Source organism: Chlorocebus sabaeus, chromosome 5 (assembly GCF_047675955.1).
Source record: "Chlorocebus sabaeus isolate Y175 chromosome 5, mChlSab1.0.hap1, whole genome shotgun sequence".
NCBI lineage: Eukaryota > Metazoa > Chordata > Mammalia > Primates > Cercopithecidae > Chlorocebus > Chlorocebus sabaeus.
The window spans coordinates 83,155,194-83,225,229 of record NC_132908.1 but is presented as its reverse complement, the minus strand read 5'-3'; the positions used below and the strand labels follow the sequence as shown (position 1 = coordinate 83,225,229).

Genomic DNA, 70,036 nt, shown 5'->3' with positions numbered 1-70,036 from the left:
GGGGTTCCCCTCTGACCAGGAGCGAGGGCGTCCCTGGAAAAGCATCTCCCTCCCTGGCTGTTCTTGCCCCTCCTTCCTGCCGAGGCTTGGTCACGATAAAACTGGCTCCCCACCCTGCAACATATGTGCCTTGTAACCATGGATCCAGACAGAAAATGCATGTGGGTATCAGGTATGCCCAGAGAATGGAGTTATGTGCAGGGCTGAGAGGATGTATTCCAAGGTAGGAAAAAGGGAGAGAGTAAGCCTATCAAAATTTAAAATAAATTGTTCTAATAGACTTGATTGTATGAAATACTTTTCCTACATAAGCCTTAAGAATTCATATTTTGTAGGGGAAGAACTTGTTAAATGCAAGAATGCAGTCAGAAAAATTCCAAGTATGGGCTATGCCGCATGATAAATGGCTTGTTTCCTTAATAAATAAATTGCAATGAGAGAGAGAGTGGGGTTGGGGGAGGGGTATGGAGAAGAAGAAAAGAAGAGAGGAAGGAGAAGGATGGAAAGGAGAAGGAGGAAAGGAGAGGAGAGGAACCATGGATTAGAAGCAACCTCCTCCCAGCCTCCATCTTTCCCCTGTGCTGGATGCTTCCTGCCCTCGAACATCAGACTCCAAGTTCTTCAGTTCTGGGAGTTGGACTGGCATCCTTGCTCCCCAGCTTGCAAATGGCCTATTGCGGGACCTCGTGATCGTAAGGAAGGGAAGGGGAAAGACCTGGAAGAGAATGGTTCTTAAGAGAATGACTGTACCACTGAGCCTTGAACAAAATTCCAGAATCCAACCTTGGCCCCACTGCAGCAGCCACGGAATCCTGCTTCACTGGACAATGAGCCCATCAGCAGTGACCTACGTGAACAGATGATCTGAGTACCTGCTCATCTGTTTGGCTGGCACAAGCCCTTGGATTTTCACATGAATTAGGGATGAGCGTCCACGGATGACATTGAAGCATCATCACCTTGGTGAATAAGATTATAGGTTAGATTTAATAAACTCAGAATAAAATATATTCCTGACAAACAAACAAACAAACAAACAAACAAAAAAGCAATCTCAGAGAGACAGCAACCAAATGCAATATACAGCCCTTGATTCAAATAAGCCAATTGTAAAAAAGTTTTTTAAAAATTAAGAGAAAATAGACGAAATTTAATCTCTGGTGGATATTGTATGACACTGGAGATTTCTCGTCCGTTTGTGATAAAGGTATTGTGGAATTTTTAAGAATCATTCGTTACGTCTTAGAGATAGACCCTGAAATATTGTAAGGAGGAACTGATCTGAGGTCCAAATTCATTTTGGAATCACCAGGATTGGCATTACACTGATAGGTGCTAAAGCTCCATGAGCTCAGGGAGGCACTCTCTACTTTTGCGTTTTAAACTTTTCATCATAAAAAGTTCAAAATAGCCGGGCGCGGTGGCTCAAGCCTGTAATCCCAGCACTTTGGGAGGCCGAGACGGGCGGATCACGAGGTCAGGAGATCGAGACCATCCTGGCTAACACGGTGAAACCCCGTCTCTACTAAAAAGTACAAAAAACTAGCCGGGCGAGGTGGCGGCGCCTGTAGTCCCAGCTACTCCGGAGGCTGAGGCAGGAGAATGGCGTAAACCCGGGAGGCGGAGCTTGCGGTGAGCTGAGATCCGCCACCGCACTCCAGCCTGGGCGACAGAGCCAGACTCCGTCTCAAAAAAAAAAAAAAAGTTCAAAATAACTCAGATTTTACGAACAAATAAAATATGTTTTATTAGAAGTCCTGCCTAAGTTACATTCCTCTAAAATGTGGGGAGTCTAGTCCTCAAAAATGTTTTCCAGGCTCCAATTCTCTGGACAGAGTCAAATTGGTTCCCTGTAAAGGAGCTCCCTGAGTCCTGTCTCACCCAGCCAATGAGGTGGCTCCTGGCTGGAAGGGTGTTCACCCAGCCAATGAGATGGCTTCTAGCCCCAAAGACTGTTCACCCGGCCAATGAGATGGCTCCTGACTGGAAGGCTTTTCACCCAGCCAATGAGATGGCTTCTAGCCCCAAAGCTGTCCACCCAGCCAATGAGAAGGCTCCTGGTCCCAAAGGCTGTGGTCATGATTTGGGGGAGTGCCCTGACAGGTCTTGAAAAGAGAGCAGGTCTTGCTCATATCACAGCCCACTGAGAATTCACATTTCTCTAATTGTGAACCAAACATGAACCTCTTTTCAACTTGGGAGCTCATTTATGCTTGGCAAAAGGCAACATCTCATTTCAAAGCCGGGAAGGGAAGACTTTAAAAGATTTAAAACCCAACCCCAAAAACTCGTTGGACATCAAATAGCTTTTGAAACAAGGTTCTGATGAGTTAAGAGCACATGGATCAGAAACATATGGATTAAATTCCTCCTAAAATCCACATGGGTTTAAAAATGAAGGGAAAAGGGGCTTGGCAAATATCTTTCCAGTTTTATCAAACCCCAAGCATGTTAAAAACAGTGTGAGATGGTCAGTGAGTCCAAAAAGCAGTTGAATTCATCCAGTGCTAATCACAGGGCTAAGGAAAAGATCCAACAGAACAAGTTTGGAACACCATGCCTGGATGGGTATTAGTTTCTCACTCCATCCAACAAGCACGGGTCTCCCTCCAACATGCCAAAAGCCGGAACTGAAAACTACAGCTAACGGTGCCATGAAGTCGTTCTGGTCTTTTGTAGTCACCGTTATTCTTCTTGGAGGCACGTACCTGCATTACAGGAAATTGCAAAAGGCAGCATTTCCATGTGGCTCTGGCCTCCACCTGCAATGAGAGACTCCCTCCAAAATTCTTCCTGTAGCCGTGTATGGGAAACCAAAATGGCTTCCACCAAAAAAAAAAAAAAAAAAAAAGTAGTATCTTCATGCTCTGTGCACCGGAGATGAAGGCCCGACTCAGCCTCTAACGAAAGCAAAGCATGTGCCCTTTTAGAATCAAAGTTTGGACTCTTGAAGAGGTATGTGTGGTCAGGCATGTTTCACTGTCTCTAAGTTCAAATGGCAGAGATCCACAGCATGCAGTGACCGAACAGCTTGGTCATCACTGAAGCCAACTCCCATTTAGTAGGTGAGGAAATAAAGCCCAGAGAACATGGGGACCTGCTGGGGGTCACTCAGCCAGATGAACGGCAGCCATGCCAGTGACTGGATTCATGACGCCCATTTCCCAGGCTGCACATGCTACACAACTCCAGTGCAACATTCTAGAGCATGACTCCGAGAATCCCTGTGGATGGCACGCCTGGGGTTGTACCAAAAACGCACGGATGGCCAATGCTTTTCTAGAATCCAATGCCGACTCTCACCTCTGTCTTGTCTGTGCTATCTGAATGCCAGCAGCCATCTAACCCTTTTGCTGAGAACCTGCCACTGAGACAGATGAGAATGGAATGGTGCCTGGAGAATGGACTCTGGTGCCAAACTGCCTGGGTCTACCTCCCAGCTCCACCACTTAGAGCTGCGTGAGGTTGGGCAAACTACTCTACCTCTCTGTGGCCCAGTTGCCCCACCTGTAAAACGAGGATGGTAGCAGTTCCCGCCAGAGGCTTGCAGGAAGAATTGCAGGAGTTTGTACTTGTCAGGCTCTGAGCGCGCAGTCGGTGCTTGCTGTTTTTCCAATGATGTTCCAGGTACTGCAGATACATGACCTCATCCCATTTAACCCTCACCACTACCTCAGTGTTATTAGCTCATTTAAGGGATGAGAAATCTGAGGCTCCAAGAGGCTGAATAACTTACTAGCAAGTAGCAAAGCAGGACTGCCAGGTAGGGTTGGCTCCAGGGCCACTTCAAACCCCAAAGGCATATCTTCTTCAAGGTACACAGCTTGGCAAGGAGGAGTGAAGTTTTCACCTCAGCCCCTCTGCTGGTTCTCAGAGCAGTGAGCAAGCAACACAGCCAAACACTATCCCCTGTCCCACTCCAGAGCCCTGTGCTCCTCTTAGCTAACCACAGGCACAGGGACGAGAGGAGGGGAGAGTCCCCACCAAGCACACAGGCAAGAGTCCTGTTTCTGTGTCCTCTCAGCCATGTAACCTGGAGCCAGTGACTTCACTGAGCCTCAGTTCCCTCATCTGTAGAATGGGCCTAATGTTAGTGCTTACCTCACAGGCTTGGGAAAAATAAATGACAGAAGATCTGTCAGCTCTCACTGGGCAGGGTTCCCAGCACATGCTAATTGCTGGATAATTGTGAATCCTCATGACTATGTGATCTCTGGGGCATGCTCCAGCCTCCACCCCCCACCCCCACAAGTACAAAATATCTCCATAACACGGAGTCCGGCAAACTCGGTGTTCTTGCTGCAAACCGTCTCCACTGCATATCTTCGTAACCAGCTTCCTGTGCGCCAGAACAGGTCTGGGATTGGGGCACGGAGATGCAAAGAAACGCAAGTGTTCTTGTCATCTGGGGATCTCCGCAGACATCTTAGGGTGTGTCTTCATGGGCGTGCCAGGCGTCTGGCGGTTGTTATGTCTATGAATGTGCGGGTGGCTGCAGCTAGTCACACTTCAAGATCTGAGACCAAATGAATCACCGCCATTCTAAGATGTCACCAAGGATGGGGCCACATTGATGGGTCATGTTTTCTGTCCAGTCTGATGGATACACTTAGCCCACCTCAACCTCGGTTTTTTCACCTGCAAAACAGAGCCAATAATACCTACTTCTAAAGGATGGCACCAAAAATTTAGCAAGTACCCAGTCCCTTCCATCCCCACGACTGGACACTCTCCCTCAATCCACAATGCAGCCTCCCATGAAAAGCCAAGGACACTGCAGGTTCAGACCATGAGCAGTTGGCACTGGGATGAGTCCATCCCCTGGGCTCCCCGAGGATGACAAGAATCTGCTACATGGAGATCACAAACCTAGTACATGTTTAAACCCAAAGAGGGGTCCTTGGCCCTTTGAAGCCAACGTAAGTACAACTGCTTAACAGCGTCTTTTAACTATCCAACGGGAGTCGAGTTGTTTAAATGGATTCACGTTGCTGGCAATCTCTTTTTGCAACATGGTATTTGTTAGAAATCAGGATTTTACTTAACTAAATGTCTTGCGGTTGCCTCCACTTTGTTTCTTAACGGGGTTCTCTTTATGTGAGTTTTCTTTGGCTTCTCAATAGAAGAATAACAGATTCCTTTTGAAGTTTTTTATTGATGAATGAGCCGCTATAAATAACCCTTCATGGCAGCCGCCCGATCTCTGAAGTTTACTCTGGAATAATAGTAGCAGTGGGAATGAAGGGCAATTTACAGCAGCGTGTCATGAAATAGTTTAATGGGCTTCATACTGTTTAACTTAATCTTTACAGATGTAAAAACAGAAATACAATTATTTTAACAACTATTATTACATATTGCTTTGCTAATGAAAACAAAGGCTTGGGAAGCCCTCGGAGACACTGACTCAAGAACTTAGAGGATAGTTTTAAAACGGAGAGGAAGGGAGGGTGCCGGGAGGCTGGTGGGGATCTCCCTCCATTTGAGGATAGATCGAGTCAAAGGTAGAGGTTCTAAATCCCCCCAAAAGCCTCTTTCTGCCCCCAGTTTTGCCACACACAGACACACACACACACACACACACACATCCCACCACACACGTCATAATCATGTGCCCATGCAGAACACAGCATCTCTGGCCCGACTTCAAGCTCAGCTCCTGCCATATACATTACGGGCCCCATGGAGAATTTCTGTTGCCGGGAAAGGCAGCCACTTGCTCTTAATGGAGCTCGAAGGACTTTCGCTGTTTCTCCCAGTCCCCAGGGGCCACCCCCCCCCTCGTTCCTATCCCATTCCCCAACCCCCTTCATCACAACTCCAGTTCCCCGAGGGCATCCTTCTCACCAAAAGGGAAGGGGACACAACTCCCTGGAAATCCTATAAATCCAGAGTTTGAATCTGCAGTTTGAAAGTTTTCCCTGTCCCTCCAGGAAGTTGTGGAGATAAAAAAAAAACCAAGCCTAGCGGCTGGGCGCAGTGGCTCAAGCCTGTAATCCCAGCACTTTGGGAGACCCAGACGGGCGGATCACGAGGTCAGGAGATGGAGACCATCCTGGCTAACACGGTGAAACCCCGTCTCTACTAAAAAAAAATACAAAAAACTAGCCGGGCGAGGTGGCGGGCGAGACTCTGTCTCAAAAAAAAAACAAAAAAACAAAAAAAAACCAAGCCCTTGGGTCTTGTCCATGGTGGTGTCAATACTACCCTGCTCTTTCATTCTTCAGGGAGGTCCTCCAGAGTTAAGCATTGCCATCCAGTTAGCACTCTCATATGAGGTACAGTGGAAACCCACTGCACCCCAAGACTGGCCACTGGGAGCCCGCCGTCAGCCCTGACTATCAGATTTTGTGTCTTGGGGGAGTTCATTTCCCCCCACTGCCCCTCAGTGAAGTTCTCTCCAGTAAACCTAGGAAGTTGTCTGAATTCTGAACCACTTGAGAAATGACAGACTTGGGCAAAGAGAAGCCAGAACTTATGCTATGAAAGGTTGGTTGGGAGCCGGTGGCTTGCTTAGATTCACAGTGAGCAACAGAACCACCCATGCAACTACGGCAGCCTGGGACCGCTGAAGCCCCCATCCATTATTAGGGTGGATGTGGGCAGCCCCTTCTAAAACTCAGCGCACAAAGGAACAACATAGAATTTCCCCACTGCCAGGGGAAAGAAGAGCCAGGCTAGGTCTCAATATCCCATTAATTCTACTGTTGTTTATGAATCAGATCGGCCCTCCCACCCCCTCCTTCCAGAGGTGAGTGAGTAAAGGGGTGGGGGCGCCTCTGGACGGAAGGAGCCTTCAGAAGCAGGAAGGAAACATGGAGAGGAAGAGGGCACCTTCACAAGATCTTACATCCGTGCCACAAGCATTTATTGTCTATTATACTCCAAGCACTTGGTTGTAATGAGCTGGGGACTTTCACTCCAGCAAGAGAGTCAGCAATAAGGAAAAAATTCATCCTTTAGCAAGTAGTTTTGGGGCACCCACTGTGTGGCAGACACTAGGCTAGATGCTCTAGAAAAAAGTGGCAGCAGCAAAGAGACTAAACTTCTGCCTCCCTAGAGTGTATGAGTAGTGGGGGGAGACAGATACAAAACATGCTAATAAGCAAATAATTACCCTATTGCCAGCGTGACAAGTCCATAAAGAGCTGCAGAATTCTATAACAGTGCATGAGAGGCAATCCAAGGGAGACAGAAGCCTCACTGTCCAATGCAGGGACCACTGGAGGTGCATCTTGGGCACATGACCTGCGGCCAGTCTAATCCAAGATGTGCTGTGAGCACAAACGATGAACCGAATTTTGAAGACTTAAACCAAAAAAAGTAAAGTAGCCATAATTTATTCAATTAAATTACATGATGAAATGATAGTATTTTGTTGTTTATTTGTTTGTTTGTCTGAGATGGAGTCTCTCTCTGTCGTCTAGGCTGGAGTGCGGTGGCGCGAACTTGGCTCACTGCAACCTCCGCCTCCTGGGTTCAAGCAATTCTCCTGTCTCAGCCTCCTGCGTAGCTGGGACTCCAGGTGCCTGCCACCACGCTGGGCTAATTTTTGTATTTTTAGTAGAGACAGGGTTTCGCCATATTGGTCAGGCTTGCCTCGAACTCCTGACCTTAGGTGATCCACCCACCGTGGCCTTCCAAAGTGCTGGGATTACAGGCATGAACCACCATGCCTGGCTGATAGTATTTTGGATATGTAGGGTTAAATAAAACATATTACTAAAATTTATTCACTTGTTTCTTATTACTTTTTTTTAATGTGGCCATTAAACATTGTTAAATTACTCCTTTTTTGGTTCACTGGTCTAAAAGGTCATAAAAGGCAGCCCTGCTTAGTATTCTATGCCCTTTACCTTCAAAATCCCAGAGCTCTATGAACTCCTCACAGAGGGATGAGAAGATAATAAACGTGACTTATACCATTACCATTCTTTAGAGTCAAGACCTCACAAAGAGGGATTATACAAGGTTTCTGAAACCTCAGCACTGTTAACATTTTGAACCAGACAATTTTCCGCTGTGAGGCGCTGTCCTGTGCTTTGTAGGGTGACAGTGGCATCCCTCTGTCAGTCATGACAACCAAAACTGTCTTTAGACATTGCCAGTTGCCCTCAACTGAGGACCACTGTACTAGACCAGTGTTATATTCTATAAGATTAATGGCTCCCACCCATGACTGTGCACTAAGATCACCAGGTCAGCGTGCACCAACCTCAAGTCAAATACATCAGAATCTCTGAGGGCAGGGTCCACATATCACATTTTGCTAAGTTCCCTAGATGGTTGTGATGTGCTGTGCAGACCAAGGACTTCTGTGTAGGATGTTGTTTGCTAAGAGGGTGTTTCCTTGCCTGTCTCTTTCATTTTATGAGGTGAGTCTGTAAGCATTGGCCCTGTATTCCTAATACTTTCTTTCATGCCTGGTTAGATGATACCGAAAAGTGGCTACGAACTTTAAAGATAGGTGCACCTACCTGGTATGATACTTTGCCAAGGACTGGCTTTTCCACCTGGAGAAACTAACAGTAGAAATACCAAGCATACAATGTTGGAGGTAGGATTATTACAAGTAATTGTGCGGCTACAGGTTTGTTCCCTTTTTACTACTTTTCTGAATATTACACATTTCCTGTATGAACACATGTAAGTTCTACAGTGCTATTTTATTGAAAGATAAATCTACACAGAATAAAGGGAAAGGGTAGTTGAGGTCATAGAGAGATGGTGAGAGTCTACTCTAAACAAACAAAACTTGTATATAAAGATGCATAGATGAAAAGAAAAAATTATTGATAGCTAATGCTGAGTATGTCTTCTCTCTACCCCTACAAATGCACCCAGTGGCATCTATACCTCACTGCAGGGGCTGTCAGCTCTAGTTGCAGAATCAATAGAATTGCCTGAGGAACTTATAAAAATACACCTGTCTGGTTTCACCAGAGGCCAAGTGAACCAGGGTCTGAGGTCAGGCCACAGGTGCTGCACAAATCCAAAACTCCCAGGTCATCCTTGGTGCAGAGCAGGTGGGAACCACAGCCTCATGGGTTTCTTCTCATCACATTCAGATGCTTCAGTGAACACCTCCCAAAATGGCTGGGTCAGAAAAGCAACACATTGGAGATACATTTGTTTCTCTTCCTTATGCCACTGAGTGGCCCTTGTGGAGACAGGGGGCTGGCCTCCCCCGAGAGTGTCTCCCTGCACGTCCATCCTTGTCCCACAACTTCAGTCAATGCAGAATATCCAGTACACTTAGGGTTCCAAAAAGAGCCCTGGGCAGTGCCATTGATGAATTATTCATCATTTCCCCACCAGTCATACCCTCAAGATGGAGGCTACAGGACCGACTCAAAGTCCAAAAATGTGGGAAAGTTTATTTATTTCTCCAAAACATTCCTGATTTGTAATGTGCTTTCTAAAAATGTTCTAGCTGACCAAGCCCTGCTATATTTAGCTACAGCATTGAAAAGAAATACTCTTTACACTTTATAAGGCGGGCTATGAAATGCGTGAGTTTAGGGAAAACTGTTCCTCCAGGCTAGGCCCTTTCTCCCCAGGAGAGGGGTGGAGCCTCTGTTTTGGCTTATAGGAATGGTCTCCGTGCTGGGGGGGCAGAAATAAAGACTTGTATTCATTCCCAAGGCCCTTGAGTTCACAGTGGCTAGACAGTCAGCCCTGGGAAGTCTCCTCTAGGCTCCTTATACCGCCCGGGCAAAGCAAAGAAGCACCAAAGGAATGTTGCCCTCCTCCAGTCTGTGAAAATCATCTCTCCTATGGTTTTCCTAAGATTCCCTGCCGTGTGTAGCAGCTTATTTTGCTTTTGGTTTCGTGTTCAAACGGTTGGATCATCTCAAGAGAGGAAACATGGCAACAAAAAGATGAAATGGATCCCAGCCTGCCCGAGCAGGAGGACTGGAGAAATCAGCCCCAGGAGCCCTCTGTTCTCGACAGAATCCTCTAACACGAGCAGTGCTGTTGGTTCGTGATTTTGTTGCTGAACAGAGAAGTCACAAACGGAGACTAGAGGTTACATCTGTATACAGCCATAAGACCTAGCCTGTTTTAAGTGTTTTCTGTATGCTGGATATTTTATAGACATCTACTCATTTAACTCTGATGAGGTCCCATGGAGGAGGAGAGATTATTCTTCCTATTTTACAGATGAGAACCAGGGCAGGCTGTTGTCATGAACGTATAACCATCATTTAATTTATGCCCCATGACAGCTCTATGAAGCAATTACTAATGTTATTTGTACCCATGCCAGGAGTTAAGGGACAAAAGAGTTAGGTCACTGTGCCAATGTCAATAGCAAGTGAAAGCTCAGTTGCTTTTTTAGCCTCTATCTGATGGGCTCCGAGACCACACTCTTCTCCAGGTTAAGGAACCCTCTTCCGGGGCCACTCCACCCCGACTAGATCAATTACTGAGGTGTAAGGCATCAGTAAGATGCAATTACAGCAATTGTTCCCATTGTTGGGTGTGTAGGGGCAGACCTGGAAGAGGTGGATAGGAGATGGTGACCAACTACCTGGGAGAAATGAGAGGCCAAGAGCCCTGGGTGGCATGAGGTTCATAATACTTTCTGCTGCACATTGCAAAGGCATGAGCTGTTCCTTAAAGTTCATGCTGTTGAAGTTCGCATGACCTCAGGAACTCCAGGATGTTCTTCCTCACCCTTCCAACTGGGCTTAACACAGACACTGCCCTGGGGTGAAGACCCTTTTTTTCATCCCAACTTCTTCTGGACTGGGCTTGAGGATGCCCTCGCCAACATGTGGTCCACACATTCTAGAAGGGCAGGACAGCATCAGTCACACAACCCAGTGAAGGCTAGATGCCATGGCTCATGCCTGTAATCCCAGTGCTTTGGGAGGCCGAGGTGGGAGAGTCTCTTGAGGTCAAGAGTTCGAGACGAGCCTGGGCAACATGCCAGACCCCTCTCTGCAAACATAAAAATTGTAAAATAAGCCAAATGTAAGAAAGTGCACGTATAGTCCCAGCAACTCAGGAGGCTGAGGCAGGAGGCTGGCTTGAGCCCAGAAGTTTGAGGCTAGTGAGCTATCATTACACCACTGCACTGCAATCCAACCTGGGCAACAGAGTGAGACTCAGCCTTAAAAAAAAAAACAAAAAAACCCCACTACTACCATGCACAATCACAGGTAGGCCAGCAACTTCTCAGGCTCCAAGACATCCAGGCAGAGATGCATGGCCAGGGCAGGCCTTCTCTGGAGCTCAGTTCAGGCCGAGGCCCTGCCCACCTAAGAGGGACCCAGATTAGTAGCTACAGCCTGCTTCTCTTGGAAGCTTGCCAGATGGGAGATTCCAATCTTCTGGAACTCCACATGCAGCCGCAGGTATTGACTGGGACATCCCAACCTTGGCTCTTGTACATCAAGGTGTGGGGAGGGCAGTGGCAACTTCCTGATCCCAGCGGAAGAACCCCCAGTGTGCTGGTCACAGTCAGTCTGCCCAACCTTTCCCTGGTCCACTCTCAGCCCTTCTTCACCTCCCCTTCAGGTTGATCCCTGTGGACAGCATTACCTGGGTTCCATTGTAGGTTGGGCTTCTGACAGGTTTCAGCCCATCAGAGGCATCAGAGGAGGCTGGAAGGAGGAAGAGGAGAAGTGGGGTATTTCCCTTCCCTCCTGTCTGCTCCAGCACTTGGCTCCTTTCCACTCCAGCTCTGAAGGTGGTACCTGCTGCGGGCTGAGGTGGGCAGAGGCAGGATGGAGCCATTCTCACCCTTGCTAATCACTGATGGTTTCCTTTACCCAGCCCACTCTTCCATAAAGAGTCCTTCCACCCTGATCCTTTCCATGGAGCCATCTAAGTGGGTTTCTATTTCCTGCCAGGACCCTCATTCTTGTACCTAATGGAAAAAACAGGTTGGGACCAAATCTTTATCCCATTGCCTCCCTCCACCCCCACTGCTAGTGTAAAGACACCTGAGTTGACTGTGTCCCCCTAGATTTCATTTGCACCCCATGGTGGAGAGCCTGAGCTTGACTCTACATCTGGCCTATAAGCCACACATTTGATTTGCCCAGTGCAATTGGCATTTGGATGCCATATGAAGGGACAGAACTTCCCCCACCCCAGTTCAGCCGAAGCCCCACCACTGCCTGCTCCAGTGACCAGGCCCCACTCCAGGTCACTGTAAACACCTGTGGCCCTGCCTGAGCCCTGGAGAACTCAGCACTGGGGCCTCTGGATAAGGACTAGTAGAGAAGAGAGCTTGCCATGTGGCTATTCAGGCATATCTTTAAAACTGCTTTAAATGTGAGTCAAAAGAATCTTACTTTTCCACAAACTCACGCTCTTTATTTTTAATGGACAGACTTTGCTTTTATCATTTATGTTTTTCATTCTATGAAACAATCTTTATTTCATGGAAGCAAAACTCCAGCCACCATGAAGCCAGGAAGTGCACAAAATCACGACTCTCCCCCGATTTTCTCACTCTGGGTGGGTGCAGCTGGTTACTGGAAATGTCACTCACTTTTGTGATGTTAACATTAACCTGCCAGTGTCTGGGCAGGCTGGCTCTGGCTTTCAGCTATAACAGTAATTATATGTGGCTAATTCTTTAACACACACATGGGTACACACTTACCACTTTGAGTGAAATGGTGAAGACCACCATTCAAACGGGCCCAATTAAATCTGAAAATGGCTAAGCAGGTCCTGTTCAGGTTCTCAAAACTCTTATGGTTCATTGGAAGCCCAGGAGGCCATTCGCTTCTAGAAGAGCCAGTAACTAGATGAGGCCAGGCAGAGCAAGAGTCCTTTGTAAAGTTCTCTGTCGTTGTGAACGGAAGGAAAAGTTCTCAAAGCGGGTGTCTTCTATGACGTTTGAATAAAATCTGTTAGTTTCACTATAATAACACAGAACAATAAAGTTATCCCTGGTTCACACTACATAGAAAAACAAAACTATTAAAGCTATATAGAAATTATATCTACTTTTCAAAACTATATAGAAAAACAAAATCTTTCAAATAGTATCAATACTTGAGTTAAAGTGAAAGGACTCAGTACTTGATCTGAGTCTCAGGTATATTCAAAAAAGATAAATTTATGAGCATTCATGTACACAGAACAAATACATACACACACACTCCTACACATTCATGTGTATATATATGTATATACACATATATAAACGTATACATATGTATACACAGTTTTCATACATGTGCCTGCCATATCCTCATTATGATCAGTGCACTCATATGTGTGTGGGTATGTGTTTATGTGTGTGTGTGTGTAATCAGGTCTTGAACCAAAACTCATTTACAGAAGACAGATCTGTTCCCTTTGTCTAGATGAGAGCAGAGAGGTATTCCTTCAGATGGCATAAGAGTACAATGATAAGCTTGCTTCTGGCTCACCCTAATTATAGCTGAGATTTTGTTTTAATTAAGAGCAGAAACTATTGACCTTATTCAGCCATAATTTTGAGCCAACGATTAAATCTGGATCAATAGAACAGTTATTCAGATTGGTAAGACCCCAAGTTCCTCTTTTTGGTTCAGGAGGAAAGAATACCCATGAAATTATACAGATTACATAAAAATGACCTCACTATCCATTTGTCTTAGCTTTTCTAAACCAGATGAAAGTGGGGATTAAATAGAATTTATCTTTATGCATGTATAAACACACAAAGTGGACACATTTGCATTTTTTCTGTGTCATAAAAGTAATGTTTGTACAATACTTTTTAGAATGGTAACTTTAAAATATGATCCTTTTAAAATTAGAGTATCAAATTATTTGCTTCTTCAAAACATAGCCATCACAAATTAACAAAACCTCCCAAGACAGCATACCAAACACAAAAAAGAAAAAGGAAAGATTAAAAACCGATTCAATATGGCAGAATTAACTCATTGTGCTTTCTGATATGGAGGCAACTTCCTGGGCCCGGCATCCTCTTCACTCCTTCCCCTCTGTCTGTGTGTTTACCCCTCCGAAGCCAGAGCCTCCTGAGATGCTAACACGACTCCCAGATATAATCCCGGTCTCCTCTTTCTTATTACACTGTTTGTTTATTTCCCTCCAGTAATCCACTGAACCAGTCACTGAGAGGTTAATGAAAAAACAACTTTATTCACAGAGGCTGAGAATTTGGGATAACAAAATATCCAGTGACAGCCCTTCCACCACATTTTCAGTTAAACACAGTGAGCCTGGATCTCAGCAATGGTTCCTCCTGAAGTTCTTCCAATCAAGGCTGGGCTGCAGTTTCCCAGAGTCTTCCCACTGGCCTGGGTGGAAACCAGTCATGGAAGCCTGGTTCAACATGGATATGAGAATGAATTTTCCAAAAGTCACCTCTATGCCTATGAATTATCCAATTACTCTGCCGGCCTGAAATGTCCTTTCCAACACATTGACCAGCAGGCCCTCTGGATTCAAAGTTTGTCATCATTTTTAGAGAAGTCCCGGAAACTATTTTAAAAGCTATCTTAAAGACCTCCCTTCCAGCCTATTTCCAAGAATGCGTGACTACTTGTGTCTTTATCACATGACATAAAATAAGTGACTTAGAGGTTCAGAAAATTGCATTTCACAACTTCGAAGATAACCCAGCTAGAGATGGCATAGACGTTGGGTGCATTTCCCCGAAGTTCCAAGCCTAACTTGGTTGTGAACATCTCAATATTCTTAATTAGATTTTTGTTGCAGACCTCTGCTCCCCTCCCCAGACTGTCAGTCACCTCTTTAAGCTGCTGGGGGTGCGGGCCGGGAGTGTCCTGCCATGGAGCCTCAGGTCCTCTGGGGCCTGGAGAGGCCCCTTCCAGCTGATACCAGCACATCCCCTTATTCTTCTCCTGCATTCATCCCTCTCTCTCTGCGTCTGCTTTTGCTTGTTTCACCCAACTTTTTAAATTAAACGTAGTCCTTCATTATCTGTTTCTGAAAAATATAGCGACCACCAAGCCTGGATCTTGAAAAACCATGGAAATCAAAACTCCAACATTGTCTGAGGCATATCCCCTCCCCCTCACACCCTTCCTCATGGTATGCCTTGAAATATTTTGATCCCTTAAAAACAAAAGCAAAAGGATAGGCCGTCTGCTGTTGTGGGTTACATAGCTGCATGTGTATTGGCTAATGAGATATCATAATGCAAGAAGATGTTATATAGAGTGCACTTTCTTAATAAAAGTTGTTAATACACGCGTTTTCAAAGGTCAATGCTTAGAGTCAAGTATTTATGCAAATAATAAAACATGTTCCTTTTACTACCCAGAAAGAAATTAAGAGAAAACTTCTCTGTTTAAAATAAAAGTGTTACTGCTCTGGGTGGTTTATCAGCTTCTATTCCTGAACATTGGTCATAAATCCTAATCAGGCCCTACATCTTCCAGAAAACCTGAAAACCCGGGGTCACCCCCGGCACCTCCACAACTTCAAGGCGGGAACAAACCCAGCTGTGACCACCCCACATCCAGATGGGCTCATAACCAAGGCCGGACCCACACAGCAACAGCGAAGCAGGCGACGGTCCTATGGGGGTCCCCGGTCGAAAGGACCACACTGCACCTGTAAGGCCTGTGTTGGGTAGTCTGCGGGCCCTCGCATGCCCGGGACGCGCAGGACCTGCGGTGGGCCGCTGAAGACCACTCCATTAAACAGGCCAAAAGTCAAGGAATCTCCTGCGGTAGAGGTCCCCGCGGGTGCCCATGACCCCGCAGAGATCTTTTAAGTCTCCGTAGCTGCGCCAGGTTGCTAGGAAAAGTTTTCTTCGGAGAAGGCAGGCGAGAGCGTCCACCTGCGCCAATGGTTGGTGACATTTCCCTGAGTCCACAGGCTGTCCCAGGCAAAGATAATTTTAAAATCCTCCGCAGGTGGGAGCTGTGGCCTTTCGCTCAGCGGAGGCGCAGGCCGGGCTGGGAGAAGAACCGCGCCATCGTTTGCTTTACTGGAAGTGGAGCACGGTGTCGGGAAGCTGCAGGGGGAAATAGGAGAGGAAGGGGATCCCGAGCTGGTAAAAACCGCCCTGGACGTGCGGGTCGAGCATCAGGGAAGCGTTGAAAGGCGGACGGAGGCTGGAGGAGGCGGCCAGGAGCGAGGCACCCAGACGGCCGCCGGGCCCGGGCTTGGCGCCCCCCAGAAGCTCGTCCCCTGCAGGCGGCTTCTGGCCCTGCCTTCCCGCCAGGATACTGTCTATGCTGAAGCTCTTGGACTTGTCGGAGCTCTTCGGAGAGCTGCGGGAGGCGGGGCGCAGAGGGGACCCCGGGCCGTCCCCCGTGCGCGCTGGCTGGCCGACCGCCACGGCCGCTGCGCCCTGGACAGCGTCACCAGCGTCCTCGTCTGGGGACGCGGTCCCCGGCCAGTGGAGGGGCGCCGGCGGAGAGGGGCCGTCCAGGAGGGGCGAGGGGCCCACAGGCGCTCCCTCCAGGCGTGGGATTGCGGGGCCCGAGCCCCCTGCCCCGCTCCCTGCCTCCGGTTGCGCCTCCGTGCTGCGCTCGTGCGTCTCGGCGCGGGGCCTCTTGGCCTCCGGGGCCCCGGGGCCCGGCTTGGGCTTCCTCTTCCGGCGCCGGTAGTTGCCGTTCTCAAACATGTCCAGGCAGCGGGGGTCCAACGTCCAGTAGCTGCCCTTGCCCGGCCGCCCTTTCTCGCGGGGCACCTTGACGAAGCAGTCGTTGAGCGAGAGGTTGTGGCGGATGCTGTTTTGCCAGCCCTGCCGGTTGTCGTGGTAGAAGGGGAAGCGGTCCATGATGAACTGGTAGATGCCGTTGAGCGTGACCCTCTGCTCAGGCGCGTCCTGGATCGCCATGGCGATGAGCGCGATGTAGCTGTAGGGAGGCTTCTGCGGGGTGTCGGCCCGGCCCGAGGCAGCCAGAGCAGCCGCGGGGGCGAAGGCCAGAGGCAGCCCGGGTCTCTCCGGACCGTACAGATACAGCATGGGTGAGGCTGCCAGGGCAGACAGCCGGGGATCGAAGAGGTGGCTCATGGCAAGCGAGAGCCTGCGCTGCGCTCCCCGCAACGTAGGCGACCCGGGGGACCTAGGCACTGCGCCCCGCGCCGCAAGGGCCCTCCCGGGGAGCCAGCCGTGCCTCTGCCTCTGGCTCTGCCGCTCTCCCCGGCCGCTCCGTGCTCTGTCCCTTCTTCATGGCTTTAAAAATGTTAAATAATTGTTGTAAGTTTGCTGTTATATGTTGACTTAGCCCTGGAAAATAAATTGTCTATGATAAACAGTCCTTGTGTTCTCAGCCCACCCACATTAATTAAAATTTCATTGCTGAAAAACTCCAAGCTTTTCCCTCCACGTGTCTTTTTGATACCAGCCAATCGGTTTTGGGGCTATTCCTTCATTTGTTTATAGAATTAGTCTGTTGATAAGTCCGCCCACCCAAGTTGAATCAAGCTGTGTTTATTTGGAAAAATTTCCGGGCACCCAATATATAAACGCACTGATCTGATGTTTGAAATATCACGTCCACCCCTTGACGCTGTAAGCACACACAGTCAGTGAGGCAGGATGTAGACCGCGGTGGCTCGGAGCAGGGTCTGCTGAGCCAGGAAAGAGAGGTGGAGATGGGGGTGGGTGTGCAGGGGTGAGTTTTACGCTGGCCTGGGGGAGCCCCACAACCCCAGGGCCTCCCACAAAAGGCCTTTTCTTCTACCAGGCTTAACCGGACATGTCGAGATGTAAAACGTCGAGTCTAGTAAAATGCTTTCTGAGGTCCTAGGAACCTTTTAGATCGGGGCAGGGAGGGTGTCTAAGAAGCCTGAGTGTTTGCTGAGAAAGGGATTCAGCCCTCCCTGAAAAAACAGGTGGCGGACCCAATAGGAGGTGGCACTCTCTAGGGACCTGCTCTCCCACACCCTCCCTTCCAGGGCTCTCTGGAAATCGGAGGGAAATTGGACTCTGGGAGCCCAGCTTCTCTGGAAGGGAAGGCCTAGGGCACTGGAGGCCTGGGGAAGAGCACCTGGTCCACAGCTCCACCGAGGAAGGTTTCAAAATAAACCCATTTAGAGAACTGGGGGCAAAAGTAAGGTCCTCCTGATGGGGCCAAGGTTGCAAGGGAGGAACACCATAAAAGGAGGCCGTGGCAGCTGGCGCGGGAGGCCTGGTATTTGTGAATGTGGGTCTCCAGCTTTATATTCTGGGCTTTCCTGTTTATAACAAGGAGGGGGTTATAACAACTTTACAAGTGCATGCAGCTGGCCCGTGATTACATTAGGCATTTGGGAAGCCTGCTTGCTCTCCCTGCATCCACCCCCCCTGGGGTGTACACCGCTACCCACCCCCATCTCATTTTACATTTTCCCACGTCACTGTTTGAATAAAAAATCCTGAATCATGCTGATTTCCAAGGCGGCCTCTCTTCCGCACTCCACTCCTTAGGGTAGGGGTAGAGGGTACCTAGTATGACTACTTCCTGTTTATGATCACCCCCTGAATATTAAAACACACACACTCTCACACGCACGCACACGCATTCGGACAACTGGCGTCTCCTTGAGTAAATCGTGTGAGCATGTCAAACAGACGAGGGAAGGGGGATGATGGCAGGTGGGTGTAGAAATGGCCACTACATGTGGGCCAAGAAGGAGGGAGAGGCACCGAGGGCACTCATAGCGGTACGGGGAGTGTCTGCTGCTGCCACACCCGGCTGGGGATGTAAGTACCCACGTAGCCTCTGAACAAGGAAAGGTGGCGGGCATCCTTTTTCAAAATGAGAAAAACAGAAATAACCCGTGTGTTTGGGGTTCCCGGGTACCCAGCCCATAGAATAAGTAGACTATTTAGCGAGTAAATTTAAAATATCAAAAAGGAAGTTGCAGGAATGGTGGAAAAACCGGTCTGGGTGCCGACACTGCCTGCGGAAGCGACAGGCCAGTCCCTGGGACACCTCGGGCCTCCCTCCGCGGCCCTACTCCTTTAACGTGGGTCCAGCGCGCAGCCCCGCCCGCCTAGGTCCTGGGGGTGAACCACTGGCCAGCAGGGGCGGGGCGTTGTCGTTTCGTGACCGCTCGCTTTCACTCGCGCACACCTTTCAACCCTGGGATGAAGAAACCTCAATGCCAGCGCCTTTGCAACCCGCAGGGCCCACAGTCTCTGGGGTCACCCAACGTCTCCGGGGCGGCGCGCCCCCAGCAAGCTCAAGTTTGGATCCAGTTCCTTCTCCAGCCTCGGCGCTCGCTCCAGCACACCCAAATCGAGAGCTAAAGCGGGGTCACTATGCAACCCTTTCCCCACCTTCCTATCCCACAGCCCGTCCTGGAGCTCCCCACGCGGCACCCGAAGTCCAGCACGCACATCCCTGCCTCTACCGAAACGCCTGCCGTCCTGGCGCGACTTCCAAACTCTAAGACAAATCCGAGCTTGAATTTGTACAGTGATAAACACTGCCCGATTTGGTAATGGGCGGGACGCGGGCGGAGACACGCTCGGCTGGTGGGCGGGGCACCGATAGTAAAGCAAAAAAAAAAAAAAAAAAAAAGAGAGCGAGAGAGAGAAAGAACATAACACAACAAAAAACAAATGCCCACGCTCCAGTTGCGGTTTGGAGACGCACACCCAGCCCCGCGCTTTTGCAGAAGTGTGCAGTCTCCGGGAGGTTTCAACTGTAGAACTCCGGCATTGCACCCCAGCCCGGCTCCGGAGCGGGTTTGAATCCCGGGCTCCTGGGTGATTGATGAGTTTGTAACCTGAGCCTAGGAGGGGCCTCTGTTAGAAGGAACCCCGCGCTGGGGCAATTTCCATATTTCCGGGGAGTGCAGGCTCACGCCCCGGGAGTCCGAGAGCGGATGCGCCCTCGTGCGGATGCTCTGCTGGCTGAGGACTGAGCGAAGGGCCTGCGGGGGGCAGCGGAGCCTGGGAGACGGCCTGGCGGGCCTCTAGAACGAGTGTCCTAGAGAGCCAGATGGGGACACTGAACGTTCCCTGCAGATTCATAAGCCTCGGATCCCAGAAAAGAGCGTCATCTGAGAAGTCACTTGGTGAGGGCTCACCTCCCAGCCTGCAAGAAAAGCCTGAGATCTCTGGCCTGCCCGGATGCTCCGGAAGGACTGGAGTTTCCAGCTCTGAGGCTTGAGCAGAAACGGGGTTCTGCGTGGGATGAGGGTAGACAGCCTCGTTGCCAGTCCTGGGACAAAGCGCATGTGCATTCCTCAGGGAGGCAGATCTGAACCTAGGCACTGGTGATGAAAACCGCCTCAGATAAAAAGGCCGAGGGGTGAGAGACAAGAGCTCCTCCCACTGTGCCCCAAGCCATCCACTCAACCTTCCTCACTGGCAAGTCAAAAGCAGAAACCTGAGTTAACAGTAATCTGTGTCGCCTTTCCAAATGTCTGCATCACTTTTCCAAATGTAAAGACAGTTAACACATATACAATGTGTGTGTGTGTGTGTTACACGTATGTGTGATTCAACCGCATGTGTAGCATGTTTGAGAAGAGCTGCGGTGGAAAGATGAAGGGCTTAGCCCCTCACCTTACTGACAACCTAAAAACACTGGCGACATAGATGATAATAATATGAATAACTAAAATGTATTGAGCCATTTCGTCCTCACAGCAGCCCTAATAGAAACCTTTGTTGTTCCCATTTTGCAAACCAGGAAACCGACCGAAGCTCTGTAAGTTAACCTGCCTCAGATGTCCCATGAGGAAGTGCTCCAAAGACAGAAAAACAATCTTAGAACAGCCCCAGGTGTGGACACTCAGGGCTCTGTGGAAGTTATCTTGCCAACCCTTACTACCTCTGTGAAAGGCAGGCGTGGCAGACTCACCCATTTGACAGATGATGAAACTGAGGCTCGGCACAGAATACCCCAAGACTCTAAAAGTAGGAAATGGTGGCACAGGGACCACAGCCCATGTGAGTGTCCTCCAAAAGTGGGTGCTCTGGGGTCTGACATGCTCAGGTATCTGGAAGGACTCAGAGGCAGAGATTGTCTGGAGTAGACAGTGGGAGAGGGGCCCTCCAGAGCGGAGAGGGTGTGCAGCACCCCTGGAGCTGGGAGATTCAGGACATTATAAGTAGAAAATCCCAGAGTCCCTGCTTACGTTCCACCAAAACCCCGAAGACCTCTTCCTCCTTCCCTCCCCTCCCACTTTGAAAAGAGTGGAAGATTTCCAGAGCTGGGGGAGCAGGGCCCAGGGCCTCCCTTCTCTTGGGAGGCAGTGAATGGGACATGAAGGTAATGGCAGTCCGACTGGGTCAGTGAATGCAGAAGGAGGCCCAAAAGCAGGGCGGGATTTCCCAAATGATGCACTTATTTATAGCACACCTTTTTCCCAGAAATGATGGAAAGGCTCTCAACAGAGGCAGTTGGTGCACATGCTCTCTCTGGGTTTTTGAACAGCCCAACCCTCTGCTTTCCCTGTAGAGCAGGAAGGTTGAAGAAAGAATGAAAACGCCTGGCAGAATTAAAGGTGAGTGGCATCTTCCCAGACACAGTGGCTTTCCCTGCCAGGACTGCACAGTGCCGTGTGATAAATGCGCGTCACTCAGACCAAAGATTCCTTTCTCTTTTTCTCTTCTGTGTTCCAGGTAAACCTTAATGGCTGGTCATGAGTGTTTACTATGAACAGGACACTATGGAAGCACCTTGCCAACCTATGTGAGGTTCATGAATCCTAGAGATAACCCTCTCAATCCTATTACTGTTTTCAGCCAAGAGACTGCCCCAAAGTGCTTAAGGTGATCTGTCTGATGTCACCTGAATCTTTGTAAGGGCCTGAGTTGGTGCATGTGGATTCAGCCTCGAGAGAGTGATTCCACTAGGGAGGCCACCTGTGAAAATAACACAAGACAGATGGAGACCCAGGGCCAGAGGGCCGCTGAGACAGGCGAGGCCCAGCGTCTCCAGGACCTCGCAGCCTGAGTGGGCATAGACTGGGGTTCCAGAGCATGAAGCTGCACCTCAGGACACAAAGGGGGTGGAAGCCTCCCAGCTCCATCCCCCCTAAATGGGTCTGGGATGCCAGCAGCTTTACCAACCATCCCCCCTTCCCTCTTCACACACCCACCACCCAGGATGAAGTCCCCACAAGGCTGACACTCAGACAGACCTAGCCCTCTGCTTTTGGTCTACAGCAGGAAGGTTGAAAAGGGAAGAGAAAGCCTGGCACAAATTACAGGTGGGTGGTGTCTTCCCAGACCCAGTGGCTGTCCCTGAAGAGCAGCTGCCAGCCTTCCAATCTCCCCTGAAACCGTCCGCCCCCTTCCTTACATGCCTATGTCAAAAAGCAAACATTTCAAACGCCTTGGCGAGCTGAGGCCATGCAAGAGGCAGGCAGGGAACGCTTCTGAAAGTTTGGGAAAGCATTTCAAATATGCGGTGCAAGAAAGTGCTCACTGGGAGGCAAGGGGCGGGCTCTCTGGGTGGCTGTGACCCGGCCTGTCCCACTCACCTGGAACAAAGGCACCGGACCCCAGACCCCCAACCAGCCTCAGCCTACTGGCACCTAAGGCATAAAACCTCAGGTCTTTACTTACCCACCTTCATCCCACTGAGAGTCAGACAGGGACCCAGGCGAACACATGTTCCCAAGATGCCAACCACAGGCTCCGAGACCCCAGCACCTTCTCAAGACGTGGCTCTGCCCACCCTTCAACGGGTGTTTTATCTTGGTGTCTCTAGCTCCACCCAACTCATGTTTTCAGTTAACAATAGGTCCCCATCAACCAACCTTGCCCAACACCCCCAACCCCTTTTTTGGATGGGGGTGGGGAGGAGGAGTGAGGAGACCTTCACAAGCACACAGGGTTCATTTTCACCGGTGAGCTGGGAGCTCTGTTCACAAGCCTCTCCCTGCACCAGCAGCAACCCCCACGCAGTCACTGGGTAAAGGGAAGGGGATGGACCCCCGAAAGATTTATGAGCCAAGCGCAGAAGTTCCCAGGGCCCTGTGTTTTCTTCTGTGTCTGGCTTCTGATCTTCATGTCTTGGTGGCAGGAGGGTCAGCAGCATAAGTGAGGCCCCATGGCAGCAGCCCTGGCTATGCCCAGAAAGGGAGTGCAGTGTAGCGCTGGCCGCCTGGTCATTTTACAGATAAAGAGACCAAGGCCAGGGAGGGGAAGTGGTTTGTTCACACAGAAAGATGTGACTTTCTCATTCCTAGCCCAGTGCTCCAGCAATTCCTGGACAAAAGTTACAGGAAGATTTGCATCTTCAGGGATAGGTCACCTATTCCAGAGCAGTGATGGCGTTTCGACCACAGACCCAAGCCCAGCCTTCGAGAGGCCCCAGCACGGCCGGCAGGAGGCAGGCAGTCTCTCTACCTGGAAGCTGTGAGCGTGCGGTGGAGCCTCAGAGGCTACACAAGATGGCCCATTCAAGGAGGCCACTCTGGCTGCAGCCTCTCTGGGGCTGAGAATGTATGGGGCGCGCAGAGACCACGGGGGTCTCTCCGGGTAGCCCATATCTGTCATAACTGGACTGTGCTTAGAGTCAGAGGCCACCCAGCCAAAACCCGCCAAGAATGCAGCACTAATTCAACGGGAAGGTCTCTGCCATGGTATTCAGGCGCTTTCGTTTTATGCGACACCTTTGTGATTGGCCCTGCGATATCTTCTTGCTGGGTCAGGAAGGTACAGGGTTATCAGACAGACTTCATGCAAACTGCATTTGCGTGGTCTGCAGAGCCGCCCCACCCCAGTCCAGAGTCCCTGCAGCCTGTGGCAGACACTTTGACCCTTCCATCCTCAACCTCCTTTCCCCTTCCCTTGAAAGGCCCAGAACCTCCTGAGGACAATAGGAAAAGGTGACAGATGAGTGGATCAAGAATAGCCAATGTCCTGGGCACGTGCTTTTTGTACACTGGGCAGCAGACGAGCAGGGTGGCTGCCAAGACGCAAAACTGTTGGTGAGAACGTTGGCTGTTCACAGCATGTGCTGTGGAATCTTCCCACTCTGCTGGGAGCAACAGATGCCCCAGGAGCTGCTAAGCCCCCACGCCTGAGGTCCACACAGGCACTGCAGGAGGCTGGAGTTGCAGGAGACCGGGGCTGCACAGAGCTCTGAACCAGCTCACAGCACAAGGGGCCGCCGGCCTTCTAGCACTTACCGCACCTATGCCTGTCCCCACTGAGACGGAGGAAGCCTTGAGTGACAGGGTCCTCAGATGAGTCCCACAGTCCCCAGGCCGCTACCCACTAAGGGCCTGGTTCTCCACTCTGCTGCCCCTGAAGACCTGAATAAAGCTCCAGATACAATCCTCCAGCTGCCCACGTTCCCCAAGGAATGGAAAAACCCCCTCCCGATAACCTCCACAAGGGCCACTCACTTGGGTTTCCGGCCCCCACACAGCAGGACTTCTTTAAAAAGGCTTCCTAAAGGTGCAAAAGCCTAGCGTGGTTTCAACAGCAGGGCTGCGGGCTCTCAGCCACACCATCGCTCTCCTTTATTTTCCGTGTGTCTCTCAGGCCTCGCCACTAACAGGACACCAACGGTTTCAAAGCTTACGACGAGGGCAAGCTTTCAGAAAGACTTCTTTAAAACGTCTAGGGAAGGGAGAAAGCCAGCTCGCTTAGGGTCTGGAATACGCTCCTCTTCTCCTGGGGCAAATAGCATGAAGCGAGCAGAAGTAAAATGAAACCGTCAGGGTAGACGCGGGCAAGGAGCTTGGGCCACCTTCTTCTGCAGTTTGGAGAGGGTCTCTCCCCACCCCTACTTCCTTAACTTCCTCCTCCTGTTCACTCAACCAAAGCCCGCCTGGCCTGGGGCCTGCTGAAAGTCTAGCACCCGGATGCCCGGGCACCCGCACATTATGAAAAGGAATGAAACAGCCTCCAAGTTTTCACTGTATGCCACCTCTGGGGCCACAGATTGAAAGAGTCTGTGTTGCACATATGGGGAAAATTATTATGCTTTAAGCTTCCTCTAATTCTATTTCAACACAGCGTAGAGATAAAGTACCATGTTTAAAACAACAACAAGAACAACAGCCGGGCTACGTTCAGCGCCACGGCATCAAGCAAAATCGCCTTTAGCAAAATCATCAGGTCTTGAAACGTTAAGCTCACAAAGAACTTCAGCATTGGCAAGGTACAGCTCACCTGCTGGGGTGGGAATTGATGAAGCTTTGGTCCCCAAATTCACACATAGAGGCCAGCAGGGGGGCTTCAGCCATTGAAATAGATAATAAAGCCATTTCCTCAGCTACTTTTCACAAAATCTATGTTGCTATTAAAAATGTAAAAGATGAGATATTAACATTGAAAAGAAAAATAATCTCTATCATTTAACATATTGAAAAACTTGAATTTAGAACTCTAAAGGCATCATCAATTATTTTTGAAAGGTAATGAGGTTTCAAAATTTTTCACTGCGATGAGGGTATAGATTTAGACATGATGTTGAGAAGTAACGAAGTCTGAAATTCCCCTCTGATCTGGCCGCTAAGAGGGGTGGATATTAAATGCTAGCAAATCCGTCCCCTTCAGACCTTCATTGACCCAGTTCAAATTCTCTGGAACACCACTAAAGCAGGCAAAGAAGCTTGAATTTTATAAAATCGGGGGAAAGCAGGACTCACCCTGGTTTGCAGTTAGCAAACGGGAAATGTTTATTCTTCCCCTCCTTCACCTCTTAAATTGGGGACGGCTGGACACTGAGATGGAGTGGCACTGTTTTGACAATTAGCATGTTTTTCTGCATTTAACAAAATGCATCACAGCAAGCTCATGGTCCGGTCCTTCAGGCAGCCCCCTCCAACTGGGCGGTTTCTCGAAAAGAAAAAATCCTAGAGTGGGATTTTAAAATTAATCAAAAACCTTTTTCTGTCACTAAACAAGACAGCAGGTGTGTGCTCCTATTCTCTGGTCATTTTTATGTGTCTACACATATACCCACCTGTGTAACAAAAATAATCAAAGCAGGCGGGTTTGCAAACACACCTCGTTTTTAAAAAATGCAACACCACAAACACTGTCCAAACTTTGGGCAGAAAAAACAACATGGGTTTATTTTAAGGTAAGTACAACAATTAAGACCACATAAGACAAACATAGATGAAGTTAGGTTTTCTAAGTTTTTTTTTTTTTTTTCTTTTAGGAATACTCAGGGTGGAACCTACTATACAAAACCATTACACTTTGTAAATAAAAAGTATCAGATACTTGACTTCTTTATCCACCAACAAAAAAATAAATTATTTTCTTGTTTTGCAAAAGACCTACAATGGGAAAAAGAATTATATCTCATAATTGTACAGGAAACAAAACCCACATCGGTTTCTTGAATTCAATGTGGCAGTTAGAAATTGTTGGGCAAGATGAAAAAATTATCCAGTGAACTCAACTTTAAATATTATATTAATGGCTCTGAACAACAACAACAACAAAATAGCCTGATTACAAATCCACACATTTGTACAGCACGTTTGGAGAAATTTAAAATTACATACAGCACATACATTATCTGTAGAGACTCCCATACACCTATGGGGACCCCTACAGAAAGTCTCCAGGGCCTCGCTATGGGATTTGGTCCATAACTTAACTTTTGAAAGCTCAGATCGAGCACAGCACAGCCGTCCTGGTAGGGGAGGGGGATTTTAAGACCAATACTCATTTTGTTGGGCTGCGTCCCTTTGGAGGGGGTTTTCTGGGATCCCAGAAACGGGGCGGCGAATTAAAGTTACCTGCGCGCTTCACAGATGACTGGGGGCTAGCGTGCCCGCTCTCTGCTCCTGGGCCTGAGAAAAAGCTGGAGGACATGTTTTGTTTCTTTTTTGCGTGTCTGCAACCCCTTAATTGTCTGGTTGGGTCGGGGCTGAGAAGCGAAGCCGGAGCGGGCCGGGGAGGGGAGGTTCCGGGACAGGTCAGTATTTCGTGCAGTCATAGGAGTAGGGGGCTGCGTGGCGGTAGAGAGACGGCGTGGATCTGTAGGGCAGCTGACAGCTGGCATTGCCACTCACCTGGGACTCCCCGAGGGTCGAGTTCTCAATCCCTAGCCGGTGGGAGTTGAACATCTCCCTCACGTTGGGGAAAGTTTGCTGCTGGGCCGCGAACGTGTGGCCGGGGAGGTGGTTCAGGTCCCCGCTGTGGTTGAGATACCAGGAGGCCGCCTGGGCCGCGGCGGCCCCGGGCTGCGGCGTCGGCTGGGGCTGGGGAGCCGGCGGGGGCGGCGGCGCCTGCGGGTGGTGGTGGCCGTGGTGCTGGTGGTGGTGGCCCGCGGCGGCGAGCGCGCCCTCCTGGCCGGCGGCGAGGTTGAGAGCGCTCAGGGGCGACGTGGGGCCGCTCGGGTGGTCCGAGAGGGCCTCGTCCAGGGCGGGCGGGACACACATGTGCGCCGGCCGCTCGGCCCCGGTGTACAGGCTCATGGCTCGCATGCTGCACTGGTAACCCCCGGCGGCCCCGGCCTCCAGGCCCTGAGCGCACGGCTGGCCGTAGGCGGCGGGCGGCGCGGCGGCGTAGGGCAGCGCCAGCGGCGGCACCACCAGGCCCGCGCGTCCGGCCCCCGGGCTCAGCTCTCCGCCCGGCGGCGACGTTCGCAGGGTCATGATGTTCTCCACGCTGAAGCCAGGCAGCCCGTTGGGCGCCGCAGCGTGGTGCTCGGGCAGCGAGCCGTCGGGGGAACCGGCGGGCGTGGAGGCCGCGCTGCGCGGGCTGCCCTGCAGCGCGCTCTCGGGGCTCAGCGTCTCCACCTTGGTGATGACCGGCAGCGCCGGAGACGCCGCCTCGCTCTTGATCACCACCTTCTTCTCGGCTTCCTTGGGAGCGTCCGCTAGGTGGGGGGCGGCCGGGGCGCCCTTGGACGCCGCCGGGGGCGGCTCCTTTAGGTGGGCCCGCTCCTCCTTCTCCTTGGACACGTCCTTCTTTTTGAAGCGCCGCCGGCGCCGCAGGAAGCTGCCGTTCTCGAACATGTTGTAGGAGTCCGGGTCCAGGGTCCAGTAGCTGCCCTTGCCGGGCTTCTTGTCGTCGCGGGGCACCTTGACGAAGCACTCGTTGAGCGAGAGGTTGTGGCGGATGCTGTTCTGCCAGCCCTGCTTGTTCTCCCGGTAGAAGGGGAAGCGGTCCATGATGAACTGGTAGATGCCGTTCAGGGTGATCTTCTTCTCGGGCGCGTTCTGGATGGCCATGGTGATGAGCGCGATGTAGCTGTAGGGCGGCTTCACCAGGTCCTTAGGCGCCGCGGGCTGGTGGTGGTGGTAGGGTGCGTAGGAGCGGCCCATCCCCGCGCTGTACTGCTCCGGGTGGCCCGAGTAGACGCCCATGGGGCTGGCCATGCCGCCGTAGCTGCCCGCAGCCCGGTAGTAGTTCTGCTCGCTCAGGTAGGGCACCACTCCCAGGGCGTTGGGGTCGGACACGGAGTAGCGCGCCTGCATGCTGCTTCCGAGACGGCTCGCCGGCGCCCGCGCGCACAGACTGCGGCCGGGGGAGCGAGGGGGGCCCCGAGAGCGAGAGAGCGCGAGAGAGCCAGAGGGGGAGAGGAGGGGAGCGGGAGGGGCGGCCCCGGGCTCCTGGCAGCCTCCTGGGCGAGGGGGCGCGGGCGGCGGCGCTTGAGCCGAGCAGGGGCGCGCGCTTTCAGCGGACCGGGCGGATCGGCATCCTGGAGGGCGCGCCCCGGGCGAGCGCAGCGCCGGCCCCGCTCCTCGTTGGCTCCAGGACCCGGCGGCGGCAGCGCGGGCAGTCGGGTGGCTGCGGACCCAGCGGAGATGCCGCGGCCCGGGGACCCAGATGGACCCTTGGCCCGCGCGACGAGGGGCGCAGGAGGCTCTCCAAGCCCCCAGCGAATCGGCAGCCCCGAGGGTCAGCTCGCCGGGGTCCGAGCGGCGGCTCCGCCGAGCCCGGAAAAAGAGGCCAAGTCCCTTTTAGGGATTGGGAAAAATTTCAAAAGTCTTCTTGCTGAAAGCGAGTTTTTACTTTCCTCGGGCCACGCCCCCTCCCGGAACTTTGAGCCAATCACCCGGCAGCTGAGGGGAGTCGGCGCCAATCAGGGCGAGGAGCGCAGAAATCCGTCGGCTCTAAGACCCGGCCGCCCCGGCCTCCGCTGCGATTCCGTCTTCACTTGAAAAGACTTTTTAAAAAGTTATATCTTATTAAAATTTATTTTATGATCACATTTTGGTGAATGGACCCACATGCCCAGAACAAAAAATAGCCACTTTCCTCTGTTTAAAAAAAATCACTTTGAAATATAAAATAGAATGGATTAATGGAGTAAAATATCTCCCCCAAAGACCTTGTAAGTAGCAATGATCCTGGGACATTTTTCTTATTAATGAGTGATGAAGCGAATAATTAGATTTCCTAATTATGGGGGCCCAGGTGTAATGGATTCGAAGCAAACGCGCTGGTTTGGAATGGCAGGGCCTCCCCTGGATGTTATACTTATTTAATCAAATAATTAATCATCAGCAGGGAGTTTCCAGGCTCGGGGTCGTCAAGGATAACCTATCAAGGTTTTAGAGGCAAACCCTAGAAACTGAGTTTCTCTCGCCCCCCGCCGAGGAGCCAGGCCGCGGGGTGGATAGAGGGGAAGGTAGCAACGTGCTGACAATCTAATCCTCTGAATTCACTGTGAATTCGGTAAATCATCCGCTTCACTGCGAGCAGTTTTGTGGGGTTTGGGGAAAAGGGTGAAGTGACTCTGCTATTTCCCCCTTTCGTCTCCCGCGTGGACACTCGCAGCCCACCGACTTCAGCTTCGAAGCTCCTCTCCCTTTTCCCAGATAGAAATTCCCTTTAACAAGCTGACCCCGCGCTCCCAGAAGACCGGGACAATGCAGCGACCCACGGGGGCCAGGCAGAGCCGAGTTCCTTGGGCCCTGCGAGGAGAAACCCGAGCCTGCTTTCCGCGGGGGCTTCGCTCGAAGACGCGCGCAATGAGCGCCGCGCGCCGCGGGCACCAAGCGTGGACGCTTTCCCCGGCCCAGGCCGGCGCCGGCCGCTAACACCGACCCCAGGGCGCTGTCCCTGCCTCCTGCTCCTGGCAACGTTCCCCTGGGAGTCTCCAAGCTGATTTTCTATATTTTAGCCTTTTTTTGTTTTGTTGGGTTTGGGTAGGCTGAGTTGGGGAGCGCGCTCCGTGGGGAGACTGGGTGAGCGATTGATCGCAAACGGTTCAAGATCTCTTGGGGATAATATTATTCGGGAGGCAGACCTGGAGCGACTTGGATCTCCTACAAGGATTTCTTCTTCCCTCTAGGAATCCCGGACAGTTTGTTTATTTGTGGACTGATTGTTTATTTCTTCCACACCTCAATAATCAGATCCCCTTTTCCCACTTCCCCTGAAGGAGTGAGACACTCCTTTAAAAGGGCTAAATACGGGCAGAATTTTGGAATGTGCTTGTCTGGTTGGGCAGAGAAGAGGGTTTCAGACAGAACATTTGTATTTCGGGTTTCCTTGTCCCTTCCTGGCTGTTCATCGGCTGCGTATTCGATTCTCAGCAAAAGGATGTTAAGAGAACCCACCAGGCCTCTTCGCTTCGGGGAGGTGACTGGAAGGCAATCGGGGTGTGCTAGTTATTTCAAATAAAAGAACAGAAGACAAAAATGTATATGCATTATCTTTGTCTCCTGATCAATTCAAAGCCAAAGGGAAGCTACAAATCAGTTTCCTTTACCTTGAATATTCCACTTCTAGAAACATTGTTTTTATGAGTATTCTGGGCTTTTTTTCTAACCTGATGCTTTTTCTTCTTTCTTTGAAACAAAGTGAAATAAAGCTGCCCAGTTCTCAGCTCAGAGGCAAATGATTTGAGCTTTCTGCCCCAACCCTAAACTCCCACCATGACTTTATTATTTTTTAATACTGCTAGTATTTCCGCATCTAGCTTAAAAAAAAAAAAAGACTCCAGTACTCCAGTAAAAAGTGCCCTTCTCCTGCAGCGTACGACAGGCACACTGAGTTTGTGTCACGATTTTACTGGAAATGCAAACTATTGATCAAGAAACACTCCTCAGCCTGTAGGCTTCCTGGAGGAATATTATTTACTCTGCTTTTACGAGGTGTGTGTGTGTTTGTGTGTGTGTGTGTGTGAGAGAGAGAGAGAGAGAAACAGCTTTATCACAGCAAAACCTAAAATAGCCAAGGACTATGAAAAAATAAATTCCAAAATGGCACTTGCTGCCTGCGTTTGTGTTTACAAGGATGTCCAGGTTTAAACCAATGTCATCTGGGGAAACAAACAAAAAAACCCGCCTGAATCGAGTCGCCCAATATATTAACCATCCTCCCCTGCCCCAGAGAAATGAAAAGGGGAGAGGAAAGAAATTCGTATAATCAAGACTGAAAAGGTGAGAGAGACACTTCCCTTTGCCCCTGGAATTAGGTTTCTTCCCTGCTCAGAGGGACTCCGGGAAAGATGTTTGTTCAGGTTATTAAAACAACGCCTTTCACACACCTGGACTTTGCAAAAACCGTATTTCCGAGCTTTTCTTTAACCTGCCAAAGTATTTTGGATGGGGGGTTGCTACTTTCTGGCTGACTTTCCCCCTTCTTGACCTCGTAAGTCAGTGAGCCGAATGCGGAATCGGGTCCCAGAGGGCTTCGCGTGTCCCTGGAATAATAAGCGGCGATAAAGACGAAAGGTATTTAATTCGCCTTCCACCCCCACCGCGCTGCGCTCCTCCCAGCCTGTGGCCGCTGCACCTGGAGCGGCTGGGCGGACTCCATGGGTGTTGGCGTCATCTTGAGGCCAACCAGGGAACTACAACGATAAAAGGAAAAAGAAAAGGACCGCCCGGCCCTCCCTGCTTATCATGAAGGTGCTGACACCTTGTGGATACCCCTGGGCATTGCACGGCAGGAATGAAGCCTTCAAAAATCTGTAAAAGCAGGGAAACGGGATAAACTGCGCTGCGTCGATTAAAAATAATTCCCGTAGCTTTGCAATCTGTCAAGAACACGATCTGTTGGGAAACAAAAATGTCTTTGAAACTGCTCGGGGAGCAAGAAATTTTCTCTAGGGAAACTTGCTGAGGTTTTCAGCAAATCAAATCTGTGCCTCTTAGGTGGCTAGAAATGTGCATGTTTTTCCCCCAGAGCTGTCGAACAAATTGCCTCGTCCTTGTTTTCAGGCTGCAGCTGTCCTTCTGCCCGAGGTGTGGCGTGAGCGTCAGGGAATTCATCAGAAAGCTATTTGTGCTGGGCGTGTGTTTAGAGGGTTGTCTTGAACAAGAGGAAGACTTTGAAACTGGCAGCAGGCCGCTTCAGCTTTTGAGGCACAGCAGAGAACCCAAAGAGGGGACAAGTGAAAGGAGTTTTGTTTCTTCTCTCACGATTTCCCATTCATTCATTTCAATATCCTTCAAACATTTCTTTTCTGGGGTCACGAGGTGCCTTGGTTTTAGGGAAAGGGATCGGGTGGCAGAGGAGTCCCAGACTTCCAGAAGCTGCTTGGGAGGAGCCCTTGGGTTACATAAAGTCAGCGCCACCTCCTAAAAATCCATCGCAATCCGGCTTCTGGAGATTCTCTTTTGTGGGACCAAAAAGAAAAAAACACAGTGTCTTTTCTAAAACTCAGTTCAAGCTCATTTTACTGTGCGTGAGTTTTCCAGTGAGTGAAAACCACAAGGTCCCATCGACAAATGGCAGGGCCAGAAAGGACTACAAAAGCGGGTGGGTAGTGAGGACCACTCTGTTAAAAGGATTAAAGAAACTCAACAACTAAACACAATCCTCAATCCTAGGTGGAAGAAAATTTTAAACAGCAATCAAGGACAGGTTTGAGGATACTTGGGGAAATTTGCATGTGGGGTGTGTAGGAGATAATAATCTTGTATCAAGGGTAAGATTCTTGCGTGTGATAATTATACATGGTCAAGTAAGAGCGTGTCCTTGCTTTTAGAAGGTACATGTCAAAATATTTGGGGCTGATATTCATCATCTCTGCAACCTTTAAAAAATTCACCCTGCTGGGCGCGGTGGCTCATGCCTATAATCCCAGCACTTGGGGAGGCTGAGGTGGGAGGATTGCTTGAGCTCAGGATTTCGAGACCAGCCTAGGCAAAATGGTGAGACCCTGTCTCTACAAAAAAAAAAAAAATTAGCCGGGCATGGTGGTGAGCATCTGTAGTGCCAGCTATGTGGGAAGCTGAGGCAGAGAATTACTTGGGCCTGGGAGGTGGAGGCTGCAATAAGCCATGATTGCACCACTACATTCCTGCCTGGGACAGAGCAAGACTCTGTCTCAAAATAAAAATAAAAATAAAAATAAAAAGACGGAGAATGAGAAGATTCAAAAGATTCAACCAAGGTGGGGTCAAGGGGAGAAGGAGGGTGGAAGGCCATGCAAAGGTAGTAAGATGAGAGCAGTTGTTGAACCCATGGTGCCTGGGTATTCATTGTATTGTTCTTGCAATTCTGTAAATTTGAAATTTTTCAAAATAAAAAATGGGAGTAAAACGCCTTTCTTACTCTGAACACTTGAAAAGAAATGTGACAGTAAAGGAAGGTCTTTCCATGGAAGGAATTTGCAAAATGTTTAGTGAGGGCCTAACTTAGTCCAGTGTCTGCTCTCCTCCTTTTCTCAAAGTTTCTGGAAAACTACCATCAATAGCTATGGAGTTTATCACAATAATTCGTGGTCTAAAAAAAAAAAAAAAAAAAAGGCACATTCTCTGAGGAACTTATCTGTTTTATAATTCAGGCATTGCCACAATTAACCAAAGATGCCAGACATTCAGTATTATACATGTTATAGGATTTTTTGTTTTTGTTTTTGTGTTTTTTGAGGCAGAGCCTCACTGTGTCACCCAGGCTGGAGTGTAATGGCTCATGGCTCATGGCTCACGGTAGCCTGAACTCTTAGCCTCAAGCAATCATAATATTAAAGATACATATATGTTTCTTTTTAAAGAAAGTTAGTGTCAGTGACTTCATCCTGAGCCAACCCCAGCTTAGCAGGGGGCTCTGCTCATCAAAGTCATTCAGGAGCCTGAGTTTTCAAAGACCACCTCTCATCATATCAGTTCCTGTCATCCTGGCAGGGGAGAGAGGTGATCTGGCCCTGGGAATTAAGTCTTCCAGCCTGGGAGTGACATGTATCACCTCTATTCACAGCTCATAGGCCAGAGCTGGTCATATGTCCCCAACACACCCAGGGGACAGGAAGATCAGTCTTCCCTGGGCCCAGGCATCTGCTCGGCAGCCTCATATCCTGTCTTTCCAGGTGGGTAACCACTGTCCTCTGTTCTCTGGAGCCCCAGTGCACTGCCCAGTACCTCAGCACAAGATGTGTGTGCAAGAAGTGCTTATTGGCTGAGTGTACGACTGTTTCCAAGATTTCTCTCCTTAGTAGATAAGGGGGAAAGTGATGTATACAAACCATGTGCCACGCACTGTGCCAAGCATTTTGGCCACGACCTCTCGTTTACTCCTCTTTTAGGGTAGGTACTATTAATACCATCATTTTGTAGGCGAGGAAACTGAGATCTTAAATAATAAACTAAGTGTTGTCACTGCCAAGTGATGAGATCGGGATCTCTTAACCCACTCCTTTGTTGCTTCTTTGAGATTAAGAATTAGGGACTTGGGCCCAGGCACAGTGGCTCACGCCTGCAATCCCAGCACTGTGGGAGGCCGAGGCAGGCGGATCACCTGAGGTCGGGAGTTCGAGACTAGACTGACCAACATGGAGAAACCCTGTCTCCACTAAAAATACAAAATTAGCTGGGCATGGTGGTGCGTGCCTGTAGTCCCAGCTACTCGTGAGGCTGAGGCAGGAGACTTGCTTGAACCCGGGAGGCGGAGGTTGCAGTGAGCTGAGATCGTGCCATTGCACTCCAGCCTAGGCAACAAGAGCAAATCTCCATCTCAAAAAAAAAAAAAAAAAAAAAAAAAAAAAGAGAGTGTGTAAGAGAGAGAGAGTTAGGGACTTGGAAATTAGAGTAGATTTAAAAAGTAAAAAGAAAAACTTCTATATAAACACAATCTATACGGAAACCTTGTAACTATATAGACACAGTCAATGGTGTATCCATGAAGCCATGACTTCTGACCACACACAACTTAATGTGTATGAGATTTGAGTTTTTTATATCACTAACTTGAACACCTGTGATTAACCTTGTGGGGTACATGGACTCACTGTAAAGGCCTGTGGAAAGCAGGCTGCCCCTGGGGCGGTCAGACAGGACTTCACTGTTTGGACAGGGACAGGGTGAGAAAGAGGGGAGGACGATTTAATTTTCACCAAATGCGCAGCCTGTAGGATGGGTGTTCTGAGCCCCAGGGAATAAGCCATAGTCTGGGGCAGCTTCAGCCAGTGCCTCCAGTAACCACTGGGACTAGGGCTGGGGCTCACAGTGGCATAACTGAGTGGGACCCCAGTGGGTCTCACTGAATAAAGCCAAGAATGCAGAGCGCTGCCCCAGGGGAGTCCAACCACCACTGTCACTGGGTGCTGTCCGCCCTCAGGAGCCCGTGAAAGCCAAGAAGACTCCCTGGTCCTGGCCCCCACCTCTGCCTGTGTACACCCCGACATGGGGCCTGCATGGCCGGCCCAGCCTGGACCCACCTCTGCCTGTGTGCACCCCGACACCGGGCTTGCATGGCCAGCCCAGCCTGGACCCACCGCAGGGCCTTTGTGCCTGCTGTGCCCTGGGCCTGGTCCCTCATCTCAGTTCTTTGCCCCCTTGCCCCCTCCTCCGAGGCCTCCCCCAGCCACCTGCTCACCTTGCCCCCATGACCTCCCCGCTTCTCCTCGCTCATGTTCTCGGTGGCACAGGCCCCCTTGCCTGGTGCAGTCTCATTCGGTCTTCTGTCTGTTGTTCGCCTCACCACCCCCATACAGGGAAGACAGGCAGGGGCCTGGTCCGTCCTGTGCATGACTCTGCTTGACACAGACTCCATGTTCTTAATTATACATTGAACAAATGGGACTTCAGAGATAGGCACCCCCTCCCCGGCTGCACTGCCTCCAGAACTGGAACTCACAGGCCTTGTCTCCCATTTGTGGTTCAACCCCAGAATTTGTTTCAAACATTTACCGGCACTTATTTTATAAAGGCAGACACTGCATAAGAAATGGGGACTCATCGTCAAGTGCTCCCTGGCTCCCAAGCTGTGTCAGGCGCACGGGTGATGACAGGCTGAAACTTTATTTTAGGCCATTGCACATAGAGAGCTCTCCCTGCGCTCCAGGTGCTGTTCTCTGGGCTGCATGGATCCGGCACTTCACCATCACCAGTGTGGAGAAGCGGATGCCAACGGAGCTTCTATCTCCACCCCGCAAATGAAAAGCAAGGCACGGAGACGTTCAGTGACTCCCCCAGCCTCATGCAGCTAGAGAGCTGCATGCAGACCTGGGATTTGAACCAGCCAGGCAGCAGGGTCAAACCTCTACCTCGGTGCAGTCCCTGCCACTGGGCGGTGCAGGGACGGAGGGGCCGGGCTGAGCAAGCCCAGAAGAATCAGAAAGGGGAGGAGGAGGCTGTGTGTTTCTGGAAGAAGTTGGCAACAGACTGGGGGTCCTTTCAGGTTCCAGCTTGAGCAAATGAAAATAACGATACCCACAGATTGCATGGAACATGTTTACACTAAAAATGAAAAAAAAAATCACTTTATCTGAAGTTCAAGTTTAACTGGGAAACTTGTATTTCATCTGGCAATTCCTAATTTGAAAAAATTCTTCGAATATCTTTTCAGTTATTAGCTTATTAAACAATCTTACATTTTGTTAAGTTGGTTGGTGCAAAAGTAATTGCGGTTTTTGCCATTACTTTGAATGTAGATTGAAAGTACAATTGAAGCTACTAGATGTAGTTTCGGAGAACTGTGATGTTTAAAGTAGACCATACAGGGGAACACAGTTTGGAGATTCACAGCCACGCTCTTCATGCCTAGGAAGACTCCCCATTTCCACGCTATTCCTTCCAGCCAGGTTCTAAGAAAGGGCTGAGGATTCATCGGATGCCTGTGACAAGCTTTGCAATCCTCCATGAACCTGCACAGGAATAGTTAGAGCAGGTTTATGTGTATTTGCTAAAATGTACGGGCAACGGAGGGGTCCTGCAGTGGGTGAATGGATAAATAAACTGTGGGACACCGAAACGATGGAGATTATTCCGCACTAAAAAGAGAGGACTGTCCGGCCATGGAAAGACATGGAGGAACCTTAAATGCATATTACTAAGTGGAAAAAGCCTGTTTGAAAAGGCTGCACAGTGTATGATTCCAATTATATGACTTTCTGGAAAAGAAAAAGCTATGGAGAAAGAAAAAAGACCAGTAACTGCCAGGGGTTAGCCGGGAGGGAGGGAAGGAGGGAGGGAAGAAGAGGCAGAGCACACAGGATCCGTAGGGCAGTAAAAATATTCTGCATGATACTCCAGGGATGGGCACATGCCATTATGCATTTGTCAAAACCCCAGAACATACATAAAGCCTGAGCTCTGATGTAAACTATGGCTGTTGGATGGAAACAATGTATCAGTGTAAGTTTGCTGATTGTAACAAATGTGCCATTCCACTGCAGGATGTTGATAGTGGGGGAGGCTGTGTATAAATGCAGTGGCAGGGGTGGTATATGGGAACTCTCTGTACTTTCTGCTCAACTTTGCTATGAAGTAAAACTTTTCTTTTTTTTTTTTTTTTTTTTGAAACAGAGTCTCTCTCTGTCACTCAGGCTGGAGTGCAGTGGCGCAATCTTGGCTCATTGCAACCTCCGCCTCTTGGGTCCAAGTGATTCTCCTGCCTCAGCCTCCCAAGTAACTGGGCTTACAGGCGTGAGCCACCACCCCCAGCTAATTTTTTGTATTTTTAGTAGAGATGGGATTTCACCATGTTGTCCATGCTGGTCACAAACTCCTGACCTCAAGTGATCTGCCCACCTCGGCCTCCCAAAGTGCTACGATTACAGGTGTGAGCCACCACTCCCGGCCAAACCAAAACTTTTCTAAACAATAAAGTCTACCCCCCCAAAAAAAAAAAAATCCTGAAGTGCCCAAATGCAAATGTACATATGTGACTGAGTTTTAAGTATTTGAGTTAAAGTTCAATTGCACCTTCTTTTTAAAAAAAATGTATTTTAAGTTCCAGGATACATGTGCAGGATGTGCAGGTTAGTTACATAGGTAAATGCGTGCCATGGTGGTTTGCTGCTCCTGTCAACCCATCACCTAGGTACTAAGCCCCACATGCATTAGCTATTTATCCTGAGAGCATCTTCCTTGCATAAAAGAGCCCGTTGATTTTTTTCTAAGGGGTCTTTTATTACTATTTATTATTTTTATTTATTATTATGTTTTTCAGAGAGGAGTTCTTGCTGTGTCACCCAAGTGGAGTACAGTGGTGCCATCATAGCTAACTGCAGCCTCAAACTCCTGGGCTCAAGTGACCTTCTGCCTCACCCCCTCAAGGAGCTGGGTGTAAATGCTTTTTGAGGCACTTCTAACTTGAAAACATGGTACGGAGGAACTGAAGAGAATGTCCTTCCTAGCACCACCTGCTTTCTAAAATTGCCACTGGCAGATTGTCTCTGGCATCTCGTTACCCTCTGGGGGCCGTGCCAGGCTGTCCATCTGAGAGACTTGGGCTCTGTGTTCAGCACAGCTGGGGAACGGAATCCTGCACACACTTCCACCGCTGGGACCAAGGTTACTTGCATAAAACACTCTCTGCAGATCCAAGCTTCCATGAAAGGGGGAAAGGACATCCAACCTCTTTGAGAGATTTTATCACCTCCAAAATGATGTTTGCTCTCCTTTTGCCAGCCTGGTGAAAGACAGACCCACCCACAAGCAGAACTGAGGCTCCTCGGTGTCTCTATATATGAACGTTGCGGACACCACCTAGAAAGAGAGAGAGAGAGTGATGATGGGACCCACAGGAGCTGCAAATAAGCACGTTGTCAGGGCTACATCACTGCTCTGTTCCTTCCCAGCTGGGAGACTCAGGCCAAGCTGCTTTAACATGTCTGAGCTTCTGTTGCCTCCTCCGTAGAAGGCGGGTCACATTTGCCTCTGACGGTTTGTTAGGAAACATATTTAGCTATGACTTTTAAGGCGCTAAGCTCAATGCCTGGCACATCGTAGCACTGCTAATTACCATCATTAATGATGTCCTAAGGAGGTCAATCGGCACAGTACCAGTTACCGGCAGACGTGAGTAAGTCGCTTGAACACGGAACACCATTTTCTGTATCGGTCAAGTGGGCAGGCATTCAAACGCTTTTGTCTGTCTCACAAGTGTGTTGTGAGGGTCTCATAAAGTTTTGGGCGTGTAATTTCGAAAGGTGGCAGCCACGTTTTGAGAGCTTGTGATGTGCCAGGCACGTGGCTACAGGGATGCCTTCATTCGCTCAGGGAGCGGTTCCTAGTGGCTGGTCCCTGACACGTGTGTGTGTGTGTGTGTGTGTGTGTGTGTGTGTGTGTGTGTGTGCTGGGTGGGGCTGGGGGATGTCTTCTTCCTAAGAAGTGAATGCACCGCCAGGCTGAACGCCCTGGTTTTCTTCCCGCTGGACTGGGGCCTGGGAGGGCATGGACGTGATGGTCTGTGCAGCCTGGTCTCCTCGAGTCTTTTCCCGACCCTTAGGTTGGCAAACATGAAAGACATAGACGAGCAGACGCAGGCTGCCACGTTCGTTCTTTCTCAGGGTATGCAGAGGTCAGGGTAAGAATCCCTGACCTCTCGGGCCTTTCTCAAAGGATGGCCTCTGGCCGTCCGCAGCGCAGTCGCCGGGGCTGGGCTGGCTTCGAATCTCCATCTGCCTGACCCTTTAAAGAGCTGCCGGCTGAGTCCAAGTGTGAGCACACGAGGGTCTGCAGGGTCTCAAAGGAGGGAACCGCGTCCTGCAGGAGGAGCAATCAAGGCCGGCTTTCCGGAGGAGGCGGCCTCTAGGACTGGAAGAGGAGGTGGGATGTGTTTCAACCGGCAATAGGCCCCGAGAGGCCAGGGACTTGTTCTTTCAGTAACTCCAAGGCTTGGCAAAACGCCTGTCACGGGCGGCGCTCGACAATGACCAGCTAACAGCATGAACGACATGCCCGGGAACGTCCCTGAAGGTCCCCGGCACGGGTTTTACCCGCCCGCGCATGCGCGCCCGGGCCACGCCCGCTCAGCCTCCGCCCCTCCCGCCGTCGCGCAGGCGCGAAGCGGGTGACGTCACTGCGCGCCAGACTCGGCGCCGGGAGATGTCGCGCGGTGATTGCGTCGCCATGGAGCCGAGGGCTGGTGAGGGGCGCGGCGCGGCGCCCGGGCGGCTGGGAATGGGGAGGGACGGCAGGGACCGGTGAGGGTCGAGGCGGGGCCACAGGGGCTGGCAGAGGATGGCGCAGAATCACCGGAGGCGGGCGAGGGGGTCGGAGAGGGTCTGTGCTGGGTTCGGGTCCAACCAAATAAAGATAACGGGAAGACAAGGCGGGAGGGACACCTGCCGTGCACGTCGGGGAGCCTGTGGGCCCCGTGAGGTCGGGGAAACTGAGGCTCAGGGGCAGGATCGGAAGCCGGTTTGACTTACACGCGGGGGTAGCTTAACTGCTGTGGTCTTAACAGATGGTTGTGGAAGCCCTGTCCGCGCGGGGCCCTCTCTGGGCACTGGCGAGGCTTCCTCCGGTAGAGCCCCTGGCCTGTAGGAAGTCACTCTCTAGTGGGGGAAGGGGTGGATGATTGCTCGCAGGATTGCCTAGCAGATACCCCATACTACTAGTACAAAAGGTGTGCCAGGGTCTGTTAAATGCCGGAACCCCAGCTGTGAACAGGTCCACTCCCACCCATACTACGTGTGCAGCATGCACACAATACATAGACGGAGGGTGATCATATGCCGTCATGGTTAGAGTGACCTTTTGGGATGCCTGCCCTGTGCCAGAACTGAGCTGGGACTGGAGACTGAAGGGTGAATGAGACCCACGCTGACCCAGCAGGGCCCACAGCCTGCTGGGGGAGCAAACAGACAATTACAGAATAGGGTTCAGGCATTTCACATATTACTATGTGTCACCTTTTATTATTTTAATTATTTCTCATGTTTTTGTAATTTTCCAAAGGAAAGGCCCTGCCCTTTTCTTTTGCAATGACTCCTCCCCTTACCAGTTAGCCCATTGCTTTATTAGGGGGAATCACTGTTATGGGATAATTGACTCCAGAGCAGGGGCCACAGTGTTACATTTCTGGTGTCCCACAGGGTATCCTGCGCAGGGCTGGGGATATTCCAGGCCCTCTGGGCTGTTAGTGAAAGTGATACATGTGGTGACCTTGTAGTAATTGTTCCAGTTTGGGGAAAAAACCCAAATGGTATGGGTACTCTTTAGATTTCTAAAGGAGGGTCATCTGCCTGAGACAGCGCTCAAAGAGTGTTTCCTGGGGGAGGTCGAATCTAAGCTAGACCTGAGGGAGAGCAGAGGAGGTAGGCAGGTATGTTGGGGCCAGGGAAGAACAGTCCTTGAGCCACTTTTTGGATTCAGAGTGAGGAATGACAGGAGATGAGGCCAACATGGTCGTCTAATTATTAAGCCCACACTAATAAAGGGGATTGCAGTCAGTAATCCAAAATAATAGCTGTCTTATAGATCACTTAGTTTTAAGGCAAGCTTACCTGACTTATGGCAAGAATAAGCGAATCATAGTTATATCAAGACTGAATAGACTGAGAGGGCAGTTTCTCTACATCAGCAGAACCTGAGTCCCCAAGCAGGGACTCTAGGAGGGCTTGGTTACAAGGCTTGGGTTGTATTTGGCTCCCCTACCGCTTCAAGGTTAGTATAACTGGATTAAATATTAGGGCTATGTTTAATTTACTGTGAACTTTAATAATTGTTTGTGAGTATGTGATGTAACATGCCTGTAATCCCAGCTACTCAGGACGCTGAGGCAGGAGAATCGCGTGAACCTGGGAGGCAGAGGTGGAGGTTGCAGTAAGCCGAAATCACACCATTGCACTCCAGCCTGGGCAACGAGAGCGAAACTCCATCTCAAAAAAAAAAACAAAAAAACTTACTACATTTTTCAATGTAGAGACCAAAAAACCTCTCAATCTGGTCTGGCATAGTCATGAACTCCGGTGTGGGGAGCTGAGCGTGTAACTGGAGCAGGCTTTCAGCATGGGCTGTGGAATTCCTTTTTTTGTTATTAAGTGGGACTCTTTTGTTGCAGTAGGTGTCTCCAAACAGGATATTCGTGAGCAAATTTGGGACCACATGGAATCACAAAATTTAGCTGATTTTCCCCGACCTGTTCATCACAGGATTCCCAACTTTAAGGTACTGACACATTTCTGGAGTCTGGAAAAGGAAAACAAGATATTCCGAAATGACTAACACTCGTAATAAAATCTCGTACTGCATCATGGTGGATTAGAATGTGGTGAGCAGTGAGCAGTGGTGTGAAATCAAAACCATTTGGCCAGGGCGTCCTTAGCGTTTGGAGACGTCGTTTACCCTTCACCTGGGGCCTCTTGCCTCTCTGTGCAGGGCGGCTTGGTTGTCTCTAGGTGAGGTGGTGCTACTTGCTGTTTTCTGTATGATACAAAGTAAAATATTTATCCTGGCCAGAAGCATGTTACTGTTGTGATGGCTTTTCACAAAACTGACCCTGCTAAGAGCGTTAGGGAGTGAAGGGTACTGAACTGGAAGTCCAGGCTCTAGCGCCTTCGGAAAGAAATGAATGCCTTGCCAGCCTAACGATGCTGGGCCTCAGTTTCCCAGCTAATCAAAATGTAAGACAATCAAAGATGGCTGTTCCTAACAGGGTTGACAGAAAAAAAAAAAAGGTTAGTTGAAAGAGGCAGTGCAACAGTTCATAATCTTTGGCATGCCTGTTTTCCAAGAGAAAAAGAAAGCGCTTGTCAAAAATGCTCTCTCTGGCCTGAAGGACGTAGCTGTGTGCTTGCTTCACCCCATTTTGTCGGGACTGTCTCTCCCCCAGCCTGGCTTCTCCACAACAAGCTCCACCTTCTCTGGTCCTCAGCTGAGGTGGTTCCAAGACTGTCCTGTCCCTTTGAAAAACTGCTCTTTTGATGATTTTCTGTTGTTACTGTGTTTTGTTTTCATGCTTCTGACCCCAGAGAGAGAAAGGTATCTTGGCAGAGGGAAAGATGAAGGATGTAGAGAATCATGTAGAAATCTTTAAAAATTAATGAAACGGGAGAGAGGTGGGGCTTCCAGGTCATGCTGTTGCTTGATTTTGGTGGTGGTTACACAGCAGTCTTCATTTTGTGAAAAATCATCACATTTTGCACTCGCGATTTGTATTCTTTTTGGAGTGCGTGTTTTATTTCAGTTAAAACTCAAGTGGGATTAGGCTGCTTTTCTCAAATCCCTTTCCTTACTTAGACTACTTCCTTAGATGTTTCTTTGGGTGACTGTTAGTGCCTGTCTGGGTGAGATTCTGGGCCAAGCTGCTTGGGCTGCAGTTGGCCTGAGAGCGTGCTGTCCTTTCAGTAACGTGCGATTGCATTGGAAACAGGGCGCTTCTGCTGCCGAGCAACTCCCACGCTTGCAGGCGTTCAAAACGGCCAGGACCATTAAAGTAAATCCTGATGCCCCCCAGAAAAATGCTCGCTTCTTCGTCCTTGAAGTAAGTGCACCTCTGTCTATTTGCCTAACTAGGGGTCTTATCTGGCTTGCCAAAACATCAAAGACCTAGACGTTTTTGCCAGAACACAGGAAGTTAAAGTGGACCCTGATAAACCACTGGAAGGCGTTCGGCTGCTGGCGCTGCAGGTAATTCCACTTCCCTGAGCGGAGCCGAGACCTGGCTGCCAAGGGGGACACCTTTTCCAGGTCGCTGGTCAGTGCACAAGTCTATCTTGTATTTAGAAAGTCAGTGCTTCTGATTCCCTCCAATAGAGAAAGTGCCCTTGGTGGTGATTTTTCCAAGAATAGTTCAGAAGCCCTTCAGCTGTTTAGCATTCAGTTAATCAGGAGTCCCAAATGTGTCTAAATTCAGAGATAAAGGATGTTCAAAACAATGGCTTCCGCACAAGAGAGGGAACGCAGGCAGAACCTGTGGTGTTCCGGAATTGAGGAGCCGGAGCTGAAGCGATGACACCACTTTGCCATTTGAAATGAGCACGCTGACAAGCTGGCTGAACACAGAATCATTTGCCTCTGGATGACAGACGTCACTTGTCACGTTCTGAGACTATGAAGACCAGGGATAAGAACTGGAAAGGTTTCTTCTCAACACTGTTGAACGTTTTAAATTCAGACATGCTCTTATAATTTTTATTTTTTTTCTTCCTATTCAACCAGACACAGAAACTATGGTGTGGAAACATTCTCAGTTTTGATGTGCTTCATCAGAGGAGGAAGATTACAACATACTTAGTTCTTTTTGTCATAGGTGTAGTGTTATAATTCTTTGAAACATGATCCATCACTAGTAAGAAGCCTGATGTGCCCTCAAAATGTATCAATTAGAGCACTGTTTCTTGACTGAAAACAGAGGCCCCTTTTCAAGGAAAAAAAGAAAACTCCCCCAGGGTTGGTTTAAATTAGCTTATTATAACCTAATTCAATATGATAAACATAAAACTTCATATAAATTTTAATGCAGCTAGCTTTTATACAACTATAAAACCAAAATAAGCATATAAGTTAAATACAAACAAAACTATAAAATCAGTAACATTCAAATAACCCCATTAATGTAATGTAATGGTTAGTGTGGTTTTGCTGAAGCAAATCACAGCTGATAACATGAGTATAGTACTGGCCATTTCATGGCAGCATCGTCGTCATTCTGCCTTACGCTGCCACGCATTGTGTGCCGACACCATTCTCCCACCCAAGTTGTCAAGTCAAATTCCTGAGAAGCCCTGGTGAGAGGAGCGCTTTCCACACTGCGTGGCAAAGAAAGGGGAATGGCAGAGTGTATTCTTGCTGGAGCTGAGAGAAGGGGCCTGCCCTGGGTCCAAGCTCGTGTGGGAGATCGTTTTGTCTGCTGATGGCGGTTCAGCCCCAAGAGAGACTTCTATGTAGGCTCTTCCGGAAGCGTAGCTTCCTGTCAGCCTTATTTTCTCAGTTAATGAATCATTTGAATAAGCTAGAAGTAGGAATAGCAGCAGTAGCAAGGAAGGACAGCAGTCGGCAGTCGCTGCATTCAAGGTGCAGTTCTGTCTAAATGTTTTCCCTGTGTTATGTGGTTTAGCTCTCCAGTAGTCCTATGGGAGCCATCTCTTCTCCTCTGTGACACTGGAAACCAGATGCAGAGAGGCTCCACCTCAGGTTACCACACGTCAGTCTCGGTACAGCCAGGATTCTGACCCAGCCACCTGACTCCAGAGCCAGTCCTTGCAGGTGTGAAGTTCAGGGTGTTCTCAGCTGTCAGCCCCTCAGAGCAAAAATCAGAAACCTTGACCGTGTAGAGGTCAGCCTTAGCCAAGACGGCCTGGAAGAGGGATGCAGCCCTGAGCAAATCCCTGTTGCTTCATGCCATCGTTTATTCAGGCTGGAGAAACAACTGCATAAATAACTGAGCTATCTCCCAGGCTGCGTGCTGGGCATAGGATGTAGTGGTGAAAGACACCAACACACATGTGGTCCCTGAGTTCTGGTGCTTACAGGGTCCTCAGTGGTTTTTGGAAACTTTAAGGGACTTAAGGATCAGCTGGGATGCAGGTAAAAATCCAGGTTCCTGAGCCCCAGCTGTGTGTGGGCAGGCAATGGGGACATGCACAGCCTCAGGCCACACCTAGAGGCACAGCGGCCAGTGTCTGACTGCACAGTCCACAGTGCGGGGGACATGCACAGCTTCCCAGGCTCAACGCCAGACCTGTGAGTCTCTAGAGTGGCATCAGACTCTGTTTCATCAATACTCTGGGGGTCCTCCAAGCGCACAGGTTTCAGGACCACTGGCTTAGGTGCCACTTGCCAGCTCTAGCCACATGGTGGTGTCACTCAAGGAGGTTTGAAGACTGTCTGTTGGCCATGCCAGGTTCCAATTGGTCTCTGAAGTGAGGTCTAGACCTCGGTAATTCTTAAAGCTTGCTGCTGATTCTAATGCACACTAAAGGCTGAGATCTACTGAGCCAGAGGATGAGCAGCTTCTAGAAAAGAGAGAGTGATCCCCATAATGTGGTGCATAGGACTCCAACACTGCCAATGAAGGGAGCCACACTCCACCACTCACAGAAAAGCAGCATGCGGCAGTTAGAGTGCTGTGTTGAAGTCCTTTGCTCTCATGGTTGACAAGCCTTTGTTGAAATAGGCCAAACAGATGTTATGGGTCTTTTATTGGTCTTGTGGTGTCATCTCCTGCTCAAAAACTAAAATATACTATTATTTACATGAAAGATTTCACAGATCTTGTGATTGCCTTGTGGCTTACCCTTGCATAATCTATGAGACATCTCAGCCAGCGGTTTTCAAACTTCCGTGTGTATCAGAGTCACTGGAAGGCTCATCAGAGCTCCCCCAGAGGGGCTGATTCATTTCGAACAGGTGCCAGAAGCACTGATGTGCTGGCCCAGGGCCCTCACTTTGAGAAACCCTGTTGTAGAGGTTCTCACAATAGGCACTTGAGAACTAAGTAGAAGTAAAGAGCTATTGGCACATGTCGGTGTATTGATTATCATGATTACTGGTCTCTTTGACTGTGATTTGCTGAACAGCCAAACTGCATAGAAATGTTTGAGTAAGATAGCTATGCCTTGCCAGTTTCTAATGACAACATTATTGTAACTCTGTTGCACTTGGTGCTGAGCGCAGAGAGGGCACAGGAAAGTTGAGGTTGGGATTTTGTCAGAACCAGCCTTAGTTTGGATTTCTCTTGTCAATTTTTACCTGTAACGATTTTGAATGGCAAGTGAAGTCCAATTAGCAAGTTTAGTAACACTGTGGCTCTTCAGGGTAAGGAGGTGCGGAGTGGTGATTTTAAGAAAAATCGACCCCACATATTATTTAATTAGGTTTTCAAATAAGTAATTTCCTTGGCACACACCAAAAAAGAATGCAGATAATAGTAATTTACCTCTCCTCCTGAAATGGTAAAAGCACATATAAGAAAGTCCTATGGAATAATTTAGTTTTGTAATTTATTGATTGTCTTTTCTTTAAAAGAGCAAAAAAACATTGTTGGTTCCAACACCACGACTGAGAACGGGGTTGTTTAATAAGATCACACCACCCCCTGGGGCAACTAAAGACATCTTGAGAAAATGTGCCACCTCTCAGGTAAGCACCAGAAGCAATGTCCCCACCTAGGAAAGAACTGTACCATGTGACGGCTTCTCACAAGTTAGCATAAGATAGCGTCACGCAGTTGGAATTCATTTTTAAGAGGGCCAAAAGAACAGAGATATTAAAGTATTCAAGAATTCTGTCATTAACGGAGCCAAGTAGGAAGACTGAGTAAACAGATTCTATTTCTGTAACTCAATTTCTATTTTGCACCAAATTGGCAAATTATAAATTCCTTATTGTAAGAAAAGGGAAGACGAGTGATCTGGTTCTCGGCGCTGCCCAGTGTTAACCTGCGATGTTTAGTATTGTGGAGCTTTTTCTTATTCCCAGCCTGTTCGTCAGATGCCACCAGAGCGACTGGGGAGATGGGATAGAATTTCCAAAACGTGCTCCACTGAAAATTGCCTCACCAGTTCTAAATGAGTAATTGCTGACAATTATAAATTTAAGATTTTCTTGAATGCCTCGCAATTTAGTAAAACCAAGTGTACAAGTATGACTTTAGGGTGCATTATAATACAATTGGTCATGTATTTTACAGTTAAGGAAGTCGAATTTGGTGGCTTTTTTAAGAATCCTAAAGTAAACTCCAAGTCATTTAATTTCTAATCTACTGAGAATAAAAAATAAGGCAATTCAAGATACCCTTTTTTATGGGATTCGCCACTTAAGCCTAATGTATAAAACTGGAATGTTTTATTGTTTACTTATTAGCACCCTGCTTATTCCAAAAATAGAATTTGATATGATTTATAAAAATACATACGATAAAGTAAAAAATATGTATATATAGAGAGAGAAAGGAGCAAAGGAAAAATAAAGGTACAAAAATGAGACAAAACCATGGTGATGGTCAGCATTCACAAATGCAAGCCGTCTGTTCCTCTGCAGTTGGTTAGTGCCTGCCCCCTGTGGCTCCTGTAAGATCATGAGAACACAGGGTTGCCTGCAGTGGAGGGTTTCCTGGACTAAGCCCCTATGTGACTGTCGGGAAACCCCAAGCCACCCGTATGCACTGATCCTTACGGAACTTGTCATAGCTCTGCACTGCCACATTGAATGATCAGTTACTGCTGGATACAGGACTGAAAATGGCTTTTTCCTGAGATTTACATAAACCATGTTATGAGAATCATGAATGTATTCAACTTCCCTATTCTTTACATGCAGGCCTACATTAATATAAAGTGATACACTTTTGGGACATTTTGGGTGAAGGGATAATTTTTTAGAAGTGAGTATATTGTACATGAAAATAGTACCCTTCAGGATTTTATATTGAATAAATATGTCATACAGTGTTTACTGACCATGTCTTATGTGCTAAATGCATACGTTTTGTTATTTAATTCCAACACTGGTCTGACAAGGCAGAGGGTGGTGTCCCTGTCTTACAGGGGAAGAAACTGAGGCTCAGAGAGCTCCAGCCTACTGGGGTCCTGTGGCTCAGAGGCCCTGAACCCAGTTCCCAGGGACTCTGCCCCTGTGTTCTCACCACTGTGCTTTTCTGCCTTATGGGGAGAAACGATTTGTTAAATGTTATGAAATTGGCAGCCTATGAATTTATGTTGTGAGTTCCCCTTGGCCACCTTTCTGGGAAAGAGACGGGGAACTGCCCTAAAGCGGTTTCTGGAATGCGGCTTCTCCTGAAACGCCACATCCGCGGTGCTGTGAGTGCCTGCATTGGTCCGCGGTGCTGTGTGTGCCTGCATCGGTTTTGTCCGAGAGGTTGATTCAAACCCTGAGCGCACTTTGATCATGAATTACAAAATGAGGAAGCAGCTGGCGTTGAAGTTTTCCAATCCATGTCTCTGTGTGCAGGGTGTGAGGAGCTACAGTGTCCCCATTGGCTTGGATTCCAGGGTCCTTGTGGATTTAGTTGTGGTGGGATCCGTCGCCGTTTCTGAAAAAGGTAAGACTAGCAAATGGGAACTCTTGAGTGTGACAGCTCTGCCTGAAGGCGGCTGCGTGCCAGGCTGTCAGTGCCAGGCTGTTTGTCTTTCAAAAGTCGCCGGTGATTTCTGCTTTCTGGATGTGCTTACCTGGTCTCCGAAGCCACTGCATTTTTCAGTGGTGAATTGGCTCAGCACCCCCACTCCTGGGCCCAGCCCAACACAGGTACAGCATTTTCACTTTTCTTAGCAGGGAAAACAAAGTGAGATAACTCTCTCTTCAGGTGGTGAAATGTTTTCTCTCTGTTCTTAAGTGAGCTGGAGCTGAATTTCTTTTCAGCATGTCAGTAAATACTTGGTTTTGGAGGGACTCCAGCAAATGGAAAAACAGTACCTTCCAAGCTTTGTTTTTATTATGAAGCAGCAGACTCCTGAACAACACGGTGTGTCGCTGAGACTTCTGCTGAGGCCTGGTGCTTTGCCGTGCTGCATGTGAGGCAGGCTGCTCTCGGTCCACAAGGCCAGGGGGCCCTTGCCAAGAGGGCAGGGTCACCGCACCACTCCTCGCTATCTCCAGCTTCAGGACACCCTCTTTTCCCAGCCACCACTGGAGCTGATGTGGGGACATTATTCTTTGCTTTCATTGCATTCCCAGTTTCCGGTGCTTCGTCTGTGTCTTCAAGGCTGGGGACTCAGGAACACACTGTTCTGGTGTACCTGCTGCACCTGCTGTGTACCAGGCAGCCACTGGGTGGTCTCTACCTTAGTACACGGTGTGTGGGTGGGGCAGACACGAGAGCTGGACCAGGACAGGACTTGAAATGATCAGTGCTTGGCACAAGTCAGGACTGACGGGAGTGGGAGGGGGAGTCTGAGGAGGAACCTGCCGGCCTGGAGGGGGCATCCTCTCAGTAGTGGCCTCAGGGCTGGCTCCTGCATGCTGGCCACTGTCCAGGCAGAGAGGGCTGAAGGGTCCTCAGGCAGCAGGCCCTTTACTAGGTTGCAGCCCCTTCTCAGAAGCCTTGAGGCCAGATGATAGGACTTGGGCTCTAGGTGGTGGGAAATCAGCAAAGGTCCCGGGCCTCTTGAAAAAGATCATCAGGTTCAGGGATGTATAAGAAGAAAGCAATGCTTTGTAAGTTTCATTGTTCACCGAACCCCCTGTGTAAAGTAGTAAAGTAGTCATGTGTCTGCTTAGAAAATTGAACAGCACAGAAAGCCCTACCATACGTCTTCCCTGTTCCTTCCCCAGCTGCCCCATTAGAAGTTCCTAGTGTAGATGTCATACATAGTAGCATGCGTGTGAGACACAGATCTCTTTTTTTTTAAGTTCCGGGGTACATGTGCAGGATGTGCAGGTTTGTTACATAGGTAAATGTGTTCCGTGGTGCGTTGCTGCACCTACCAAGCCGTCACCTAAGTATTAAGCCCAGCATGCATTAGCTATTTTCCCTGATATCCTCCCTCCCTCTGCCCCTGCCCTGACAGGCCCCAGTGTGGGATGTTCCCCTCCCTGTGTCCGTGTGTTCTCATTGTTCAGCTCCCACTTCTGAGTGAGAACATGTGGTGCTTGGTTTTCTGTTCCTGCGTTAGTTTGCTGAGGATAATGGATTCCAGCTTCATCCATGTCCCTGCAAAGGACATGATCTCGTTCCTTTTAATGGCTGCATAGTATTCTGTAGTGTATATGTACCACATTTTCTTTATCCAGCCTATCGTTGATGGGCATTGGGGCTGATTCCATGTCCTTGTTATTGTGAATAGCGCTGCAGTGAACATACATGTGCATGTGCCATTACAGAAGAGTGATTTCTGTTCCTTTGGGTACATACCCACTAATGGGATTGCTGGGTCAAATGGTATTTCTGGTTCTAGGTCCTTTAGAAATCAGCACACTGTCTTCCATAATGGTTGAATTAATTTACATTCCCAACAGTGTGAAAGCTTCCTATCTCTCCACAGCCTTGCCGGCATCTATCGTTTCTTGACTTTTTAATAATCGCCGTTCTGACTGGTGTGAGATGGTATCTCATTGTGGTTTTGATTTGCATTTCTCTAGTGAGCAGCGATGTTGAGCTTTTTCTCATGTTTGTGGGCTGTATAAATGTCTTCTTTTGAGAACTGTCTGTTCAGGCCCTTTGCCCACTTTTTAATGGCGTTGTTTGGGTTTTTTTCTTGTAAATTTGTTTCAGTTTCTTACAGACTCTGGATATTAGACCTTTGTCAGACAGATAGGTTGTAAAATTTTCTCCCATTCTGCAGGTTCTCTGTTCACTCTGATGACAGTTTGTTTTGCTGAAACACAGATATCTTATAGCAATGGTCCCCAACTTCTTGGCACCAGGGACCGGTTTCATGGAATACAATTTTTCCATGGTCCAGGGAGGGGATGGTTTCAGCATAATTTAAGCACATTACATTTATTGTGTACTTTAGTTCTTTTATTCCTACATCATAATAAATAATGAAGTAATTACACAACTCATAATGTAGAATTAGTGGGAGCCCTAAGCTTGTTTTCCTTCAACTAGACGGTCCCATCTCAGGGTGATGAGAGACAGTGACAGATCAGCAGGCATTAGATTCTCATCAGGAGCATGCCACCTAGATCCCTGGCACGCACAGTTCATACGCGGGTTTGCACGCCTATGAGAATCTAATGCCGTGGCTGATTGGACAGGAGGCGGAGCTCAGACAGTAATGAGAATGATGGGGAGCGGCTGTAAATACAGATGAAGCTTTTCTCACTCACTGCCCACCTCGTGCTGTGTGGCCTGGTTCCTCACAGGCCACGGACTGGTACTGGTCTGTGGCCCGGGAGTTGGAAACCCCTGTCTTATAGCTCATCCCTGAAGAGCTCCTTGAGGAGCACGACATCACCGTTGACTACATCCTCACTCCAACCAGAGTCATCGCCACAGGCTGCAAGCACCCACAGCCAATGGGAATCACCTGGTCCAAGGTGGGTGGGTCATGGCCGTGGCCAGCTCTGGCCTGTAGCTTAGCGGCCCCTCCTCTTTTAAGTGTTTTCTGTCTGGCATGGCAGCTGGTCTGTGGCCCGGGAGTTGGAAACCCCTGTCTTATAGTCTTATACCTATAAATCTGTAGGTATAGATTTATAGACATCCCTTTTCCACATTCACAGAAGGGACAGTGGCACACACAGAGCTCCGTGCCTCGCTGGAGAATGTGTCTTAGAGCCCCTCCTGTCAGCACAGCAGGCCGACCTCCTCGGCCCGTGTTGAGGAACTGCACGGTGTTCTCTCGTGACTGCCCCTCAGTAACTGAAGCCCACCCCGGCTGACGGATGTATACGTTATGAGTTATTTCCAGATTTGGCTTTGGTCTTTTCCCTCACAGATCATGCTAGAGTGAAGTATGTTCTGGGGGATAGTCTAGGTGCGTGTTTGAGGCTCTCCATGGGCCAGGGCCTCGGAGGGGAGTTGCTGAACTGAAGGATGGATTTTGTCAGCCTCGATGTTGCCACCAGAAGGGCCGCTCACTTTCGGCCCCAACAGTGGTGCCCGGTCTCTGTCTCTGCTTCCGTGTTCCTAGCTGGCATGAGTCAGCTTTGACTTTTTGCAGTCTGCTAGTGAGCAGTGAATAGTATCTCCTTTGCCTTTGATTTGTACCTAATTAGGAGTCAGTCAAGAATTTTGTATGTTTGCTGCTTATCTGCCTGTCATTTTCTGTGAACTGTTCATATCCTTTGCTGTTTTTTCTGTTGAGTTTTCTTTCTCTTGTTTCTTTGCATGCGCAGTTGGAGGTTTTGAATTGTCAGAGTAGCACGGTCAGATGTGGGTCTCAGGCACAGCGGCAGTAATGCAGGTGTTCTGCGGGTGATGCTGGTGGTGGCACACGCAGGCCTCCGTTTCTGAAGGGCCTCAGGCTTCTCACAAGAGGAATTGTAGCTTCTCCGTGAGGGTCAGAAGGCATTTGATGTTTCCTGTCTTCCTGCATTTTTGTCTCTGAATAGCTGATTTGGCTAGAGAGGCTGTTAAACCTCGATTTCATCTTAGCTGCTCTTTTAGGCTCAGATAATTCTTTTGTGGTGCCACTCATTACAGATTTGCAAAACGCGTTAGTACTGCTTAAACCGTCCCTCGGGACCTGGTGTCTAGTGGTGACTATTCAGTGTTTTTAAAGAAACAAGGCCGTGCCATCCTGGGCTCCTGACTTCACAGCGGCGATTCTCCCCCGAGGTGAGTTGATTAAACCTATTTTGCTTTCAGTAGGAATTTGTTTTTAGTCTTTTTGAGAACTGCTCTTTTCATTCTTTTTAAGTATCAGTCTTGCTAACATAAAGCTGACATGAATGTGAGCTGTTTCCCTTTGTGACACGGTTAAACGGTCCAGTGTTCACATCATTGTGTTTTCACCACCTGACATTTGCTGTGTTGTTATTCCTGTTTAATGCCCAAAAGTCCATCTTCATGGTGGGCTGCTTGTGGGCATTTGGTGGGCATTTCTGTGAAAACTTCTATAGATTAGCTCGGGATATTGAGTTCAAGCTTCTCCTTCCACTGGACCTGATGGAAAGTCCACTTCTCAGCAATGCCCCGGACCACACAGCGATACTGATTCTCGGTTGTCTCGTAGGCTGGAGAATCGGGAAGGGAGAAGGCTACGCCGATCTGGAATATGCCATGATGGTATCCATGGGTGCCGTCAGCAAGGAGACGCCGGTGGTCACCATCGTCCACGACTGCCAGGTGCTCCTTATGAATGGGCTGAGCAGAGCCACTGCCACTCTCTTCTGAGGGAGCAGGGGGTGGGGAAAGAGACTCGTCTGCTTCTGAACCATGCCGTGTCATGAGTGGTGTGGATCAGCCAGGGCTGGACTTGCTAGTGGTACAGTGGCTAAGCCTTAGCCCCAGAGTGGATGTGGGGGTGCTTCTCTAGCCAGCCTCACATTCCCACTGGGTGAGGCAGTGTGCCGACTGCAGTGGCATTCCTACCAGCCCCTTTATCCTGCAGTGGCGTTCCCACCAGCCCCTTTATCCCGCCTCCGTTCCCCCAGGTCGTGGACATCCCTGAAGAGCTCCTTGAGGAGCACGACATCACCGTTGACTACATCCTCACTCCAACCAGAGTCATCGCCACAGGCTGCGAGCGCCCACAGCCAATGGGAATCACCTGGTCCAAGGTAGGTCACGGCCGTGGCCAGCTCTGGCCTGTAGCTTAGTGGCCCCTCCTCTTTTAAGTGTTTTCTGTCTGGCATGGGAGCTGTTGGCAATCCCAGCGTGGCTATACGTTAGAATTACCCAAGGAGCTTTTGAACAATTTGGCTCCTGAATGAGAGTCTCCAGGCCCAGGCCCAAGAATCTGCTTACAGATCTCTGGGATTCTAAAAAGCAGCTGCGTTTAAAATCCGCCTCTGTGGATGGCAGAAATGGCCACCTGGGCTAGGAGGGCGAATGCCTTGAAGCTTTACTTGCCCACTGTTTTTCATTTTTAAGAGTTGTTTTCTGCCATCCCAGGTGCTGCAAACTCTGCCTGGCATTATCTCATTGGTCTTCCCTTTTTAAATCCAGATTTTTTTTTTTAACTGAAGATCTGGATCTTCAAGCAGATCTAGCCTGAGTAGAAGGCAGTACCAAGCCTTTGTACATTTTACACATGTGTCGTTTTTATTTCCAGATTGGGTAATGGCACACGTTGCAAATTAGTCTGCAGTAGGAATTTGGCCCTGCAAGGCAGCCTGTAGGCTATGATGCTGTCTCTGCTGGCAAACAGCCAGAATTACTGAGAAGACATTTGTGCTTCGTGTGGACAAAACTATTGGTCAAATAAGCATATGTGTGCACGTCTCCCATTCTTTAAACCCAAGCCATTCAGTGTTTGAAAGTATCCTTCCTTTGGGCATAGAAAATCAACAACATCCACCTCTAAGGGTGAACACAAAATTCCTGCTACTTTCGCCACAGCCCAGCAGGGACTTTCCCTGCAGGCGTCCTGGGCAGGCACTGTTGGGGCCTCTCAGGTCTACACTCCTCGGCTGGTTGCTGATGAAAGCAGAGGGAACAGCCTGTGTGACCCAGAGTGGATGGGTGGCCCTCCAAGCGCACCAGGAGCACTGGGGAGAAGGCGGTCACTGCTCTTCCAGGAAATGAAAATATCCCTTGGTGTCTTTCTTCAGAGTCTTTCACCTGGGAACTCTGGTCCACAGCTTCCTTGTAAGTGGAAGCCAATGCACTAGACAGAGCGCGAGGCTGGTGGCTCCTCAGAGCCAAGAACAGGGATGGTGGGAAAGTTGCACAAGGGCATTAGCCACAGTGAGGCTGCTGGCAGTCCCTCCAGGCCAGCACGTTAGAGAAGGGGCCCATTGCAGCCATATTAGCGGGAGCCTGGGCAGCCTCTCCCGGAAGAGAGCTAGGAACAGCCTGGTTACTTTCTGAAGATTTTAACAAGAAAAGTAGAAAAGTAGCAACAAATGAAGTCATCGGACATGTTAGGTGAATATGTCTTCTTACAGAAAAGCAAACCAAGGTTCCTGAAACAGGGTCAGCACTGTGGGGGAGGGAGGGCATTGGGGGCTTCACTGTTTGTCGAGACCCTCTTCCAGGAAAATGGTCACTGTTTATGAGGCCTCAGCAAGAATCTCAAACTTTTAAAAACCTGTCTCTCATTTTGGGTCCTGTGTTCTCAGTTTCACCACCTGGTAATCCCTTTGCATGGTCAGAGGAAATCAGTCACTTTCTCCAGCCCCCAGCGTTTCTGTTTTAGTCTCACTAACTATGCAGCTCAAGTGAGTGTTTATCAACATTTGTTGGGAGAAAAAAAAAATCCCTAAATTCCAGGAAAGATTTTGGATGTGGAAGGGGGGACTGTTCAGTGCTAGGTTATGATATCATTTCAAATGGACTTTTTGCCAAATATTTGGTATACCCCTCCATGATATTATAGTGGTAATGATTTATCACTATAGGTTTGTAGGTCTTAGAATCCAAGAATTTACCTCTTGGCCATCTCACTGGGATATCTGCGATGCACTGTCGATCACTTGCGGAAGGATGTGAAGGAAGCACAAACTGCCTTTCCTTTACTCATTTTCAAAACACAAAGATAATTCAGCATCTGATTCCCTGGCCTTTGTTCCACCTTTCCAATAGTTGACGTCCTGCCCTGTCTTACAGAGCAGTCTAATACACGCTCCGTTTGAGTGCAGTTGCTGTAAACAGCGCATCTCCTTGATTCACCATCAACATCCGCGTGGACTCTTCTCAGCCTGTGTCTCATGATTTTGAAGAAAGGAGACCAAGTGGCCAGTGAGCGTATTGCTCAGTTTAGCAGTCAAGAGTTTCCCACTTCGTAGCTCTATCTGTAACCTCCAGCACACCCTCCGAGCCCCTCGTTTGTCTTTGAAATAGGAGGGTGTGCGGCAGTGCGTGTAGAATGCCTAGGACGATGCTTGCGAGCATGGCCACAGTCCTCATCATTATCACAAATGCGAGGTAGGTTGTTAAAGTTGAGAAATCTTCCTGGACGTCATGCATGTTTCTTCTTTCTCTGTGCTGCTAGCTGAATCCTTAGGATGGTCCTTCTGGGTAGCTCACTGAGCCAAGATGGGGTCCTTCACGTGTCTCCCTGTGGCCACGGGTTGTCACGTGGTGCCCTGGTATGCCCTTTACTACCTCTCAGTGGAGGACAAGGAAAGAAAGGCACTGACCCGGCTCTCCAGCCCTTCGGCTGCTCCATACCGCCTGTGACTGTGCAGGTGCTTTGCAGAGACCCCCCACGAGTAGCCATTGTTCCTCCTCCATCTCCTCTTCAACAAAGGAAGCCTGTTAGGGTTGGGAAAGGGGCTGAAAGTGCATTCCGGCGCTCTGCACCCTCATCAGAAGCTTTCTGGCAGGAAGAGACAGGCACAGAGACGTTCCCCAGAAGGATCTGCTTTTACTCCTCCTTTCTAGAAGGCACATTGTCTGCTCTGTCCTCATGGGCTTTTCTGTCTCTGGGGGCGATTGCCTCACCCACAGACCCGTGAAACTCAGGGTGACTTGGCCACATCCAAGCCACAAGATGCATAGCCACTGCTGCCCCATCTCCCAGTCACCGCACCCTGAGAACCCAGGACTCCCTGAAACCCCAGCTACACCAAGGATCTCTGCCAGGCTGGAGATGGCACCAGAGACCTGGGCCTGAAGCTGGAATGTGGTCCTGAACCTCTGGGCAGTTCATCCAGCTCCGGTGATCTTCTGATCTGGGAGACAGTCATGCGACGTCCCTCCCTGTGGCAGCCTTGTGTCAGGTGATCTGCAGTGGGCTGAGAGCCATTTGGCTGCCTCAGCTCTGTGCAGTAGCAAACCGAAAATGGCTGAATTCCCGGACCCGCTAGTGTTGAGCAGCCCCAGCCACTGACCAGTGCCTGCCCTTGTGGGGCAGAGTCCCAGCCAGCTTCCAGGGCTGAGTGGTGTCCTGTGAGTCACTGGCAACAGAAGAACGGAACTTCCTGTTGAGACCCATGGTCACCTGCTGGACCCAAGAGAGCACCTGGACAGCAGCAGCGGGTGGAGCCTCTCTGGGGAGACCCGGGTCTGCCACTGCCCTGGAAGCCCCGTTCTGCCCAAGCCGCACCTGGGCAGTGGAGACGCGCCACACCATTGTAGTGTTTCCCTAGAGCTGGCCTGAGCTGGGGAGCCAGAAAGATAAATGTTAAGAATACCTCGGAGACGGAGAGGAATGGTAGGGCATGGCTACAGACTCCAGAGCCTCAACTGCGCCGAACGCAAGGCCAGCCTGACTCTAGGAGACTGAGGGCTTAGGAGAAGCCACTCAGGCACCCGCAAGCCTGTGGTCCCCGTCACCAGACCCACAAGCCAGAGGACGTTTTGGCCTTTGCCCGGTGGAAGGACTGTCAGTCACACACATCTTCTCGCCCGTCCTGTGCTCTTCATTGGAACTCCCGTCAGCGTATGGCTCCTGATCACCATGGGGGTGGCGAGGACACCGTAGACCAAGGTCTGTGCGTCTGACTTTCCCGGGTCAACTCATTTGCTCCTTAATGAAGGAAACTGGATTCTTCCAGAGCCACTCTCATGCTTATACTCAAGGAAACAATTCTGTAGCTTTCAAAGCATGGCCCGTTCTTCCCCACACAGCCTGCTGGGGAGAGTGGTCTTCAGATGGCCACAGTATGCTGCATGATCTCTAGACACTTCAAGAAAAAGGATTTGAGGACAGTGTCCTCTGTGACAGCAGTCCTGGGACAGCAAAGCCCAATTTCAGATCCCACATAAGACAAAATTGTTCTCTGCAAATAATGCAGCTAACTGTGAACCAACCCCTACCCACAACTGGGCCAGTACGTTTAGAGGGCTGAGAGAGGCTTTCATTGAGAAAGAATTACTATATTTGACCTAATAATTTACCTTCTAGGAATCAGTTCTAGAGAAATATGTAGAAATTCAGATAAGGATTTATTGAATTTCTATAGAAGACTTGCAGTGCCTTAAAATGGGGATGGGGGGAGTCCATTTAAGTGCATACAACTTTTTAAAGAATATTTAGTGGCATGAGAAAATGCATGTGGTATAAAGTAGAAAAGGCTCCATATGATATTATACATGCTTGATAATGAATTTCATATTCTGCTCATGTTAAAAGGCAGAGAGAAAAGACGGGGAGGAAATACAACAGAATATTAACAGTATCTCTGGGAGATAGGATTTCAAATGTTTCTACTTTTTTCCCAAATTTCCCACAACAAGCATATCCTAATTTTATAATCAACAATATTTAGGAAAAAAACAGTAAATTTGTTCAACATTTTCCAAGGTAGACATTGTGCCCAGGTGCATTTGAACCCAGTCACACAGCAGTAAGGTAGGTATCTCTGTTCCCAGTGTACTCAGTTAGTAGAAATGAGAATTCAGAAACAAACATCGTTAAAGATGCGCCAGTCCTTAAAACTCACGCACACACGTGGGTAGAGTGACACTGGAACAGCCAACACGGAAAGCTCAAGTATGTCTGTGTGAGGGGAACCATGCGGCTGCTCTTCTCCCAGGGCCCAAACTCCAAGTGCAAAAGTGAGACAGGAGCTGCTGGTCCCATGCAGGACTCTGTGCAGAGCAGGCGGAGGGAGGCACGTCACTCCCACGGGCCTTGCAATGACGGCCAGGCAGGAGCCACGGCGTGCAGATGGAAGCTGGCATCTCGCAGCATCAGTTTTAAGGTGATCATGTATACCAGAAAACAGAAATGTTTTTTTACTAAATAGTTCTTAGTGACTTCCATACCCCTCCCAAGTTGAGCCGTCCCTTCCCGATGTTGGGGTACAGTCGAACGCAGTGCTACCTGTGGTCAGGCCCCTGTTGGGAGATCCAGGCCTCGCCCCTGCTATCCGCCAGCACTCCCAGTAGAAGCGTGATTGTAAAGGGGTGGCCCTATTGAGTCTTTTTCTACCAACTGACATAGTTGATCAAACAACTAAGCAAAAGGGTTTTCCGTGAGCCATGTTGAAGAGATTCTGCCTTTAGAGAGCCAGCAGAGGCTTCGAGGCCTACCTGGCGTTTATGTTTACGGAAGGCAGCACATTCCGTTGGCCTTCCCTGTGCTCTCCTCTGAGCTACCTTCCATATGGTTATTTCACTGTGGCCATTTGGAAGTATCTTAAGGCATTTTCATCAGTGAACAATCACATTTAGTCTCGGGCAAGAGAACTCACTATTTATGGAGGTTGAACTTAGTATTAGAAATACTTCTGATGTCTGCTCATCTTCGCCAGCATGGCTCACGCCTTTATAATCCCAGCACTTTGGGAGACCGTGGCAGGAGGATCACGTGAGCCCAGGAGTTCAAGACCAGCCTGAGAAACATAGCAAGACCCCATCTCTACTGAAAATAGAGGACTTAGCTGGGTGTGGTGGTGAGTGCCTACATGTAGTGCCAGCTGCTTGGGAGGCTAAGGCAGAAGGATTGCTTGGAGTTGGGTATTCAAGGCTGCAGTGAGCTATGAGTTGTGCCACTGTACTCCAGCTTGGGTGACATGGTGAGACCCTGTCTCTCAAAAAGAAAAAAAAAAAAATGAGGGGGATTCAAAAATCATCCAGTTTCCTTATCTCCAGGTCAGGTAATGCAGGAGTCAGAAAGAAAAGCAGTTTATCCAAAATGGTAAAAGCAGCATGTAGCTGCCGTAGGATTGGAGCCCAAGTCTCTGCTTTTTGAGCAGTTTCTGATTCTCAATCAGATATCTTAAAAGTCAGATTTCAGATTCATATTTGACCTAGCATGTCTAGGGGACAGGTTTTTAAACTTTATTTTAATATAATAATCTAATATTTAATATAAAAAGTTTGTTCTATTTTTTGAGAATAGAATTAATTATAAAAAGGCAAAAATGTTTTCTCATGTTTGATTAACAAGCAAAATGTTTCACTTCACATGATTAGCAGAATGTAACAGCTGTTCCTCGTTGCCAGCCGGGCAACAGTAGCACTGCCATGCGCTCCTCCCGACCGTGGTGTCCAGCCACCCTGCTGGTGGGTGCACAGGAGGCTTTCTTGTCAGCTGTGGCAGGGATCAGCCCAGTCATCCAGCAGGTGGCAGAGTGGCAAAGCCGCCCCACAGCCAGGAAGATGTTTCCATTAGAGCTTGAGGAGGAGGGAGCTGATGCGAAGCCTTGTCATCCTTTACCCAAAAACACTGCTCATGAAAAGAGCGATTTTACTTCAGTGGAACACACTTGCGCATTTCCATTCTAACGGCCCCCCTGCGGATGCCAGTGTGTCGGTGCCCTGGCCGTCCAGTCAGCTCATAATGTGTGGTTAAGATGTTTTCATTATTCTTCAGCCGATTGTATGTTTGCTGGCTCAGAATGGAGGAGCTCCCTGTGATGTGCATGGAAGGATATATTTGTCTTTCCCATGGCGTGTTTCAAAACAGATTTCTGCTGTAAAACCCCAAGTGTGAAGCCTCGCCTGAGAATGCTTGCTTCTGCCATAGGGAACCTTGAGGTGCTACTGGACACAGATGGGAGGGGAAGTAACTCGGGGGGCAGGAAACTGGGCTGGCGCAGCTCCCGATAGACCCCATCAGAAGAGCAGTGTTTACCCGGAGGGTGCAGCCTGCCCCCAAACCCCTACCCCTTACTGCACTCCTTACCTCACCCCCACCCCCAGCCCACTTGATGCTCTCACCTCAAGACTTCTGGTGCTGTCCTCAGAGCCAAGTAACTTTCAGTTCTTCCAGATAAATGCATAGTTACACTTTTTCTCTCATTGTAATTGCAGTTTTAAATTTTATCATCTGTTCTCAGTACTAAATCTGGTAATTTAAAAGATCCTTCAAAATCAAATGATGACCAGTTTATATCTATTTTTAAACACTTCAGAAGAACACAAAAGCCTGAACTTTCTGAGAAGGTGGAGTAGAGGTGTGGAAAGAGGTTGGGTTGGTTGGACTTCGGTCGTTTTTGAGATTCCCTGGGCCCCAGAGCTTGTATGATACTGCTCTGTGAGTTACGTCTCCTCGCAGTAAGTCAGTTGAGAAGGATGGCCAAGGGCCCAGTGGAAGAGAAATGCCTTGTAATTAGAAAAGAGCACATCGTGGATATGTTCATGGCATAGACGTGAGTTGTTTTCTTTTGTGTCTGAACAATGGGAAATGTTGAAGCAAGTCTTTGCAGAGTCTTTCTATGACAGCCAAGAGTCTGTTTGCCATTCAAGACCAAAATGAGGCCTTGTGCCTGCCACCTGCCAAGGCTTCTGATGTGGCAGTGCCAGGGAGCAGAGTGGCATCCCACCACAGAGGATTCTGACCAAAGCGAAGGTTTCGCCGGGAGGGGAGGTTACTTTCCACCCAGCACTGGGAGACAGAGCCAGGTACTAGATGAGAGAGGACTGAGAGCCTCTAGGTTTGCAGGAACGCACTTGGCTGTTCTTAGGTGTTTGTGTATCTTTAACTATTACTCTAATTTATTGATGCTTAACTTGGGGCCTGTGCACCTCTTGTAGCTTGGAGGCCCATGAATAGTCTTTATTGACCCTGGGAAATTGTACAGAAAATTGTGGGTGAGTCATTCCTGGGAGGGAACCCCAGCTCCTCACAAAGGTTCCTCTCTCACCTTGCCAAGGATAAGAACCATTGCTCTAAATTACATATTATTCTGAATGTAATGAGAGCATTGATACTAGTTGAACTGTTTCATCTTGTAGAACAATTTGTAGTTGTCTAGCTCATGTGCTGCCTCATACTGTGACATACTCACTTCTGTTGGAGGCCTGCAGGTGACCACGGCTTGCCTCTTGGTGACCATGCTCATGTGAGAGCTTGGTGCCCAAAAGAAAAATAAAAAACATCTCTAAAGAATGAGAATTGTCAAAAAGGACTACACAGTGTCTGTTTCTTTTCTGCACAGGGCACGGTGGTCCAGGTGTCACGTGACTTGTCCTGACCCACAGGCAGCCCCCAGTGCAAACTGCACCACAGGACGGAGCCAACAGGCCTTCACTGTTTAGGCTGCCTCAAGCCAGTTCAAGTCTGTTCCAAGGGGCCCACTGCAGTAGCTGATTGATTAGAAAAATCCGATGAAGCCAAAGATGTCCTTTGTCTACAAGTCCCATACAATTGAGACTTAAGCTTTTGCGTAGTATTACTGATTTCATAGTTTGGTGACCCGTCACTAGGAAGTGTTTTCAAAGCTGTGATTCAGACTTGCCTTGTTTTCTGCATTTTTGGCTCTGCATTGAAGGGGATGATCCCTGACAGATGTTCCCTCAGTGGAGAGGAGACCCCTGTGGTCCTATTAAAGTCCTCATCCCACCCAAAGGCACAGGTAGGGGGCAGATACAGAGGCAGCTCCCTGTTATTCTCGGTGGGGGGGAAAGTCATTAGGGGAGCTGCCTTTGGTAACCCTGTAATCCCAATAGTAGCAACCTTAGGTGCCTCTTCTGGGTAGGAGGCCTGAGCAGAGAGCCCTAGCTTTACTTTCCTGCTTCTGGGCCTGGAGGAAAATGGAGGCCCAACCTTGCAACCTCCACAGCGTGTGGCCAGACGCTCCAGAGAGCCCCCATGAGCGCTGATTTCCCTTAAGCCAGGGGCAAGGGGCAGAGCTACAGACTGGTGACATCGTCTGTGTGAGACAGTGGGTGGGACAGTGGGAGTCCCGTCCCTAGGGCTGAGTTAGACCACTCGGCATGCAGCCCGCGTGTGTAGCACAGCCGGTAGTCAGAGGTGTGCACGCGTGTGTAGCAGGCGCCCTGAGACTCTGTCCCTGAGAACAGCTGCAACTGCTTTGTTTTTCAGATCAGCCGGGAGATGATGGAGAAAATCCCAGTATTGAGGAGCCTCCGTGCCCGAGAGCAGCAGGCTGGGAAGGACGTCACCCTCCAGGGTGAGCACCAGCACCTTCCGGAACCAGGCCGCCAGCAGGCAGTGCCCCTGAGTGCTGGCAGAAGGCCCCCGGACACACCCGGGCCAGAAGCCAATTCCATGGAGGCAGCCCGTGGCTCCCCACCAGGGGAGGGTGCCCTGCTTGCAGCCGACGTTTATGTTGGGAACCTCCCCCGGGACGCCCGTGTGAGTGACCTGAAGAGAGCCCTGCGTGAACTCGGCTCCGTGCCCCTGCGGCTCACCTGGCAGGGCCCACGGCGCAGAGCCTTCCTCCATTACCCAGACTCAGCCACAGCCCAGCAGGCCATCTCCTGCTTGCAGGGCCTGCGCCTGGGCACCGACACCCTGAGGGTGGCGCTGGCCAGGCAGCAGAGGGACAAGTGACCTTGTGGAGAGCCACAGAGCTCACTGCAGACTCACCATCCCCATCCCCTGCTGCTCCGGTTCCCATGGCACTCGAGAGGCCTGCGTGGCAAGACGTGGCAGAGCCACCGCGTGAGCTGCTCGGGTCTCAGTTCTTTCCAGAAGTCACCACTCAGTGAACGCCCAGGGCCTCCTGTGAGTGGGGAAACGAGCCCACAGTCCATCTCACAGCACACAGAGACTTCAGCCTCCCGTTCGTGCAGGCTCAGGCCTTGAGCCAGTTTGTGTTTCTCTGGAGGGACAGAGCAGAGGGGCCAGGGACTGAGTGAGTGGCGAAGCAGGGGTGGGTGATGTGAAGATGGTCTCGGGTTTGCCCGGGGTGGGCTGAACGGGAGAAGATGGACAAAGGATCCGGCCTTTAAGAGGCCCTGGCCGGGACTGCATGCCGGGTACAGAGAGCGCCCTTGGACTTCAGGGTCCTGAGCTGGCAGCATGGCAGAGAGAGCTCCATCCACGTCACAGGAGCCCAGGGAGCTCAGCCCCTGGGTAAAAAGTGCTCACTGCAGCTCAGATCAGTCCTCAGGTGACACTTCGGGGAGCCAGCGTCCCTTCTTCCCCTCCCCAGCCCACTCCTCCCTCTCTGCAGACACACACTCCGGGCCCTCAGCCAGCTGGCTGCACGGGGAGCAACTTGGTGTTGTGGGAGAGACCGGCTCTGGGAGAACGGGTTTCATCCCAGCCTACGTCACATTTGCCTAGTGCCTTACGTTTTCTGGTTTTTTCCCTCCAGTTCTGTTTCTAAAAACCAGCTGGAGTTTGGCTGAACTGTCCTTTCTCAACAGAAGCGCTTTTGCAATTGATCCCGGGCAACAAGTCAAAATAAGCTTTTAAGTGGAGATTTTGTTTTTTTCAAATGTATATGCTTTGGAAATTTTGATTTTTTAGCCAGAGGGTTTTACCAAGTGTTATTTTAAGCACATTATTATGCCTCAAGAGGGCAGCCCTTGCACGCACTTTAAAGAAAATGTTTTCAGGACACTCAGTCTTCTCTTTGAAAGGGCATTTTCTCACTGGTTTTCCCGTGAAAATCCCGTGGAGACTTTGGAAAGAAAACGCGGCCTTAGATTTGCTCATTAAAGACTGATTTACTTCCCAAGTCGCCATGAATAAAATGGGGGAGTAGAAACGTCTGGAAGCACCACACCTGGCCCTGGGCCCTGGGCCCACTGTGTCCTTGGCCTCCCCCCAACCCGCACGGCTGGTCACATTTGTCACTGGGCATTCAGCTCAGTGTCAGAGGCCGACTCAGCCCCCAGTTCAGAGTAGTCACCTGGTTACACTGAAGTCCTCACCTTCTTTTCTCTCTTTTTTTAAAGAACACTTCTCTTTTTGAAAGATTCTCATTTGTTTTTTTGTTTACCTTTTTTCTGTGGATTTGCTGCCGTTCGAATAGCAACTCGAGGAGAAGAGCAAGTGAGTCATCCCTGCCTTGTCTACTCCCTGTCCGGCCAGCAGTGGGCACAGCCCTGCAGACAGGAGCAAGGACTTCTGGGAAGAGACCCACTGGAGCCGGGAGAGGGAGAAGCTGGATTCTGACCCCACCACTGAAACTCCTGTGTCCAGCCATGCCTGATGGCCACCCCACCCTCAGACGGTGGGATTAAACCCGTCAGTACAGGCTCTCTCAGGGAAGCCAGACTGCTGGGGCTTCCTGACACTTTAGCCAGAATAATCCAGGTGTATGGATACACAGATAATCTGAAGGAGTTTCTCATTTTTATATTTGTGGAACATCGTGTAAGAAAAACTGAAGAGCAAGCGCGTGAAATAAAATCCCCCACATGTATCAGCCTGCACACCTTTGACTGCCCTGTCCTTTGCAGGGAGACCTGTGGGGACAGTTCGCAAGGACTGTGGTGACAGGTGGTAGTGAGGCAGGTACTCAGGTACCCAACTCCTTGTTCCCACGGCTGTTGCGTGCTCATCAGCATCGGGATTGTGTCACTCGCATGTGATAAGGGGAGAATGAATGGAAGACAGTCACTTGACAAGTGCTGAGACCATCCCTTTTGTTTTTATATCTATTATTATTTTTTGAGACACGGTCTCACTCTGTCACCCAGGCTGGAGTGCAGTGGCATGATCACTGCTCACTGCAACCTTGAACCTCCAGGCTCAAACCATTCTCCCGCCTCAGCCTCCAAGTAGCTAGGATGATACAATTGAATAAACAGAAAACAGATCAACGTGGGGCCTTTGAGGGACTCAAAGTGAAGGAACCACATCGTCAAAAAGCTTCACTGCAGGAATCGAGAAAATCTCAGGCACCATCCGCTCCTTAGTCCTGAGACATTTGATAACGGTTTTGCACGAGAAAAAGTTGTGTCGATGAAGTGTCCTCGAAACTTTATTAAGAAAAATGTTTTTTAAAAAGGAAAATGTGTCAATTTTTGCTCGTGTCTGCTCTGATCTTACAATATACAGGAAAACATGAGCTCTAAAAATAGAAGTCCTGTGAGGTGGGTGAGGATCCTAAACAGCCTGCGGACAGCAAGCAGGAATGAAAAGCCCAGCAGGAAGGGTGGTGATACTTTTTAAGAGTACAAATCCCTACTCACAACATCGACATTTGTATTAGAAGCCGGGCTGTGGCGGGAGAAAGAAAATCTGTGAGCAGTAAGACGAGAGTGCTGGAGACCAGGCGGTGGCAAGCCACAGCCAACCCTGGTGTGGAAGGCAAGACCGCACCGGCATTCAGAAACAACAGGAGGACTTCCCTGAGCTGCGGAGGCAGCGTCTGAGCCAGGGCTTCTCCACACACCTGTGGCGGGAGTCTGGGCCTCGTCTACAGATATGAGCAGGCAACAAGTAGCTGCCAGACAGCTAAGGACATTGGCATCTTGAGACACACACTAGCCGTGGTGGACATGTTCATACAGGAGTCACAAAGGGACTCGGAGGCCATCGTGTCCATTAAAAAGAGAATGGACTGGTAAGAAAAAACTCCTTAGAAATTGAAATCACAGGCTGGGCGCGGTGGCTCACACCTGTAATCCCAGCACTTTGGGAGGCCGAGGTGGGCGGATCACTTAAGGTCAGGAGTTCAAGATCAGCCTGGCCAACATGGTGAAAACCTGTCTTTACTAAAAATACAAAAATTAGCCAGGCATGGTGGCATGCACCTGTAATCCCAGCTACTAGGGAGGTTGAGGCACAAGAATTGCTTGAACCCGGGAGGCGGAGGTTGCAGTGAGCCAAGATCACACCACTGCACTCCAGCCTGGGCGATAGAGTAAGACTCAGAAAAAGCTGGAATCACAAAATACAGAGACTTAGTTGGGCTGAAGGCACAATGACGCAGACACAGATAGTGCAGAGATGGAGCCGGGTGATTCTTCCCCACAACACTGCAAAAAGGGATAGGGGTGGAAGAAGCGTGAAATGGAAACAGTCGCAGTAAAACTGTGCACCAGCTGAAGAAATATTTGACTTCATAGTGAAAAGGTCTGGAGGGCCAGAGCAAGTCACACGCATTTCCACGACTCACTAGCAAACGTTTAAGGCAATAACCACAAAAACTAGTCAGTTCTTGGGAAAACGCCTGATCAGTTCCCGACTCATCTGGATAAAATGGTCACACTTTCCTGAGAGAGAGGAAAGATCTGAATCAAGAAACAAGTTGTGTTCCAGAGAGAAGGGTTTGATACTGGAAAGATGCCAAGGCGTTCTATACTGAACAGCAAAATCTCACCAGGCGTTGCGCATGGAAATCGACAGGGTGGACAGGAAATGCTCAAGAACAGCCCCGGGCCGGGAAAAGGGACTGGCCTCTGGAGGCAGGTCTGATGCTGGAGCTTCCCGCCTCCAAACAGCAGGGTGTCTGTGGATCAGGAGAGCGGAGGACAGGGTCTCCAAGCAGCTGGGAACCTGGGACATGACAGTGATTACAAATGGGGGAAGGATTTGCCTCGTCAGAGACAGACTCAGAGCTGCTGGCTGTTGTTTTGAAGGATGGAAAAAGCAACCTGGATTTTTTTTGAAGGAAAATTTGTATTATTTTAATTATTTTTATGTACAGAAAACTCAACAGTGTACACTTAACCCGGTTTAGTGGCAAGTTCTTTAACCTTTGCCTTTTTGAGCTTGGTGATGCGAGCCACAGACTTGGGACCCAGGACGTTGCCTCCCCGGTGACGGCGGATCTCATCATATCTGTCATTGTAATTGGTCCTGATAGCTTCCACCAGCTTAGCCAAAGTGCCTTTGTCTTACGAATTCACCTGTGTGAAGGCGACGGTCGTGCAGGTCTTCCTGTGGACTAGACGGCCCAGTCTTGCCTTCCCCTTGATAATGCAGTAAGCGACCCCATTTTACGACACAAGGCAGGCAGGAAGACGACCGGCTCGATGGGATCCACGTCGTGTGCAGTCTCCACCAGCTGAGCTTTCTTGTTCTCCACTGAGGTGGTGACAGCGTTAACTCCTGCTCGAAGGACAGGTGGTCTCTTAGTGGGGACGTCCCCTTTGCTGGTAGCTTTCTTCTTGGCCCGAGCCAACAGCCTCTGCTGCTTCTCCTACTTTGTCTCAGGTCTGTACTCGTGGGCCAGGCTAAGCAGCTGAGGAGGTCTGGCAGTCCAGGGCCTGGGTGAACTGGTTAATCACAGGAGGCACTTTCAGCCGCTTATAGAGGGTAGCTCTCTGCCGCTGCAGCCTGATAGAGTGGAGCCATTTCACAAAGCCGGTGAGGTCCCTTTTGGGCTCAATGTCCCGTCCAATGCCAACATTCTTAGGCCTTTTCTTAAGCAGGGGATTCACCACTTTCTCGGCCTCCTGCTTCTTCACGACAGCAGTGGCTGGAGCCACCTTCAGCCTTCTTTCCTTTCGGCATTTTAGGCAGCGGGAGGAGAGAGCGCAACTTGGATGTCTAAATTGTGGCACATATAAAAAATCTCAGGCTAATTCAATATTGTAACAAAATATAAGAGGCAGCCAGGCGCGGTGGCTCCTGCCTGTAATCCCAGTACTTTGGGAGGCCAAGGCAGGCGGATCACGAGATCAGGAGTTCAGGACCAACCTGGCCAACATGGTGAAACCCGTCTCTACTAAAAATACAAAAATTAGCCGGGCATGGTGGCAGGCACCTGTAATCCCAGCTACTCAGAGGCTGAAGCAGGAGAATTACTTGAACCCAGGAGGGGGAGTTTGCAGTGAGCTGACACCGCACCCTTGCTTTGGAGACAGTAGGAGAGAAGTCTTTATAATGTTGGGATAGGAAAGGGCTTCATAAGCAAGACCTTGAATTTCAAGAGGAATCTATTCCTTTGTCCCCCTTACAAAGTCAGGTTTTGACTGGTGCAGAATCCAAATGAACCCACCAAGATGAACTATCTGAAGAAGACTTCTCCAAGCAGGAGAATTAACCAGGCCAGGTTATGTAGTTACTCCATGTCAGCCTTTTTTTGTTTGTTTTTTTGAGATGAAGTCTCACTCTGTCACTCAGGCTGGAGTGCAATGGTGCAATCTCTGCTCACTGCAACCTCCGCCTCCCAGGTTCAAGTGATTCTCCTGCCTCAGCCTCCTGAGTAGCTGGGATTACAGGTATGTGCCACCATGCCTGGCTAATTTTTGTGTTTTTAGTAGAGACGAGGTTTCACCATGTTGGCCAGGCTGGACTCGCACTCCTGACCTCAAGTGATCCACCTGCGTCGGCCTCCTAAAGTGCAGGGATTACAGGCATTAGCCACTGCGGCCAGCCCCGCATCAGCCTGTCTCATGCTGCCAGGTGCAACAGATAAACCACCTGTCAGCATCAGCATGTGAAAATAAGGCCAGTGAGGCCAGCGCTCCCCAAGGGCGAGTTGAGAAGGTATGGAAGAGTCTGCCTCTCCCAATTCACATCTTGTTTCTATTAATACGAAAAAGGAGGAAGAAGTCCATAGAATAGCCCAGTTCTACCTTCTGGAAAAGCATTCTCAGCTTCAGGATGAAGCCCAAACCCCTGGCTCTTTTTCTCTCCCACCTTTCATAGCTCCTCCCTGCAATCCCACCACACTGCTCAGGAAAACAGATGGGACACACCTGGCTGCCGGCCCCTGGCATCTTCTTACCATGGCTCTGCACCCTCAGCTGAGTGGCAGGCTGTGACACAGGTGCCGGCGTCCCCGGAGTCTATTGACATTCGCAGGGTTTTTTCACATACGGTTTCTGTGTGAAGTCAAGTCTGAGTGATGCAAATAGTTCCTAATTATTTTTCAGTAAGATAATAGAGAACAGCAGTGACGGGTGTGGGAAGAATCATCTCTGAAACCTTCTGTTCTTCATTCAAAGTGTGACAAGTCTAGTTCTGCAGTATGTTGAAACTGATGTTTGCACAGGGTTCCCTCCGTGCTGCAGGAT

General features: G+C 49.5%; 3 protein-coding genes and 1 pseudogene across 8 annotated transcripts; 1 reads left to right on the top strand and 3 right to left on the bottom strand.

Annotated features, from left to right (window-relative positions):
* Window positions 1-14,101: 14,101 nt before the first annotated feature.
* FOXL1 (forkhead box L1) lies at window positions 14,102-19,469 on the bottom strand. Its single transcript, XM_038008189.2, has one exon. The coding sequence runs from the start codon at window positions 16,973-16,975 to the stop codon at window positions 15,938-15,940; it is 1,038 nt and encodes a 345-aa protein (XP_037864117.1). The 5' UTR covers window positions 16,976-19,469; the 3' UTR covers window positions 14,102-15,937.
* A 6,617-nt stretch (window positions 19,470-26,086) lies between these two features.
* FOXC2 (forkhead box C2) lies at window positions 26,087-28,817 on the bottom strand. Its single transcript, XM_007994278.3, has one exon. It carries the CDS (start codon window positions 28,306-28,308, stop codon window positions 26,803-26,805), a length of 1,506 nt encoding a protein of 501 aa, XP_007992469.2. The 5' UTR covers window positions 28,309-28,817; the 3' UTR covers window positions 26,087-26,802.
* Window positions 28,818-40,015: 11,198 nt separating this feature from the next.
* Window positions 40,016-67,688, top strand: MTHFSD (methenyltetrahydrofolate synthetase domain containing). Of its 6 annotated transcripts, none has more exons than XM_007994273.3 (8): window positions 40,016-40,102; window positions 42,023-42,129; window positions 43,334-43,444; window positions 46,930-47,043; window positions 48,874-48,964; window positions 53,544-53,656; window positions 53,965-54,090; window positions 63,192-67,688. In XM_007994273.3, the coding sequence occupies exons 1-8, from the start codon at window positions 40,063-40,065 to the stop codon at window positions 63,660-63,662; spliced, it is 1,173 nt and encodes a 390-aa protein (XP_007992464.3). In that variant the 5' UTR covers window positions 40,016-40,062; the 3' UTR covers window positions 63,663-67,688. The 6 variants fall into 6 exon arrangements, with proteins under 6 accessions (XP_007992464.3, XP_007992463.3, XP_007992466.3 ...); XM_007994272.3 differs by lacking the exon at window positions 43,334-43,444 and adding an exon at window positions 43,477-43,590 and having other exon boundaries at window positions 40,017-40,102; XM_007994275.3 differs by having other exon boundaries at window positions 40,038-40,102; window positions 42,026-42,129.
* A 50-nt stretch (window positions 67,689-67,738) lies between these two features.
* LOC103233419 (large ribosomal subunit protein eL8 pseudogene) lies at window positions 67,739-68,528 on the bottom strand (annotated as a pseudogene).
* Window positions 68,529-70,036: the final 1,508 nt, after the last annotated feature.

Coding starts and splice junctions, on each gene's coding strand:
- FOXC2 (XM_007994278.3), bottom strand. CDS start 28,308: ATGCAGGCGCGCTACTCCGTGTCCGACCCCAACGCCCTGGGAGTGGTG.
- FOXL1 (XM_038008189.2), bottom strand. CDS start 16,975: ATGAGCCACCTCTTCGATCCCCGGCTGTCTGCCCTGGCAGCCTCACCC.
- MTHFSD (XM_038008190.2), top strand. CDS start 41,971: ATGGGCTGTGGAATTCCTTTTTTTGTTATTAAGTGGGACTCTTTTGTT. Junction 47,044..48,873: donor GAAAATGTGCCACCTCTCAG/GTAAGCACCAGA, acceptor CTCTGTGTGCAG/GGTGTGAGGAGCTACAGTGT. Junction 54,091..63,191: donor TGGGAATCACCTGGTCCAAG/GTAGGTCACGGC, acceptor TTTGTTTTTCAG/ATCAGCCGGGAGATGATGGA.